Source organism: Falco peregrinus, chromosome 9, assembly GCF_023634155.1.
Source record: "Falco peregrinus isolate bFalPer1 chromosome 9, bFalPer1.pri, whole genome shotgun sequence".
NCBI classification, from domain to species: Eukaryota; Metazoa; Chordata; class Aves; order Falconiformes; family Falconidae; genus Falco; species Falco peregrinus.
The window spans coordinates 29,454,661-29,523,461 of NC_073729.1; the positions used below are offsets into that span (position 1 = coordinate 29,454,661).

General features: G+C 40.1%; 2 protein-coding genes and 1 long non-coding RNA gene across 3 annotated transcripts; 1 reads left to right on the forward strand and 2 right to left on the reverse strand.

The window, feature by feature from the left end:
- Nucleotides 1-30,311: 30,311 nt before the first annotated feature.
- On the reverse strand, nucleotides 30,312-33,192 carry PFDN4 (prefoldin subunit 4). The gene is made up of 4 exons (XM_005235931.4): nucleotides 32,979-33,192; nucleotides 31,879-31,986; nucleotides 31,031-31,174; nucleotides 30,312-30,708 (listed from the first exon to the last, which is right to left on the reverse strand). Exons 1-4 carry the CDS (start codon nucleotides 33,000-33,002, stop codon nucleotides 30,577-30,579), a joined length of 408 nt encoding a protein of 135 aa, XP_005235988.1. The 5' UTR covers nucleotides 33,003-33,192; the 3' UTR covers nucleotides 30,312-30,576.
- Nucleotides 33,193-41,184: 7,992 nt separating this feature from the next.
- On the forward strand, nucleotides 41,185-57,515 carry LOC101919538 (1,25-dihydroxyvitamin D(3) 24-hydroxylase, mitochondrial). Its single transcript, XM_055813836.1, has 11 exons — nucleotides 41,185-44,930; nucleotides 45,035-45,225; nucleotides 45,619-45,712; nucleotides 46,413-46,509; nucleotides 47,729-47,820; nucleotides 48,609-48,720; nucleotides 50,106-50,251; nucleotides 50,556-50,722; nucleotides 50,907-50,985; nucleotides 51,410-51,604; nucleotides 51,713-57,515. Exons 1-11 carry the CDS (start codon nucleotides 44,709-44,711, stop codon nucleotides 51,821-51,823), a joined length of 1,506 nt encoding a protein of 501 aa, XP_055669811.1. The 5' UTR covers nucleotides 41,185-44,708; the 3' UTR covers nucleotides 51,824-57,515.
- Nucleotides 45,676-58,249, reverse strand: LOC114011704 (uncharacterized). Its single transcript, XR_003553746.1, has 3 exons — nucleotides 58,025-58,249; nucleotides 57,522-57,568; nucleotides 45,676-45,760 (listed from the first exon to the last, which is right to left on the reverse strand). It is a non-coding gene; the product is annotated as an uncharacterized LOC114011704 (long non-coding RNA).
- Nucleotides 58,250-68,801: the final 10,552 nt, after the last annotated feature.

Here is a 68,801-nt window from a genome sequence, read left to right on the forward strand (position 1 = left end):
AACTCCAGACTGAGTACCCGCACCAGCTAATAGAAAGGGGACTTTTAACCAATCTTAAAGTTTATAGAAGTGATTGTTCAGTAAAAAAATATCTTAAGAGAACTTCTGCAAAAGTTTCTGCTAAAAAGTGAGAAAAAAAAATCAATACATTTCCTTACTGATAGTAGTCAGAATTTCATGCAAGGATAGAGTGAACTGTTTGTCTTCTTTTTTCCACTTAAGATCTATACCACAGCTTTGAAACATGTTGCTGTTTTTTAGTTAGAGACATAGAAAGAATATGGTAAAGCATTTGTATTTATAAGGCTTTAGAAAAGACTGCAAATACACAGTTGAACATCTACATGGAAGAACCTAACTATAAACTACCCCATTATGCAGAAGAAAAGCAATCTGAGACCTATATCCAACCCTTGAAAGACACATCTTCAGGAAAGAAAATCCTCTTCAATTGAGCAAAAGCTATACTAATAACTTCTTTCTATTTTTGCTTTGCTTCACAAAAAAAAAAATTATTACCTTATATTCTTCTTCAGAGCAAAATACCACACCACACATTCTCACCCATCTCCCAAAAACACAAAAAACAAACAAAAAAAAAAAACCACCACCAAAAAAACCCCTAAAACTCATCTTACCATAATTTATAGGGGCAAAAATAAAGCAGGTGGGGTGGGGTGGGGTGATGTATAAGCTCAGCTGGGATCACTTAACTTGGGACTAATTATAAATACATCCTGCCTTAAAAAAAAAACTCTTATATTTGAGGTTGTTGCATATCTTAAGTTTATAGAAATGTAGGGAAGAGCTTCAGCAGTATTGAGTAGAGCATCAATTAAAAGACTGTTGTATTTGGTAAGCTAATTTAAGATAAGAATTGATTTATTTTTTTAATTTATTTTTTTGCTTGAGTGTAGCCTACCTAATAAGGAAACAAATACTTTTATGGAAAAGTCAGATAATCAGTATAAAGAAAAATATTCAGTTTTTTCAGTTAATTAATACTGCTTTTTCAAGAGCACTTTCTGCTCTTATGTAATTAATAAGAGTGATGCCTTCAGAAAATATTGCTAATATATTTTTAACGCTTCTAAACTGACAATGAATTTTCTATAGCTATCTAGCTATTATGTGATGCAAAATATTTTCAGACTAAGAAACTTTGTTCCATTCTGAGCTTGGCAAATAATATCTGCTAGAAAAAAACCCAGATGTTCCATTTGGGCAGTTCAGAAATAAGCTGTTTTGATTTCCAGCTGTGCATCTACATCTTCCTTTAAGTAACTACACACACCTTCAGCTATGCAAAAATCCAAACACACTAATCTTATTTAAAGAAGTTCTTCCAAAATATGTGTTCTGCATATATTATATGGATTAGGTTTGATAATGTTTTACTAAGTCAATCAATGAATGCTAAAAGACAAATAAGAAACTTATCTCCTATCAAATCTTCCTAGTGGGAATATGAAGCCTGCTAGCCTTCCAACAAACAAGTCAAAAAGAGTAGCAACAGAGTTCAGGTAAGAGTTATTCTTAAAAATCTTAGATGGTTGTTAGGGAAATTTCCTAAAACGATAAAAAAGATTAGTGCTACTACTGGCTGTAGCTGGGAAGTAGTAGCTTGGGTAGAACAGGCTGTGGAAGAGGGCAGAAAGAGTCTAGGCTCAGGAATCTGCTTTCAGTCTTATTTACGCTATACTAGTTTATCGAAAACTACATCTGTGGATGCAGCTGCATCTCTTTAAAATTCAGACAGTAAGCAGACTCTCACATCTTGAAACAGAAAAGTGGGAGTCACTGTATCTAAAAAGAACATACTTCAGATTGCTTGCTTTTAAACCAAAGGTTTTGTTCTCCCTTTTCCAGAGGGTTATGTTTTTCAGCCAGGATCAACTTGTGCCTGTTTTCTTTCTCTTTGGTTTGCTGAAGAGATCTACGAAATGCAGGAAAAATAAGGGCAGAACTTGCACTGTGCAAATCTACAAGATGTAACCTACAAACACAGCATCACCTGTGTTTTATGTTCAATACATACTAAACATTAACTTCAGTTCATCTGAAGAATCAATTCTCAGTGCTTTAAACTAGTGTCATTCTTAGATGTAGTCAAAATTAGATGTAATTTGGAAACAGTCACCATCTCTCCATCTTTCATGTTATGACCTGGAAAATCTTACCCAGCTCTGATCTTTAAATACTTCACTTAAATTGCTTATATAATATCCAGCACAGTGGCAAACCAAACAGATAGTAAATTCATGTTGAAGTAAACAAAAGGAAAAGATAAATTTGTAGAGAGGAAGATCACATTTGCACAGGCACACCCTGGATGATAGAATCAGGGGGAGCGTTACAGTAAGAGTTATAAGGCAGAAGTATCTAAATTTAGATGATGCTGTCTGGAGAATCACTGCTTCTTCAGAGCCAGTGAACCAGAAAGAGTTTAGTGAAATGCAATGGGTATTCTAATTTAACCTGTTCCCCCAACTTGACAAATTGTGGCTTCTACTAATCAGGCAACCATTTCAGGAAGGCAAATTAATCCAGATTTATTTTTGGCTTCAAGATAATTTACTTAATGTAAAGACTAGACCTGCAATCAGTCAGGAGCTGGTGTAGTTACCAGAGACTTTCTTTCCGGCTGATGGGAAGATGACGCTACAATCAAATGACTTTGCATGGAGTGGCTCTCCGTGCAGTGGCTCGTGTGATACCTGCTTCTTGCCTGTTATATTACAATGAAGGTTGTGTACTGAATGTCTTGGCTGCTGCTTTGATTCCTGTCACAATTTCTAAGTCAGTTCAGTCCTTGACATTTCCTTCAGACAACCAACAGAGCTACAAAGGTGGCAGATCAGTTACAGGACCTGGTGCTCTGCCTGTTTTCTTTGGTCGAAATATTTGATACTCTGTAAGGATAATTTTAAAATATCCCATGGCTTTTTAGAGAAAGAGACCAGAGAAGATGATTAGCTCTTAAGAATGTGATTGATACCATTTGATTTCAGTGTAACTTCAGCACGTTTAAAAATCAGCCATATTTGTGCATGCGAATACTTAGCCCTGTAGCTCTATTAGAAGCAAACAGGATTCGTGTATGTGAGCTGTCAGCTGATTTGATCTGCGCGTTCACTCAAATGCTAGTTTGCATGCAAGTGCAACTACATGTGTAAAGTGCAGGGAAAATCACATCAAGCAGGTTTGGAGCCTCTCGAAAAAATTTCACCCTTAGTGTGTTTTAAACTAGCCTCTTCAGAACAGATAGATTCTACCCAAATGTATTCCACTTACCAAGTATCCTCTCCAGAATTATCCAGCAGAGGAACCGTGGGAGCTGTAATGTCTGAGCTCTTCTCCATTGTTCTGAGTGAGCCTGAGCAGAGTGAATGAACCTCTTTTGTTCTTTCTCTGTAAACAAAAGATCAAAGGAATAAAGTAGAAAAGTAATTTCTACCCTCAGTTGATGCAACAAATAATTGTGGAATGCTTAAAGTGGTTTGAGATTCTTGTATGAAAGAATAAGGATGAACCAATACTAACAGCCCAAATGTAATTAGGCTCCAACAGTGTCAGCTGTGTGCAGCGATGACACTTTCTACATATATAGCATTTTCTTCAATAAAAACATTAACCTACAAACCAGAGCTGCATTCTAGATCATAGGTTCCCCTCGGACTCCTGTTATTTATTTTTCCCTACATGGGCTTTTGAAGTGGGATCTATGAAACTCCAAATATGCTGCTAAAGCTGATATCATTATAATTTACCTCTTCAGGGCTGAGAAGTAAACAGATGTTCTTCCTGTCACAGCAGACATTAAAGATCCCATGACAATTTTTGAAGCAGTCAACTTTATCTTCCATCTCCTCACCAAAGCCCTGCTGCGTGTGCTCCTAGTTCTTGTTGTGCCACCAGAACACTAAGGTGAAGACGTCTAATGTCCTAGCTACGGCTGCTCGTACTTGCTCTTTATACTTAGCGCTGAAGTTACCTGTTGCTTTGCCTCCTTCAAACCATTTATCACAATTCATAAAAGTGAACTTTTACCAAAGCTATAGAGACCAAGGTTGGTGTGACAGAAAACATGGGGCAATACTAGTCTGCTTGCAAAATGGCCACGCATGAGAATATTTGCACTTGCACATACGAGAATTGCATGCCAAAAATTATTCAAACACTGGAACCACATACAGATTCAAGTTACCACAAAACAAATGTAAACCATTGCAGGTCCGATAAAGGAAACCACGTTGTAAGGGTGCTGGGAAACAAAATAAGGGAAGTACAAGATGCTTTCCAGATCTAGGAATAACTAACATCTAATTTCTCCCTTGATACAGGTATTTTTTCAGACAAAATGAAGGAACTCTGACTCTTCTTTGCCTAGACAAGTGTTTTCTTTCCCCAGAAGTAAAAAGAGGTTGGAGTAACTGAGTACGCTACGCACCATTCCCTGAAGGAGCAGACTGGAGTCCTGTATTATCAATATGATTATTGAAGGTGACAGGACCTGACGTCAGTCTCCCATCTGCTGGGTAAGTCAGTGGTATACAACTTTCTGCTCCCTTGGGCACAAAGGAATTAGAAACATATAGACTGAAACTGTAAAATCTAACAATTGGTGTTGATCAAAACATGAATGTTTTATTTGACTTTTAGTAGAGATTTTAAAGCAATACTGTTCTGCTCTCTTAAATAATGCAATTGAATCTACTGGAGATTTACTGTCTGGATTAATTCTGGCTTAGCTTTGGATAACCTACTGATATTTTACCTTTTTTTTTTTTTTTTTTTTTTAAGTGGACCAAGATGATCATCCTAAAGTATGTATTTAAGTGTGACCACATTTGTGATTACGTGACTCTTTTCCTGGGTTATATTTTTCTTAACACTGAACCAGGAATGCATTTTACAGATGCTGAAGCAGCCACTTGTCCATATAAATTTTATGCTTGCTTCTTGATGAATCTAGATATTGCATTTTGATTGTAATAAAATTAAATCAGCTTACACAAATTGATGATCCTACTCCACAGTCCAATTTTTTACTTTAATTTTACATCTCCTCAAGGCTGTTTTATTATACAATGAACTCTTTAGTATTTTTTATGCTTCATATTCTGAATTATTGAACCAAGACCCTGTGATAAATTTCTATTCTATGACACTTTGACTTCATTTTTTTGTAAGCAAACACTTCTGATTTGTTTAATATAACTGATGCATTACACAGACCTTGCTGTACTAAGAAGCTTAGTAATTCAAAAAAGCTTTGGCTGCTTCAGACAAACGAGGTATTGTGATGATGATACTGAGTTAATTATAGCAATAAAAAATATAAAATGTATAGATTATGTTCCTTGATATTGGCCTGAGTCTTCTTAAAAGCTCACTTAAGTAACTGTTTTCACAAGTGTGTAGCTATTCTCATCTCAGTGGGTAATTTACGTTTTTAAGCTTCTCTTGATCAAAGTCTTTACATTTCTAGGTGACTCGTGATGCTTTCAGTTAGAAAGGGTTAAAATTGCCTAGCTTATGTTAGGCAGATTCAGAAGACAGCTACATCTCTATATGCTGCAGTTGTATCTTTATTTTGTAGTCAGCTGCATCCCGTATGTCTGTACAACACAACCGGCTTTACCCCAAGAGCAATCAAATACACAAACCACACAGACATACACTTGTTTTAATTTGGTTTTCATATATTCATTTTTTTTATAAATTCAAAAATTTTTCTCTGGAACTCGTTTCTGTTCTGGTTTACAAAATCCAGATTCAAAAAATTGTTATGGAAATTCATAATAATACTGCCTGTGGATTTTCCTGAGAAAAGGTATAACCTATTCAACGTTTTGGCTGTGTTCTTCAGCATTTGTTAAATTTGAAAATCAATACAGACTTGAACCATTATGAAATTTATAGCAGTCAGAACCTCTCAGGTAGTCTTTATTTTTTCAGGAAGAAAAGCTAAACAATATACAGTAAAATATCTTGAGACTTAAAACGTACTGGTCAGACAAGACAGCTGTCTGGGCTTGTTGCTTGTCATAACCATAAAAATACTACACAGAACACGGTCTCAAAAGAACAAAAAGGCTATTTGATCACAGTGGGCTTTTATGTCATGATTATTTATGAATACATATTTGTTATGGAAGAAAGTGTACCTTAAATTTTGATATGAGCTTCCAGTATCCACATAACAAATGTCCCATCAGTTCAGTAACCTGCTGCCCCCTTCCTCAGCCCAACGTTGGACTGAAGTGTGTCAAAGCCGGGAGGTCAGCCCTGCAACTTGAGGATACAGAATCCCTGTGGCTGGGCAAAAGCTAGCTGCTAAAGTTTACAGTTCTTTTGAATGAAGCCTAATATGCTTAACTTCATGCTAATACTGCCATTTCCCTTTCTGAAGAGTACTTTTTCGTACCATTTGGTGGCAGGCACGGTAGGACTCCCAAGGGGACTTGTTTGAGTCACCGGGGTTACGCAAATGCCTTATTAACTGTAGTCAAAATTGATGTACTCAGCATGTTTAACTTGTAGCTCCATTACAAAACGCTGAAGTAAAATAAGCAGAATAACAGTTTAAACAGAAATGGTTTTTTTTTAAAAAGGAAAAAAAAACTTTAAACTTAAATAGATGGAGACAGGCGGGAAGGTATTTGCTTTAACTCTGTTCTAATTGCCCTAGTGCAGAAACAAGTGTACTGTACAATAGATTCAAAATAGCTTCAGAAATTATGTCAGTAAGCCTTCTAAATTTGGACTAAGAGCTCTTTGGCTAGGCCAATTTCTAGGTTAGAAATAACACTTGTCTTTTCTTGTCCAGTGCAGGTATCACTCCTAAGAGCGATAATCTGCTTCAGTTATTAACTGGACCTAAGTCATGAGACAGCAAAAATGCCATGAGGCTCTGTCCTGCATTTTTATATAGTCAGTGTATCAAATAATTTAATCACACATTATGTTTTATGCTTTTCTATGGGTTATTCAACACTACCAGGTCATCTGCAAATGCTGCAGTGACCCTGCTTTGATGGGTCGCACACCTTTTTCCCGTCCTTTCTAATCTAAAATTAACACATCCAGCACGAGATCAAAGGCTAGTGAAATGATCTATCTAATTCTGATGCGTGTTAAATGAGTGATGAAACACCAGTTTTCAGTTCAAAGTAGGCCTGCCATAGCATGGAAGCTATTTTAAAAAGCATTAAGAAATTTTCTTCAGTGCCTGCAGAACATAGCGCATCTATAAATGCAACAGTTGGAAGGTGATGGTTTGGATTTGCCAGCCATTTTTTAATTTTCTGAGCATCCTGATTGATAACACCTCTCTTTCAAGCTCAAAAAACTTTAATTTGGTTATTGAAATTCTTCATGGTCTTCAAAATTGACCCCAAGGTAACAGTCCTCTAGTTTCTGATGGAATTTAGTTTCCCAGGGTCTGAAGCCTCAAGAATTCAAACCGAGTCTGTTTAGGAAAAAAAAAAAAGTAATTTCTGAAGGCAGCAAATGCTTTATGACTTGGAGTTGGCACAAAAAGGTGATGCAGAATTCAGTGTACGCGGTGCTAATTTATGAGCGGCAAGTGAGCTCAACCTTTTGCAAGCGTCGGCCAAGCACTGCAGCAGGAGAACTGGTCCACAGCAGGGCAGCTGCGCCTTGGCTTAAGGCTGTCAGTGCCCCGGGACAGGGACCCCTGCGAGAGCGATGCAGGGGCAGCTCTCACCTGGCGGGGCTGGGACTCACCATCTCCAAGCATTTTATAAGCCTGCTAAATGTTGTCTTTTCACTTTCTATCATAACGGTGACAAAATAATACGTATTCTGCTTAATAGAACAATATCTTACAAAAGACCAGTATGGCTGGTTTATTTTCCAGACGACACTAAAATATGCTCTTTGTGGCAAAGCATAAGGGCGTCACTTTGTGGAAGACATGGCTTTTTCTTTATGGCCTTTTTTCCTTACTCAGGCCAAGTTGTTATGTGCCTAGGAATTCCATAAGGTATTTAATCATTAAAAAACAAAACCCACAAAAATCTATGAAGTATTTGGAAATTGCATCACATAACATGTTGGGTTTTTTATCCAATGTTTAAACGTGTTTGCCCTTTGGCATGTGGCAATGCTAGCTGAGTGATACCCATTGGTATTCACAAAGTCAAAGAGAACTTGCTTCTAAGTAGTCCTCACATTATATCCTCCAAAAAAAAGGACATCAGGTATGCCCCTATCGTTTATGGGAGAAAACAAACAGGTGTCTTTAAGTTCAAGAATAACGTAACCACTTTTGGTATCTATAAATTCTCCCAGAACACTTTTTTATGAAAAATGAAATGCTTGTTGCTTATCTTTTTGCAAGGCATTACAAAGATTTCCTATCCAAACTGCAGTAAAATTAATAAGAAGTGATTCTGGAAAAATTTTAATTAAAACTAGTATGCGGCAGCATGGGGGGTGAAGGAAGACATGCAGAGTATGGTCCAGCATGTTGCCTGCAGTATTTTATACACCTCATGTCAGTAAGTTTAATTGTTCATAGAAAGGATATTCACATTTTTACCAATCCAAACAAAAAGCAAATTTATTAGTGCCATGAAAGAATAATTATCAGATTGTCCACAGGTAGTTATGCAGCTAATGACCTGAAGATGGGAGTGTAATTAAGGCCTTCACTCAGGACTTCACTCACTCTAATATCCTTTCCTGTCTCTTCATTTATGTTCTATTCATTAAAACTGTACAGATCATTAACTCATTAATAACCACAGAATGCAAATGGAGTGACACAGAGTGAATTTAATGTCTCTTTGGTTGTGAAGTATGCTCCAATGCTGTGGTGATAATTTTTTACAACTGTTATTAGAGTGGTTCTGTCAGTGAAAGAAGCTCCTAAAAAAAAATAATTTATGAAAGCTAACAAGAATTAATATTTCCCTATTAAATAGCAAACCCAGCCACCAGACAGGTAAGGGAATTAACTGCTATTCTAAAAGATACATTTCAGGACGTTAGTGTCTCTTCTTTTTTGAATTAAAGGGCTGTTTCTATAGATACTGATCTTGCCCTTTTTTTCCTATTGTACTACAGGAAAAAACTACCTGTGTCTTTTCACCGAAATTATCCCATTAAAAGAACTTTGACAAACATGGATAGAGGTTAGACAGAAAAACTTGTGGAAAAACTGGAATGATTTATGCATAATTAGTTGCATAATATACTGTACATCAGAGGGGTTTTTCCTCAAACCTCAGGTCTGCTTGGCCAGCTGAGCAATCTGTTCAAGACAAGCATCTTGTCACCTGGTCGTGCAAACCCTGCAGTCCTTCAGCTTCCACTTAACTCACTGAAAACCTCAATAGTAACAGATCTCATAAAGAAAACAGTATTTCAGAGCTATTTGATTTCCTCTTGTTATTAAAAGTCCTTTTGAGGCCAGGGGAGTGACTGAAAATAACTGCTACTGAGATGGATGGCCCTACAGATGCGTTCAAGAGACACGGGGTCAGTCCCTGGCTATCTCATGTTTCTTCTGAGCATCCTTCCTAAGCTCTTGAGGGCCAGAACTTCAAAGCAGCTCCAATCCCACTGTCCTGATATCAGGAAAAACATCACTGCTTAATGGGAGGTCTTTGTATTTATTTTTTGTGTGTGTGTGTGACCTTTCATTTTTCTATGCCTAAAATTCCAATCTTTAAAGGGAAAATACATGTTTTTCTGTCACTGCCACCACAAAGTTCTGCTCGGTGGCCGAAAAATACTAAGAGGAGGAGTGCTCATGGAGGAGCTGCTGTAGTAATAAAATACTGACTTCAGTGTTTTGCTTTATATAGCGTGACATATCTGGGGTACGCTATATGTTGTTGTTATTCAAAATTCAGTCATTGATGGGAAAACATTTCACCCAGATCAGCCCACTGGCCTTTTTCTAAGCAGTTCAGTTAGCTTTAAAAAATGACTATACTTTTACAAGTATCATAGTGAAAAAGTTAATTAACAGGGCACTTAATCACATTTTTGAGCACCAATACATCAGGTATAGATGTCATTTTCATTAATATCCTCCAATATTTATATTTCTCAAGACTCTGTAAAAGTACTGTTAACAGACTTGAGAAGAAGAGACAATTTTCTTGCTGAACTGAGTCTGTGTGATTAAGTGCTCAGTCTCTGGTAACAAATGGATGCAACAACCTTTAAATCCTTTCCATACAGACAAATTAATGCATTTCTCATAATAATATTGCTGGAAGTCTAGACAGGTCACTGCATCTTTGGTGACTTTCTCTGCATGAGTCAGATTTACAATGCTGCACTGGAAAAAGAAAAAAAAAAGGGGGGGGGGGCTATGATGACAAGTTGATAAACAAGTTAAAATAATATAATTTGCACTGCGTCATTTGTATGCTGTCAGCGTACATATAATTCCAAAAATCACCGTGGGTAAATCCATTATAGGTCTGCTAAGTACTGCTGCTGGGTACATTGAGTCCTGACGCCTCATCGTGCTTTATACCCGTTAGCAATTTGCATGGCAGAGCTACATAGCTCTTAACTGAAAGTCACACTTCCTATTCCAGTAGCGCTGACATTTAAATTTGATGTCAATGTTACACTCTCATCCGAATTTCAAAATCCCTTGTGCTAATAGTGCTTAAGCCTTAATTGCACATTTAATCATAAGAATTACAGAATCATTCTGGGAAGTTAGATGGGAAAAAAATGCAATGGACATAGATACCAAAGCAAATCAAAGAGGAAAGACAAAGAAAAGAAGGCGTTTTCTATTTTACAGAAAATGTTAAACATGTTTTTCAACCAATCAGCACAAATGGTGAAATATGAGATTCCTCTATCACCTTCATGCTGCTAAATGTTGTGTGCTTACTGTAACTAAAGATGTAAAATTTGCCTGTTTATTTACAATTTGGAGGTGACGAACAGACTTGCTAGCCTCAATTAAATTCAAGTAATGTACATGGAGTTTGTTGGGTTTTTTTAAAGCTCTGCACACCAAAAAAAATATAACCCCACAAAAAAAAAGTATTCTGTACTTGAAGAGAGACAGATTTTTAAAGTGGCAATTAAAATATTTGACCTCAAACAGAAAATCAATCCTATCTACAGGCTCCCTGAACCTAACGTTTCATGACTATCAATGAACTTGCTGTGAGACTACAGCCACTAAGGAAAAAAATGTTACAGAGTTTGTGAAATAATGAACTCAAACTGGAAGCTGAGATAGTCAAGAATGTTCAGTGTTAACGCTGAAATGTCAGAACCGCAATTTATATATCAGTGCGTGGATCTCATGCAGTGTAACTATTTTGAGAAAAGTCAAAATAAGATTTTGAGCTGGAGTCCACAGACATTAGAGAAAGTCTTACTACATGTGTTACTGTAACACATTTCTTACTGACATTATACAGTGAAAGTCTTTTTGTTAGGTCCATAGTGCCTCACAAATGATACTCTGATTTCATAATTATGCTGCCAGCCACTATCACATTGTTAGAACTGCACAAAAATAGATCTCACTTTTTCAGAAAGTTGCCTTTTTCTCACTGAAAAGGGATTTGTTCATAAAAAAACTGTAACAGTTTTTTATAAAGAATCTAAAAGTACGAAACTGATCTGGAGGCTGACCGAAGGCAGGATGAAAGACATCATCTAATCCTGTTTCTGACAGTGGGAATAGGTTTGCTTTTGTATCCAGCTACATTCTACACTCAGAAATTTGTCTGCTTCCAGTTTAACTGCCATCAAAACCAAACTGATACTACGGGGAAAAAATAACAATGATAAATTAAGATTTTTTGACAACGAAAACTGTATGTTCATGAATTGGAAGCAGAAACTACTGATCTTTTGATACTCCATCTGATCATTACAGTTGTTGCTAATAGCATTCAAGATAGCAGCACAAAAGCTCAGCACAGAAACTCAAAGTGCAGAGCAACGCTGGATCATGGTAAGACTGAAAAAGAAGTATTTAAGATGCAAGCCTTTCGGGCTTCAGAGGTGCATGGTGGCATCTGAAGGGCCCTCTCTGATAAGCATCACATGGTATTTTGCTGCATCTGGACACGCTGCAGTAATCAATGGCATTATAGCAATAAGTACTTTTTAATCACTCTTTTATAGCATCTTGGGTCGCCAAATCCTGACAAGGCCAGTGTATGAATGGCATTCATTCCTTTCCATGAGCAGGTGGAACTAAAGTCAGAAAGTCTTGGAACCTCTGCCTTGCGAATGTGTCAGTTTTCAGTGCCATTTGCTCTGACATCAGCTATGTTTTGCTGGTCAGAGCAAACCATCCCAACACAAACTGCCACCACCCCAACACCACACGCCCTCTTTGCTGTCAGTAATTCCCAGCTGTGTTGGTATCAAGGTCATGTTGCTTGAGGTTGTGCTTCAGTATTTCCTTGAAGATTTTCATCTGACTGCCCTGCTGACATACTCTTCCTTTTAGTACACCAAATACATGTGCCTTGGCAACCTTCTAGAACTGTTGTCTTCCATCCCAGATATAAGACCAGCCCAGTGAAGTTTACTGTACTGATCGCAGTTGCAGCTCCCTAGAAGACTGCTATGCTCTAAAATAATTTAAAAGTCAACTTCTTCCTACCTTGAATGCACAGTATGGTGAGCAGATGAAATCTCTCCTCAGCTATATGCATTATCAGCAGCAAATCTGTTCCTTCTTGTATAGAAAATTAGATAAAGTATCTACTTTGCAGACCTTTAATTTAATCTAGAGACTGATAGGCCATTGCTTCTAAGCTTTATTTCTTAAAAAAAAGCAAAAAGCAAAAACCCACAAAAGATGGACAGACTGTGCTAATGATATTTGACAGTTCTTTGTCCAAAAGAACACCCTCCGATAATGTATTTCAAAAACAAAAATTTTCATGGCCAACATATGTTGTGCATTAAAATGACTAATGACAGACAGTGATACAAAATGGCATGCATAATGTCCTTTTTCCCCAAGTTTATTATGAGTTCATACCTCTCAAACCAAGCTCGTCATCAGCTTCATGATATTTTTTTGTATGTGCTTACTTCCATGGGGCATTTATCAGCAAATCGATGTGATTCAGTGCTTGTAAAACTTCATAGTCTGTTCAACTGTGTTCACGAAACACTGCAGGCCCCTCGATGATACACAGATCAGCTTACACCATCTGCCAGGCTTTCTGTCACAGAACAATCTTATGATACTGTTTACAGCTACTCAAGTCACTGCGGATGCTTTCCTGGCTTGCATCTGATTCCGTGTCTGGTTGCATTCTTGAGAAACAATCCTCTCCCTCTTGGGGCATGCTAAAAAAAACCCCAAGGCTCCTGAAGGAATTTTACAGGTGTTTTGGATTTTTCTCTTGAGGAACCTAACTTGTAGGTCATTGTGGAAGTCCCAGTCTTGATAGTGTCCAATGCTTTGGTCAAATTCACTGGTAAGAAACAGAACAAATACGCTATTCTATAATTTTCTGACAAATACCTCACGGGCTGCATCTCCTCTGTATTTTAAGCTATATCTTGAGTCAAACAGCATGTACTGGCTATATTATTCTCCAGAAAGCGTTCCAGTAGTGTGCTATCCAAGACAGGATAATTCTTGCCTTTTTTTTCTTTTTTTTAATTGTCAATGGTAATGAAAATGGCACTTTTGAAATCCTGCCTTTCTTATGTTTTCCAGTTTGAAGGGGCACCACAAGCCCTCATAGGCCATTTTGAGGGAGTAGGGGGATACATACAGCTAACAGCCATTGCTGACAGGATACGTCTTAAGCAAGGCACCAGTACGCTGCATTTTCTAATAAATTTGTATATCTATTCATCAGTTCATGCACTTGATTCTTTCTTAGTATTTGTTGAGGTTTTTACTGACTCTGAACATACCTGTCTCTTTTTGTTAGGTCCCTCTGACAGCTCAGCAGACCCTCAAAATTAAAAGCTTTTGTAATATTTATAGAACTTAATGCACAGATCCCCATGTTACCTGAAGCTCCACAAAGCCTTTTGGTGGGTTTTCTTCATTTATAATTATTTTCTAACTCTGTAACTGTTTGCTTGGCTTAGATTAGGTATGAAATCAGTTTTATTTGTGTACCTGTCTAGCCCAATGTTGCATAAACAGCCCTAATTCTGGATCAGTCCTTTTCTTCCACTCTTTTTGATTACCCTTCATAAATCAATCTGGGCTCAGTTTTGCTCTGACACTCATGAAGTCATCAGGAGCTCGCAGACATAAATCAGGTAGCCAGGGCTCATTCTGAATTCATTGTTCACGCAACAATGGTTTGAGATAAAAAGCCAGATAAAATATGATACAAGCTCTATAAACAGTAGGATACTATACTCTTGGCAACAAAACATCTTGTATATCTTCTTTGTTATTTTTAAAAGTCAGTGAATGTAACCACACACACAATATTCAGAGGTATTAATGTGCCTAACAGCTTGCTCACAATTTTGGTACGTTATCTGGCTGTAAATATAAAACAAGATATTTACAGTAAACAGACACTATTTGCCTGATCTGTTCCCTACTGCTTACTCCCTTACTTGCAGCTCTCACCAATTTCTGGCAGCGGAAGTTGTTCAGCATTTGTAAATATCAAACAACTCTCTCCCCTGTTTATACAGAACAGAGTTCCTGGTCTGGAAGCAGATCCTTAGCACCAGTCAGAAATGTACCTAGGCCACAAGGTCATGTGTAAAGCTCTCACATTATCTATGTAACACAGATTAAGCAGCCTATGTTCCTTCCCCCAGGTAGGAAGAAGTCTGGAACTGGACTACCGAAGGACCTATAGAACTCAGCCTTCAGTGGCTTTGACCTTCTGCTGAGACCAGCCAAGCCAAAACACAGTATGTTATAGACCCAACGTAGAATATTTCTGTCCAGAGTTGGACCTATTGCATATATGTCATATAATTTTTCTTTTTTATCCGCACAATATATGATCAAAATAACGATGCAGCCAAGAATGCTTCTGTTCAGTGCAGATGTACAGAGCTTCCCACAAAAGTTGGACTTAATATGCAGAACTTCAGCACAAATACCTCTAAGCAACAAGTAGCACCTCCACTTACACTGGAAAATGTCTGAGACTTTGGAACATACGGCAGCCCAGTGAGAGCTCCTGGGCACATACAGTACTGTCTCACATTTCCATCTGCTAGCTCTATCAGGTCAGCCACAAATTCTTCAGAAAATTACCGGACAATTTTGTTCCGGCAGAAAGAGGACATATCCAAAACCACTAGTCATGCAACAGAATTGCATTTTTTTTTAGATTTGAAAAAGGTAACACCTAACCTTGACATGGTTCCTTAAGAGAAAGGCAAATGTCTGTATTGGTATTCTGGTGTAGTCTTGCAAAAAAAGTGGAAGAGCAGCGTCATCAATTCTGATGTCCTAGAAGTCAAAAGCAGGCTGGAGAATGGACAGATCCAGCATTGTTTTGATCCAAGCAATTATTTAATCACTGAAAGAATTTTAATGAACGCTGTAAGAAAAAACATTTAGTTATCACCTTGAACATAAATGTTTTATTTGAATTATGCAGTATAAGCAAATAGAATTACATCCTTGTTTTCAGAATTAACCTAGCGAGCTCTGAAAACACCTTTTTGCTTTGCACCTGCCACTCTGTGTATCAAACAATCAAACAACTCTTAAATCTCATAAAATGAACTCCCAAAGTCATTGAAGAGATAATAAACTAGGTTACAACACTTGTCGGGTATACAGTTAAATGTCTTTCATATATCTTTAAGTGGTTATTAATCTCTGAATTAGTTTAGAATACATTAACCTTCAAGGTAAATTAGATCAATCAAGAAAATGACTCATAAGACTAGGTCTATCTTTTTTGCTCAAATTTGGAGTATGTGCTAAGAATATTACAGCAGCAGGGAGAAAGCTCAAATGAAGCTCTTCCGCGGAAGTATGGCATTTATCACGGAGAGGGGCTGGACATTCATATTCTTCTTGATGCTTGTGGATAAAGTTGTGCCTTAGGAGAAGAGGAATCAATGACCAGACAACAACAAAATGTTTACAGCTGTGCTAGAGGGGAACGCTATGCTGTGAATGTAGAATGAAACGAAGCCCATGAAAATTAGATGTAATCATATCCTCAGCTCAGTTTATTTTCTACTCTGGATTTATTTTAGCCTTGTTGACTTTAATTATAGTAGTGGCTAAAAAGCTTTTTCTATTCCATTTTGCATATGGCACACAGTCCAGACATTTGTCACATTCTGCTTCAAAAATTACTTCGATCTTCAGCTTTTTTACTTCAGATCTTACAGAAAAGAGGTACTTAAAATACTTATGTGGGGATGGACCACCATTACAGTTACTATACGTAATATGCTGTGCATTGTTTTAAGAACCTATGAACTCAATGATTAACCACTGTTTTCTAAAGGAATATGAGAATATTAACACCAAGTAGCAAGAAGACTAACCTGAAGTCAAATGGGTTTTAATGTGAATGACCAATGGTGAAAGCTCTGTGGTGGTTTAAGCTAATGATTTATTTTTGCTGTTGCAAAATGCCACACATAGTTATCCTGGCTTGGCTGACAAGTGATAAGTCACTAAGACAAACTCAGGCTCCTATGTTTGTGAGAAGATAATTAACTATTTTTACAGGATACTTCAGATCACACCAGTGATCAGTGTCACTATAATGCTATATTCCAAATCTACGTGTAAAATCCTTAGCTATAAGCTGTAAGAGGAGCACTTCCTCTAACTGCAGTTAGTGGAGCACAGCTTTTATGTATAGTCGTAACACACTGAAAAACTGAAGGAAATTGATATTATCAAAACATTTCCTTTCACTGGTAAGGGGTTTATTGTATTAAAACTTCAAAGACTGCAGTTTGCCTTGACATCAGAATATCTAGAAGCATGAGATTTACAGTGCTGATACATGACATATTAAGACTTGATGTGCTTTACAAATGGACAAGAAAATCTAAACCGAACATCAGACCACCTTGTAATACCAGTATACTGTGTTCCAAGGGAAAAGAAAATACAGATAGAACTTGCAAAGTGAGATCTGAGAGCATGACGGAAAGGAAGTAATACTGAAGATGGACTCTAGTTTGCAGATACTGCATATCAAACACCTGACTTAGGAAAGCATTTTGCTGTTATCAAACTTCTGAAATATTTTATAGTCCTATTGTTTTCAGTGGGACTGCTTACAGGCTGGGATTGCATGCACCCTTCAGGCCCTTGTTGGACCAGAACCTAGGGGCTGGAACCTGCCCTTCTTGCCTCTGGGGCATAATATAGTATAACCCAAGCAGTCTCATTTAAACCCTTCCTCCAGTTCACCATTATCTTCCAGCAGGGTCAAGAGCATTTTGCATAAAGCAGATGCTAGCCCCAGATGAACAAAATTAATACTTCTCTTGTCTTAGAGCATCACGCCCTTATGGTCCCACAGAAGTCACGCTGAGCAGACTGAAGGGGAGCCAAGGATCTGTGCTGTGACTGTCTGCAACAGTGTCGCTTTCTTGAGGCATTAGTCGTATTGGTTGTGAAGAATTTCAACACAGGATGGTGAACCCTGCAGTAGAAGAGGGAGATCTAGCTATCACAATTCCAGCTTCTCCTGAGCCTCTGTCTGTGGACTTTAGCACAATAAATGCAAGCGACCAGATCCTGGTTTTGGGCAGATCTCTAGAATATTACAGCCATTCAGCCAGCAGGGACACAAAAATCTGCTCCTAGCTGTTCCCTTCTCAGTTATTCCGCACCTGCTGAGATAATGCTCCTACTTCAGCCTAATTGCAGAGAATTGAGTAAAAGCTTTGTCCTTGTGCATCTACGAATAAAGACAGCATTTCAGCAATCTTGTTGCAATTAAACACAAGTCTGAGTGTGCATGCTGTAATTAAAAATATGTCTGTTTCTTTAAAACAAATCAGTTTAAATTGGCATTCTAATTGAAAGCCTATTAAATACAGTAATAATGCTGAGAGATTATTTAAAATCTTGACACCTACATGATGCTTTACAAAGCTCTGAAAACACTGACTAGTTCACCCTTGCAACAGCTGACACAGATAAGTAAATAAATCTAGCTAATATGACGAAGAGAAAAAGAACTGAACAGAAACTTCATTTTAAAAATTGAAATTTATTAAAAATTTTCAAGACCATACCAATTTTAGCTAAATGTTCAAAAATGAGATTAAGCTTTTTTTATGTTCTCATAGCATCCAATGAATAGTTATGGTTATAGTGAGTCAGAATGCTGTCCTGAAATGCCCTGGGCTCATGATAGTCTCAGAAAGGCCACAGCAGCTTAGCTTAAAAATCCTTCTAGCCCATGTCACTCCTTTGAGAGCAATCCACTGTGGTCATAACACAGGTGAGTATGAGAACAAAACTAACCTGTGGCAACTTTTTCTTTGCATAGCCTCTCAGCCTGGAGAACAGTTGCCCTGACTTCCTCAATCAAAGGTGTTATTTTTGTGATTTTTAAAAATCTCTAGTCAATTACTAAAATTACCTATCTGTAGAAAAAATTTCTCTTTTCTGTGGTAATGGCTGGCTTATGCCTTAAAACATGAAGTTAATGGTAAGAGCTGGACTGACTCTGTTGATAGCACACTCTGCAGTCTCACTGGGAATTTGTCTTCCACTTGTAATACTCTTATCTCAGAGAATTTGGCGGTGTTCCTCTGGAGGCCACCACCGGGAATGAGTTTATTTTCAGGAATACTGGTAGCTAAACGAAAAGAAGTAAATTCAAAGCAAATTACAGAACTGCTTAGACAAAAATCAAATATCAGATTAAAAAAAAAAGTCATTTTAACTAAAACCCTGATTCTAATAGACTTAATGGTTGCTATCATAGAATTATTTAGGTTGGAAAAGAACTTTAAGATCATAGAGTCCAACTGTTATCATAACACTGCCAAGTCCACCACTAAAACACTTCCATCGTTCAAACAAGAACTATGGTACGAGATTTGTACCCAATTAAACAGGTTGCTTCACAAACCTCTCCCATTTTTAATAAAGCTGACACAACAGCATTGGAGACCAAGAATTGTTTAGTGAATTTCTTGAATAATTGAACAAATAAAAAACTCACTCTATTTGTGGCCAATTTGCGAACAGAATGGGAAACAATGTGTTTGAATCAACTGTTCATTATGAATTATTTATTCAGTTCTAGTAACTCTTTGCATGGGGCTGTTTTTCTTCATCTGTGTCAATTGTAAGGAGACACATTATTAAAACAGCACATAATTCTGTATTTACTATAACTAAAGAGGGAAGTTAAAGTTTTCTGTCATCCTACGTAGTCTCTATTGAAATGGCTAATGCGAATACACCAAAACTACTTTATGTGTCAAAAAGAGTGTCTGCAACATTTCTGAATCCTCTGTGGGTAAACTGTCCAGAGAACTGTGTTGGTACATGTCAGGCAAAAGTCCCGCTGAAGTTTTAGAACACACTTGTCCTTGCTCCTGGTTAAATGGCTGGAATTCATCCTCTGCTAAGGACACAAGATAGACTTTAAGGAGCTCGAGGTCTCATTTGTGTTTCAAGTGTTGGTTTCATTGCATTGGTAATGGAGGAATTATTAGTCCTCCCATGAGGATCTTCATTTCCATAGTTTAATTTACCAAATTCTGTACAATGGTGAATTCTCAGCCCCACACTTACACAATCTGCAAGCAGACTGTGTTTAATAACAGAAAGGAAGACCCTCTGATAAGATTTATCCTTTCTATTTAAATCCACATATTTCAATTCTAAGTTACCAGATGACATTACTGTTAAATAGATAACTCCAGTGGATTTAGCTTCTTTATTCTTAACTGCAATTCTGGCCTAAAAATTACTTTTTCATGACTAATTCTTGGTTTGGAGAATGTGAATATGTCGCTTCACAAAATACTTGGACAGTTCCTGTGATGTCCCTGCAACACAGGGTATAAATATGTTGGTTTAGTGAAGCTTCTAGCACTGACTGGATCCTTATGCGAGAGACAGGCTTGTTATTATTGTCTGAGAATAATGGATGCAACCTCTAAGAGAAGGCCAGCAGAATTACGGACCTTAAACTTCTCTCAGCTTATAAATTGCACAGTACTCAAAAGGATAGGCTCTGTGTGCCCAAATACTTACCTGTCTTCCATCATTATGAGCTAGTTTAGATACAATGTAACACAATTTGAACTTCCTCTGAAAAGTAAACCTGAAAGGATTAGTCTATAAATGTCAGCATGTCTTCACCTTGCCCTTTCTTTCAATGACTGCTGTACCTAGTAGGCTCTGGCTAAAAGGCATCCAAATCTCCAGCTCTTCCAAATACACTTTCACGTTCAAAATCCAGCTTTTCTTGGTCCGGACAAATGGCTAATTGAAACCAGGACAACCATACGCACTTTATGTCTTTAGCTATGATAGACTGGACATCACCACTGTCTGGCTCTGTTCCACTTATGCTGTTAAAACAGTTAAAGAATTTCCCTCTCCTTAGGGACTATGAAACAATCACGGTTTTGTGTTTTAACATTTTGCAGGCACTAGGGACAGGTGTGTTTTTAGCTGCAATCACTGTACTGTATACTGCTTTGGAAAGCCGAGATAAGCATCCCAAATACCTGCTTCACACAAAAAAAGAGATGAAATAAGATTAGCACTTTTTAAAGGCAGGAGAAAAGGGGGCAGGGGAGAATAAAAAAAAAAAATCAATTCCAAAGAGCTACTAAAAATTCATTTCTTCACCTGAATAATTACTTGTGATATCCTCTGAAATACCAGTGTCACTCTAAGGGGTTTATCATTTGAAGTGGTATTTCCATGGTAGCCAGTACTATCACTGTAATCCCTTCCAAGCTTTTAAATGCTCTAATAAAGCTGAATATCAATAAGCAAGGAAGGGACAGTTGTAGGCTTTACTCTATTTTTCATCTCATTATTCTTTATAAAATGGCTGTGTCCTTCTTCTCTTAGCGATGTTGCCTTGCCTACTGATTGTACCCCTTTTTAAGCCACAGGGAAGAAATAAAACATGGTAAGTAATGACATGTGCTTTTTCAGATTTTCCATTTGTGAAAAATAATAATAAAATCTTGAAAAATACATTGCAGAGACAATAAAAAAAATGTATACGTATGCCAGTCACCTTTTTTCCAATTTCTGCTTTTGTCTTGTCTCTTAAGAGATAAGACCAACTAGTGCTTTTTCCTCTATATCAATATTTCTCACAGGCTTTGGTACTAATTTTGAGTCAACTTTAATACAAAGTCTAGGAAAAACAGTTTGCTCAATGCAAATCACATCCAACTTTTGTACACTTTGAGTTGAGGACATTTGCCTCTACTAATGTGGAGATCTTTGCATCTGTGGTCTTATATTCACCACATTATAGATGTAGTAAAGTTTATGTTTAATTCACTTCCTTCCTCTGGCCCAGTGTCTGGGGCACTCAGTAATGATTTAGCAGATAGGGGTCAACTCTAATTCTTCAACAAAACTGAAATGTTAACCATGGGAAAAGCAGACATTGTTGAGGATCTTCCTGCGCTGCACTGCTGTTCCTGTAACAGCTAAGTTCATCAGCAAAACTGTTTCAGACATACAAAAGGCTTAGATGTCCAAATATATCAACTCTTCCTGTTCCCAATTACAATCAAAAGATTCCCTATAAACTCTATACATTCCACATCTAGGTAGGTAAAAGAAAGAATTTAGAGGGCATGCCACAGCTTGCTTTGTGTGGGAGAAAGTCCAAATGCTGTGAAATTCAATTACTTTTATTGAAGGCACTAACACTGATACAAAATCCCAATAGACAACGCAGCAAACAAAAATGAAACATTTTCTCATCATGTTTCAACCCCTAATTCCACACACGGTAAATTTGTACAAATGCAACAGCAACGAATTCAGGAAATCTGCACAAGTATACGTAAAAGTGAAGCTCAGGTGTTTTTCTAAAGCACTGTTTGTTTTATCACGTGTGCTCAGAACCCCTTTAGAAAAAGCTAGAATGGAACTCATTAATGCACTGTGAAAAGAAAACCCCACCACACTTCTGTAGTCTATAAAGACAGTATAGACATTTCAAACATTGCGGGTGTCACCTTTTCACAGCAAGCTGTACGTTGATTCTTAGATCTTTCTTATCCACTGCTTCCAAATGAACCATATTCACTATGAAATGGAAATAATTTTTCTAGTTGTTGCAAATTACCATGTTTGCTTTGTGCCTTAAATTATTCCTTTATAATTATGCAGACTACTATAGCTCATTAATTCAGTTCTATTTCACAACCAAAAGACCGAGAGCACAGCATTTTCAGAGCTGAACTAGAACTTTCTCCTTTCATTATGATGATTAACAGCACAGAATGTGACACAATCTAGTTCATATAATTCAGCTAGGTGTAACCGGTACATTGATGCTAACAACCAACTCTGTAGCCTTATTTGAAAAATAGTACAGAATAAACTTAGACGTACACAATAATGACGAGGTAGTCACTGGCAATACCTGAGATTTTTCAGAAAAGTTGCATTTATAGAGACTCTCTCTTATTTGCTCCTTCCAGAATTTATGACAGCTAAGAGGAACTTATTTCTTTTGGCTCCAAATTAATCACTTTTTCATTTTACTTTTTTTGTTGTTTTGCTTTTCCAATTTGTGAATTGTGTTAATCAATTAATTATACCTCCATTAATTGAAATATAAACATTTCAACAGGAAGCTACAGGTCATCATGTAAGCAGAGAAGCGTAAGAGCCTAAATGCAAATTTTTCAGCGTGCCAGGAAGTGTGTGAACTAAAGCCAAGCCTGATCCAGACCTTGTTATCAATGCATCAAATCTACTGTGGAATAAAAAGCAAACTTTGTATTTGCCATTGCAGTACAAAGGACAAATGAAAATAGGAGGTTACAGACAAATTACTCTGCAAAGTTTCCTAACTTTTGTATCAACTTTGAGATCAAGAACTTCACCTTTGAAATAACTGGGAATTGAAACCAGCATTTAAGGAGCTGAGGGAAAGAGCCTGTGATCTTTCTCCCACATGTCCTGTTTAATTATAAGGAAAGCTTTGCAAGGCTATTCATATTTGACATCAAACTCAGGAAATTCTTGAGATAATTCCTATGCTAACCACAAAGTTACTGCATGTTGTCATAGCAACAAGCATCAGTTGAAATTTCATGATGATATTAAATAAATCTTTGCTTTGATATAAAATGAAATGCAATTTTATTTTATTAGATGTTTGTCATATCAAATATAACGGCAATAAAATTATGTGTCAAGAAGTTCTAGCCAATGACAATAAATAAAAGTCAACCCGATATGAAATTCTTGCACTGATGTCACTAAACAGCATTATAAATACATACAGCTACTTAGCAGTCTGTTGTCTGGAAAAGTGAAAGCACACAAAGCCCAAGCTAGATGTAAAAAATGCAAAGCACCAGCTAAGTGTCACTTATAGTACATGTGGTTGAAATGCAAAATACTGGTTCGTGAGCCTTAAAAGTAGAAATGGAGCTTTCATACTCATTTGTGGTAAAGGTGGCTACCACAGTAGAAAGTAACAATATCATATAGGTAAAATACTGGGTTTCTGAACTTTGTTAAAGTGTGACAGCTACTGCATCCAAATGCAAATCTGACTATAAACCTGTACTTTATGTCCTCTAGTTACTTTTTCTTCAAGAACTCAAAAAACAAAAAGAAGAAACCCACAACCAACCAACCCACACACACCTGTACCATATCCAATTCTTCATCCCCTGATACTTTGTACCTGCAATAGTGAGGTGTCAGAGAAGTGACTGTATGGGTAAACACAAGTGCTATATTGCACTCCTTGGCTATTAATAAATACTTCTACCTCCTCGACAGCTACATCACATAGGAATGAACTGCAGGGAGGATAATCTGGGAGAGAATAGCTGCAAAACCTCTGCAATGGTGATCTCACAGTAACATCTGCAAGCAATCATAAAGTTATTCCATATCCCTAGTGTCCAAAGCTAGAAGGTGAAGAGAATGGAAAGAAGAATCCTCAACTGTAGCTCCATCAAATGCTGCAGAACAAATTAACTAGTCATATAAATTCTACAGTTGATTTTGCTACCACTTTCGTAAAATCAAAGATCATGACCATAATAAAATGTGTATTCATGGTCAAAACTCTTCTGAAGTGAAGTCCATTTTGCTCCTTTTTTTCAAAAATAGTAATTCCCAAGGTTTGTATTTGTCTGCACCTGCACAGTAGAGAAGTTTTCTGCAAAGTGCATACTGTACCAGCACGGTCCCATCTGCTTAGATAGTCTATAAGTATTTGCGTACTCCTACTTTGCTTCAATAAGCCTACCAGGTTTACTCTCTACAGCAGCAGGAAAAACAGCTGGAGGGGGAAGAAGGAGGTAGCAGAAATGCTGTGGAGTTTAAAGAGGCCTGCCTTCTTGAAGGATCTTGACCACAAACAAGAAATTAACAGTTTTCTAATTCTATCTGCAGAATAATTACAGATACAGCAAGGACTATGCATGACAACTACCGACTTTGAGGGAGATGTTTGTATTAACCTATTAACCTACTTAACCATGTATCTGTTTACAATTCTTACCTCCCAATTGCTGTTTCTTTCATGTAAGCAACTGTACAAGCCAAGGAGGGGGAAAACGTACTGTCATCCTTAATACAATTTTGACTTTATACCTCAAAAGAAAAAAAAATAAATGTAAAATGGTTGGGGCATATTTTATACAGAAGGTTTAACGCAGCTATCTACATAACCAGCACAGGAGTTGCCAGGATATCCATCTGCAGCTGACATTATCCTTGCTTCCTTCATCAAAAGTCAACCACTATAAATGCTATCCTGAACAACGCAAACACATCCATTGCTCTCCTTTTCAAGAGCATGAATTACCGTAACATATTTGTCTTAGGTAGCACATGCATGAAAAACATACGAACGTTTCTCTAATCCCTACAAAGGGGAGACAAGTCTCAAGTTTAAAAGCTTCCCCAGAGGCTGTTTGAGAGCATAGACATGTTTAACATTGATGCTAGGAGACATTTTCAAAAGCAAATTAAAGCTTTTATGGATGAAATCTTAATAGCAACATTAAGCAACTGTGGAAGAAAGCACTTTCACAATAGGAATGAAACTGAAAGTTTTATTATTTTCCCCCAAAAGTGTTAATAAAAAACAGTCTTGTGTGTAGAGTTGCCATCAGTCTTTAGCAATGTGTGATGAGATTAGTAATTTTTATCCATGTTGATTTACCACTATCGTGTACCCAAAAGTAGTCAAGAGTCAGGTTTTATACATGTGTGCTATAGGCTGTTGTTATTCAATTACTAGCCCTTACCAGTGGGGGTGGTTTAATTCACACTTCTATCCAGATACCTAACAGCCAATAGAAATTTCAACTGTAAACATAATTTTTAAACGGTTTAACTTTACCAGAGCACTACAAGTCTGGTATGCACAATCATATTAGCTACAATTAACAAGGCAAGAAAATCATCAAAACGTGGCGATATGATGGACATCTGTACCGTGCTTGAAGGGGTAAAACTTGACAGAATCTAAAAATCCACTGAAGAATGTTTTTCCTTACTTGTGCTGGGCTGTGTTAAGAAAGCAAACTCGAAATTTTCCTAACACCTTCAGGAAATCGCGAGGTGTAGTACTGGCCAAGCCTGTATTTCAACATCAAGTACATCTTGTCCCTCCTCTCCCCTGTACAAGCAGTAACAATGCCAGACCTGACCACAGGTTATCCTGAAGCAATCCTTTGGTGACCTTACATTATAACCCTGCACCACACCACTCAGCACCCCCAAGCATGGTGTTTGCTGGCATGAGTATAGAGGGCCACTTAACGATACCTGCAGTTTATTAATTGAGATCAAAGTCACAGTGTACTAACCAGCTTTGGAGAACAGAAGCAAACAAAAGGTTTTTGTAAATCTGCAATAAACTGCTGATGTTCTGCTCAGGTTTATCTTTTTTTTTTTTTTTCCTTTTATTACATCTCTAAAAGCTGAATGCAGTCCACTTTAACTGTAAACCTGTTTCATCTCTTGCCGAGTGAAATCCTTCACAGCCACTTACGCCTGTGTTTGGTGCACTGCATTCTGTGCAGTCTGATCAGCAGCTAACATCTAATTACAAAATAATTTGTTTTTCTGTATGACTCATACAATCAATATAAGGACAAACTTGGTTGTAAATAATTTCTGTCAGGCCTTATCATGCCTATATACATCCACATTTTTTCTCTTCTTTCATGAATCAGACTATTAGAATAACATTAGATGAATTATCTGAACCACTGACTCATGCAAACCAAATTACTTAATTCTGTTGCTCCTGCAGAAAATATGGCTTTAGTATTCAGAATTCAATCTTTTTGCTCTTCGAAGTGACAGTTAATACCACAAAATTATCTGTACTTCAGCTACACACCACTTCCTAAAATTATTGAATAATTATCAACCACATTTGTATCAGGGAGTGTAATGGTATGTGAGGATCTTCTATACAGAAGCAATGAGCAATAACTAAGGTTCCACTGGAGAAGGTTAACGTAGAGATCATCATGTGGAAAACGTTTTCATATAAACTGAGAAGATACGAGTCACAACCAAGCCCCTGAAAATATCATAAGCACAATAATTCTGTTCTACTATGTTTTACAGACGTTTTGGCAGGTTACTTTGAAAAACTGGTAAGTTAAGTCTCGTTGACAACATGCACCGAAATGAGCTGTATTACACTGGCTGCATTTTTGCTAGTTTACCCGCTTTAATTGCTGCAATCAAGTGAAAAGCCAGCCACTGGTGGCTCTACAACTTGCAAAACAAAAACAGTATGGAAACTGTCTTTTATTTAATACAAAGATGGAGCTGAAGAGCAAGTTCCATCACTAAGAGATCATAAAAGTTCACTGGCCCAACACTCTAAATGAAGCCTTTAGATTAAAGTAACACTTAACACTTCTACAGTGTATCCCTTCTTTCAAGTGCTTTACAAATATCACTCACTGACAATACAGAGAATGACAGTAAACTATTTGCATTCTGACAACGACATTAAAAAAATTTATGTTGTCAAGTGCAGCTAAATGATTTGTGGCATGTACAGAGGTGCACAGAGGATCAGGGTTTTCTCATGGACTTGTATTATCTGAACAAGACAGCTGTAAGGCAAACAGCATTAGAGATAACAGAAATTTCCAACCTACCAAAAATATAAAGCACTTAGAAAATGAGGCCCTACACAGAGTAAATGCCAACTGGAAAACAATTGCATATATTCACTAGGAATGAGAAAGGTTATTAAAAGCAAAAACTAGGACTCTGTCAGATACCTTCAAATAACTGATGGACGATCTGCAAATTAACTTCTGCAATGACAACTGAAGAACAAAAAGGCATTTCCTGCATGTTCTATTTTATGCATAAAAAAATACCAAATGATAGCCTGGGACAGCAGTTCTGTAAAAATCCAGTGACTAATCTGAAAAAGTTTTCTGGAGAATTACTTGCCTGACGTGCAAACACAATTGTCCAAATCATACAAGGAAACTATAATTACATGTGCAAAAAGGCACCTAGATTTTTCAAGGCTACATGGACATACAATTTGTAGTAAGGACTAAGCCAACAGGAAAGACACAGGATACACATAAAAGCCTAACCTCTAGTAGTGTAGGAAGCCCTAGTGAAATGGCCTAAAATACACCAACGCCATGATAACCAGACACAAAAGAAAGAAAATAAGGGGGTAGGGCTACAAAACCAACACCAAAGGACTGAAATCCAGCACCAGAGAGGAAAGACCTTTGGCGTTCCCAAGAATGCTCCAACAGCCTTCTTTTCTCCATAAACACCAGGGTATGGTTTTTATACATACATGGACAATTCCACTTCTAGGATACCAAAGAACAGCAGGGATATTGCAAGCTCTCCACACTTTGCTAACATTCTCCCTTTGGGTCCTTTACTGAACTAAAGTCCTCATTGGTTTCATAGCTGCCACTGGAATCACAGTTAGATCTTATTAGCTGCCTTCTTTTTGATAATGAAGCCACATCCATACTATGGCCTATCTAGAAATCACAATAATTTTAAATAACTGCAGTCTGCACAGCCACGAATATGCTCAGAACAGCAAATCTGGCACAACAGTCATTTAGGAGTGAATTCTGAAGTGTTACCAACCAATTAATGAGAATGTGATCATTGCAGCCAAAGTTTCACCTTAATAAAACCAGCACCGGCGCTCACCGCCTAGGCAGGGGCGCCCTGTAGAACAGGCTCCCCAGGTCTCTGACGCCACCTGCTGGCTGCTTCTCATTACAGGTCAAACTCCACCCCTAGCTCAAGCTTTCACCCGGAAAAAGTCTTTTACATTTAGTTTGGTTTATAAAGGCGAGTGCATCGGATGGTTTACTTTAACACACCCAATGAGTAGTTTTGCTGTTTCGAAAACCACTCAAGATACCAGCACCTCCTAAGACCATAACTTTGCTCTCAGACAGCTTTGGACTAAGAGCTGTATCTAATGAAGCAGGATAAGATAATGAAGCTGAGTCACCTAAGTCCGCAATACTCCTGTCAGCTGCTATCAAATAACTGGGTACCTTCTTCTTCCTTTCGTGACTAAAATAACAACTCCAAGTCCACCCAGAACTGCTGTAAGTAGTTTGGCGCCAAACAATTGCCTAATTGTACAGAGGGTTCAGAAATTATGTAAAGGAACACCTATACCTCCTTGAAGGCCCAACACACCCGATTTGCTACAAGCACTGGCTGGCAGATAGAGCAGCAGAGTTGCCACAGCGCCCATATCCACATTTTACCCAGCAGTAGCTGGAGTATTCACTCAGGAAGTAAGGAAAACCTTGAATTCTTTCCTGAGACATAGGTTTGAATTGGAATCACAACCAGTTAGAAAAGAAGGTTTAAAATCTCTACAGTTATAGCCAGGGTATTTATACACATGTCCAGCAGCAGAAGCATATAAACCATTGGAATTATACAAAAAAAAAAAAACCCTACACACACACCCTGGGAAATGCCAGGGGTAAACAGAACATTAACCCAGCCTTGGCAATTTACAGCCATCAGTTGTATTACATCCAATGTATCTTAAGTGCTTGTGTTGAGGTATTAGATCTTCACTGTCAAAGAGTCTTCTGTTATGGCTCTGCTACAACTTATATACAGTGTTAATAAACTTACGTAAACAACTATGTAAGTTTCAATGCTGTAATCCATAAATAACAACGCATTGGTGAGCTGCTGCTCAGGTGCACTGAAGATCAAGTTCAGCATCACTACCCTGTTAAAACTACTTCAACAATAGAGAAACCAAGTGTAGGGGCCGTTTTTCTCCACATTCACACTGTTTGGAGATAATATGCAATTGACATGATAGCTAGGCATTAATCAGTTTATAAAAATATACTCATGTCACACTCTGATTATTTATATTAAGACAATGCCTGTAGATTAATACTGGGCCAACTGAATTCTCTGTCCACACTGTTTTGGAAAATATCTTAAAAAGTATGCTAAGATTTAATTTTTAAAAGCAAAGTCATAATGAGCAGGTATTTCCATGGAACAATACATTAATCAAAGCAGGCAAAAATCCAAAAGCAGAATTACAAGGAGACAGTACATATTTTTTTAAGGATTAAGTAGTCAGCAAATTAAGACATTTTAAGATTACATTCAACTCCACACAGCAACAGAGGCATAGTTTCAGGGATTTACACTGACATAGCAATATCATCAATGAACAATTATGGCATTAATTTGGTATATAGATGTGGATTTAGAAAATGACTGTTCAGGAAAATTAGAAGAAGTTAAGACTCACCGTTCTGACTTACAGCATCTTTTGTGATTCCCAAATACAAAGTAGTAAATCACTGAACATGACTGTAACTCCAAAAGCTTTTCCTCAATACCAGTGCGAGCCCTCCTTTCTCCCCTGTCAACTTGTTGCCACGTTGTGCACTGAGCTAACAGTGTTTATGCTATCTGAGCTAAGACTGAAAGACGAAGGATAGATTTAGTATTTCCAGGAAGGCTGCTAAAACCAGCTAAATAATGCCCTATATATTACAGAGAAGCTTTTATCAAACAGCCATTACAGTGCAAATCAAAAATTCCTCATTTCTATTGTTTCTATACTTAAGCATTTTCATCAGTGGAAATCAAGACCAAGGAAACTACAACATGTGCCTGACCATTACTTTATTAAACAACGCAAATATTCCAATCTTGATGCTTTACCAACAGTATGAAGCTAATTCTTTCCTGAACAAATAAATAACTGCAATAACCAAAATAAGAAAGCTCTCATTAAATAGATGGATCCCAAGACAGGAAAGTGAAAAACAAAAGAAAATAAAGTGGTGGATTTTTAAAAAACGTAATTGGAAGGATATTATCAAAATATTTAATAAAACAAGGAAAAGTTGTATGGTATATTTAGAACACCTTTAACTGTCCTCAGCCTCAAGATTTATGTTATTTCCAAACTTGGCATAGAGCTGAACTTTCAGGTCAGATAACACCCTCTGAATTGATTCCACTCGGGATTCTAATACTTCAATTTCTTCTTGTAAACTTTTCTGAAAAGAAAAAAAAAAATCAACCAGTTACGTAAAACAAGCAGAGTCATGTTTGTCAGTAACATATACAGAGGTACCCCGTTGCCAGCTTTGTGCTAAGTCAGGCTGTAAGACTTATTACAGGGCAAAACAAAGGCTAGCATGACTTTGTATACTGCCATCACAGTTATGACTGTGCATGCACATTCCCCTCCTCAAATCCTAAATCAAACGGAACTTTAGAAAGTTAAAGGTTCAAAAGATGAACAGGTTATCCCGTTCCAATGCTCATTGCACTACAGCGGCCAGTACAGTAAAGGACCTCCCTTTTGCCCCAACCAACCTTTGCCTCCTCCAGCATCTCTTGCGTCTCTTCTTGGGAATGACTAATGAAGACATCTCCAATTTGGTAGGGTATCAGAAGTGAATCACCATCATCAAGCATCATGATGTCATCACAAGCATCTTCCAAATTCTGAAGTTGTTTCTATTTATCAAGACATAAGGCGGTCAGTGATCACTTTGTATTAGGTAAATTATTTCAATGGATACATTGTCATGCTATCAGCTGAATAACGGACTCAGTGAGTCCACATTTTGGGCAAAAATCCTACTCTCCAGCATGATATCAATACGTTTAACAGAACAGTTCCAGAGCTGTAATTTAGCGTAAGTATTAAATTCAATGGAGCTGTACCAGCAGAAATTTCTAATCTACGCTCATTATCTGTCATTAAGAGGATAATTAACTGCCATGGCGAGAGAAATACAGCAGATTTAAATGTCACTAGTACCTGATACGCTCTTACACAGGAATTTTTTAATTTAGCTAGAGAACAGAAAAAAGTAGTAAAGATGGCAAATATCAATTACTTTATTGCTAAAGTAGGACTGCTCAAACACCCGGCACCTTAAGCCATCAAGGGAACATCAACAGCCACTACATATGTAGATAATGTTTCATATATGACAACTAAGTAGTTCTAAGAACTGCACACAGAAATATACCACTGGCCTTTATTTCTCATGACTTTTTCCACTTTCATGTTCTCTGGCTATTTCCAAAGCATCAGAAATCCCGTATTAGAAGCAAAGCATTACTTACAGTAATCCACAACCCCCATTTTCTGCGTTACAGCTGAAAATTAATTCAGGGTAATGAAGAATAAGTGCTATTTGAAGCAAATATACCTTTTTCACTTCTATTTCCTCTTTCAGCTCTGTGATCCTACTAGTATTTCTTGCAAACTTGTTAATTTTCTGTTGGTCTTCAAAAGTAACATTGACATCTTCTGCAGCCTGCAAGGAGGAGAGGTCAAAATGAAGACTTCATTTCTTACACTACCGTAACTTGAAGCTCACTCCAAGGTTACTCCTTCAAAGCTTCTGAAAAAGTCTTATAGCCACTACATCCTGCTTATACACTTGATTCCTTAAGGCGCCTCCTCAAGGGCATCAGTAATAAATAAATAAAATAGCTGGGCAGAGGTGCTAGTAACATCCACCTAATGCATCAGCTGCCCATGGCATCCTAATGCCAAAGGTCGTCTCCTTGGCAGCACTGACAGCTGAACCTTGCACCGGACACCTCTGCTCCAAGATCAGCGCAGGGTACCGTGTACCACGTCGATGTAACCTGTCAGCACCATCAATTAACGCTAATTGATTAGCTGTCACGTGCGTAAGAGATCCCTGTAAGAGATCCGAAGCCGACAGAGCCCGCCAGACCCCCGGGGGCGGCGGCGGGGCTACGGGAGGGCCGGGTGCCCCCCGTGACAGGCGGCCTGTGCCGCCAGGACGCCCCTCTGCCGGTGCACAGCACCCTGCACCGCACCCTGCACCGGCACGGCCTCCGCGACCGCCGGTGCCACCAGCGCCGCGCTCGCACGCTCGGTGGCGCGTAAGCGGCTCCGGTAGAGCCGGGATAACAGCGCCCGGGCCTTAATGCACCGACAGGGGACCGGGGTATTGTCGGCAGGGCCGGGCCCGGCCCGGCAGCAGCCTAGGGAAGGAGACCCCCCGCCGGCCCGCGCAGGGCTGCCGCCCCGGGGCTGCGCCAACGGGGGGCGGGCGGCCAGGGAGGTGCCTCGGGGGTGCCGGAGCGAGGGGTGGGAGACGGCGCTGAGGCGACATGGCCGCGCCGCCCCAGCACCGAGAGACGACGGCACCCGACGGCCGAAGGGCCCGGCCGGCCGCCCCGGGAGGAGCTGAGCCCCCCTCGGGGGGAGCCCGCGGCGGGAGAGAACGGCCGGGAAGGGACTCAACGCCCGGTACCCTCCGCCCACACTCACCGCTTTCTTCATGGTGGCGGCCATGTTGGTAGGACTGAACTACTCACCCTCCCCACAGAGGAGGAGCTGGGGGCACGGAGGAACGAGGCAAGACGAAAGAAAACGCCCAGCGGCGCCAGCCCTGAGCGGCTCGGGGCTTCTCCCCCTTCCCAATCTACCCCTAGTCGGGAGAGCTGCGCGGAGAGACCACAGGACACACAATAATCTTCAAACCCCACCACCCCCCGGTAGCGCTTGGTACGTCCTGTTTAAAAGGGAAGAGCCCCGACTTCGCCCCTCCGCTGACACGGGGCTGTGGCTGCGGCCTGCCCGCGCTGCCGCCAGGGGGCGCCACGAGATGGGGCCTCGGCTTCCGGCCCGCGCCGGGCCGGGCCGGGGCAGCGGCCGCAGCGCGGGAGGGTACGAGGCGCCACCCGAGGGGGCGGCCCCGGGCAGGGGCGGGCTGAGGCCGGGGCCGGGGCCTCGTCCGAGCTGTCCCCAGCCCTCGCCGGCCAAACCAGGCGCCTTTCTGAAATGGCAGAGGCCTTCACGTTCAAATTATTGCAGAGGGACTTTTTAAGCAAAAATAAATGTTTTTCTGCAAAGGCTGGTTGACAGCTTCTGGACAGACACGGGGATCGTTGGCATTTATGCTGTGTAATTGTTTCCACATGCTTCAGTTTGTTTAGCAAAAATAAAAAAAACAAAAATGAGGGCAAAATAAACAGATCATCATAGCATTTCAGAGACATGGGGGAGAGGCCTGGCACCGCGTGTCCCTGATGCTCGGCTGCAGCAGTACGAGGCCCATGGCCCGCAGTCCTGGGCCCGGGGGATATTCAGGACATGAGGGCTCAAACTGACAGGATTCCTGAAGGTATCACACCGACCAAAGCTGGTCCAGCTGCTTCTGTTGGCAGCAGTGGCGGAGGTTCCTCAAGGCTGTGATCAGCTCCTGCCTGTGTCTGCCAAAACCTTATTGAAGAATGATCAGCATCCTGGGCACCCAGCAGCCTTCAAAAATTTAAATACACCTCAGCTACAAAGATTTCCAAGTGATACTGTTGTGCCAGTGTCAGGTGGGGATGGCAACAAACCTGCACTGTAAGATCGAAAAAGGTGTTTAAAAACATCTTCAGGTGTTTTGCTGTGATTCATCTTTTCACTCTGCCTTCCTGCGAGCTGTGCTTGAAAGTCATTAGAGTTAGACCCAAAGAAAGTATCTGGGTGCAGAAAGCCCAGGGCCCAGGGCAGCGTGCTTTTAAAGAGTCTTGCTTTGGAAAGGAATTTGGAAAGCTGAGTGAGAGTCTGCAGCTCACTGAGCAGTGTCTGGGGAGAGTTGGATCTCCAGAAAGAAAACCAAACAGCCCTGCAACCAAGGAGCTGTCTAGGGTCAGCGCATTCAGTCCCAGCCGCCAAAACTGCTGAACCTTTCCTCAAAGCTGCCGAGAATCACCTCCACCAGTTTGGAGTCCAAAGATCAAAACCATTTCCTGAAGGCAAAATTTATAACCTTTCTTTCTCAAGCCACGCTTTAAAAAACCTAATACCTTGTTTGCATGCAATGGTCTTGTTCTTCAAATACTTATTCACAATGTAGGATGCTGATGTACACTTCCTTGCTATCTGATGGCATACAAATTGACATCTCTCACCCCTCTCCTATCACCTGAACCATAAATAACTGCATGTTATCAAATGACCATTTTAATGAAAATATAGGAACAATGAATGGAACAGTGCTAGTGTTTGCTTGTTAGAACCTCTTGTTGCTGAGGGAGAATACAGCCCTGCAGCTGCAGAGGAGTCGTTGTTCCATGGTAGCTCATAAAAGTCCATTCCAAAGGGAATCCATGAAGAAAAAAAGAAGACAACACCCTACAGAAGAAGAGGTGTGTATTTCAAGTTTCCTATTAATTTCTTGCAATCAGGCCTTAATAGGAAGAGCTGAAATACGGCACGCTCCATTCAAGTCTTACCACATATTCTAACATCATTCTCTCTCGTCCTTGACTTTGTCCATCATAGATGGAAAAGTACAGCAGCCCTACTGCCTGCTAGAATGAAAAGTCTGGGTTCCTGCTTTATTACTTACAGAGATGGAGCTTACATCAAGGGTAAGCTCTTCATTTCGTAGTAGAGCTGCTTTGTGAGCTCTGTTTCAGTACCTGCTTTTTGCTGACTAAATGTAAGAAAGTCACCACTACTTGTGTGAAAGATTGCAGCAGGTTTCTAGCTTAAAAATTAGTTGAGGCAAAAATTTCAGAACTATCAAAATATTCTATAATGAATATTTACTGAATAAAAAAGTTCTGCTTTTTTCAGTTCAGAATAACTGCTCATTTCAAAATTCCTGTTACAAATTAGTAGAAAAAACAGAATACGAAAGAAAATATTTTGAATGGCCCCCAGACTAACCATCACATTTTATTTTAGTGCAGAATTTTGACTTGTTTCCCACTGAGGGAAAAAATTAATCACAAAATTTCTTCCTAGAAATTATTAATTTATGTAAAAATATAATGCTAATTCTCTCTTTTTCTCAGAGAAAAAACTTTCATGTCTCTGTCCATTCTCCTACTCTTCCCTAAGTCAGCTATCTTCTCTCTTCTTAAAGATTCTAGTATGAAAGAATATAGCCTAAACCATGGTTCTTTCCATGGATGAGTTAGCTGAATAACACGTTAGGTCCGAGCCAATGTAATTTCCTTCAAGAGAAAAGGAGTGGATTTCGTAAGAATGTGATGACTTGAAGGTTTTGAAAATAAATCTTTTTCTCCCACATGCTCAGGCAAGATCTGTGGTGTGAGCATGTTGCCAAGAGTAACTCACTGCAGACCTTTCCTATGTAAATAAAAGTGAAAACAGTGCACGAGTGCAAACATCTAGTGGTGGAGTAAGATAAACTCATTGAACTCAGTGACATCATTTCTCTTTCAGTTGCATAAAAGAACTTGCTCTTTCTTGTACTGGTCCTTGTTACTGTTGCAAGTGTGGTTAGCTTCACCTTGCACTTTGGTGGGATCCCTTCCATGGTGTGTATAACCCGCATGCCCTTCATCTTACATCTTCTTTGTGGTTCTTTTTCACATTTTCATTTCATGTTACTTGCTGTAGCCTTTTGCAATACAGCTCAGTGAGAAAGCCTTCCCATGATCTCTGCTGCCTAAGTGAGTTGTTTTGAATTACCAAACTCTTTGCCCTTTTCCCTGAAGTTACACAGAGTTCTTTCTCAGTCTTTGAGCATCTTGAAACACCACATATCAACAGTGTTTGTTAATACAAGATGCATTAGAAATGGAGAAATCTTAATGGGGATGAAGTGGTTGGTTTATCTAGATTTAGTGTTTATGAAGAGGATCCCTATTAGCAAAAGCTGCACAAAGTTGTATTATTTTAATTGTGCCAGTATACCAAAGGGGTACAGCTTCAATGTCATGTAGGTGCAGAGCTGGCAGTAGCATGGCATTTCCAATATTACACAACATGACTTATTATGGTATAATGGTCCTTATGCCAGAATGCCTGTCTGTCCTTCTTGTAGCAGCATTGCACGGGGAATGGAGGTTGAAGAAAAATAATCCCCTTCTAAGGGTGTGCTCTTCTTTTTCCATAAAAACATGCCAGCTCTTAATGATACAAGTCTTAAGTATTTATATGACAAATCCCCCTTAGTTTTTCTCTTTTTTTGTGGTCTGAGGAAAGGAAGGCAGATTTTCTCAGATTTCTAACCTTGTCCTTCCAAAGAAAGAAAACCCTCCTGTTAGTCAAAAGCAACATCAACATTTCATCATTCAAGCCTTCCCCTACGCTCCTATATATCCAGCATTAGAATTATTAAATTGCATTAACTCCTCTCTGCAAGTCATCCCAATGAACTTCACCCTCTGTGAAGGAAACTTTGCAGATAGTTCTGCAGCATCAGCTGGACCCGTGAAGCCAAGGGGAGTTTCTGCTGGCTGTTTGTGCCTGAGCTGGAACCTGGAGATTCCCTTTTGCTGGGAAATCCCTTTCTGGTTAAGCCCAGTAGAAGACCTTACTCCACCTTTGTGGATGGGTTATTTTGTAAGCATAGTGCTTTATACACCCATAGTCCTGGCCCAGCAGAACAGTTGTTGTCTCATGCTAGTTTTATTTAAAATAAAAGGTAAGAGCTATCTCTGCAACCCTGCCCTTCCTCATCCTACCTGGTGTCTCGGTATCAACACTAAGTTCAATAAGAACTGCTCACAAACTACCCGAAAATAGGTCTTCAATTATACCTGTACAGGTAGAAATAATTTATTTTCTAAAAGTAGCACTGTTAGTGTCAGGTTCAATACATGCCAGTTGGTATGTATTTCTTGAAAAATACATAAAGACGAGTAGAGTCCTGTTTCCTCCTCAGCCGTCACCCTGCTGGATTCTTTCATCTTAAAGCATTACAAATTTCTTTGCCACTGAATCTGGTGGCTGGTTCTAAACTTACTGTCAGTAATGTGCCAAATCTGTAGTGTTACTCAGCGGTTCTTAACCTGCACAAGTTTGTCTTTTTTATTTGTTTGTTTTGTTTTGTTTTGGTTTGGTTTGGTTTGGTTTGGTTTGTTTGTTTTGTTTTGTTTTGTTTTGTTTTGTTTTGTTTTGTTTTGTTTGTTTTGTTTTGTTTTGTTTTGTTTTGTTTTGTTTGGGGGGGGGAGTGTGGGCAGAACCACACTGGAGTTTGGGGAGAAGAGTTTTCCGCAGGGAAGTATCAGATGTGCTCATTTGATACTTTACCAAATAGAGTAATAAATATATTAAATGTTTTCCCAAGGGCCACAGTTGCATTCAGCAGTCATACATCTGAGGAAACTAAACTCTTCCCTAGGGAGGTCTGTGGCCAGGCATTTGAAAGGAAATAAACATCGGGATTTCAGGCAAAGGCTTTGTCAGACGAACTGCTGATGCAGTCTGCCCTAATCCCTCCAAAAGCAATGAATAGGAGTAACCAGGATGTGGCCCAGAGGGTACTGAGTTCAGTGAAGCATAGCCTGAGTGCCTTTTGCCTGACTAACGGTGAAGGGAGATAGAGATTTCATATTTTCTTACGGCTCTAATGAAGACAATAGAAGCAAAAAGCATGCAATTCACAGCAATTCACTAGTTAAAGTTCAAACTCATCTCTGTGGTTTTACAGAAGTACTGCTGGATTAATAGTATCTTTTACATATCTGTTAGACCTTTCATCAGAAAATACTCCAAGGCCGTAGACAAGGATTGTTTCACAGACCTCCTGCCTGCGATGAACAGCAGGGCTCCATAATAGTAAAAAAAATTTTAAATCTCCTATTTATTTCCCATTCCTAGGAAATTTTGAGACCAGATATTATTACCAAACTGTATTCATGGACAAGATGATGACAATAGTAATAACCAGCATTCTTCCTCTCTGAACACTTGCAAATGGTTGTAGCCATGGTGTTGTATATCATTCAGAAGGAATTGGCTGCAAATGCCATAGAGGCTACTAAGAGCTTGTTGGGGCTCTGAGTTCTGTACTGGCTTAGAGGGGAGACACCACTTACTTGGTCACTAACTTAGTCTCCTAAACCATCTGTCTCATATATTGGCAAGCGTTCAAGCTGCTAACCTCATGAGAGCATCAATTATTATCTTGGTATTTCAGGGGAATTTAGAGACCAAATATTATTATCTGTGAAACTTATTCTAGAAATATAACACAGTATAATACAAAAATAACATGAAATACTATATTGACACAATTATGCTTTATGAGATTTTATAACAACATAGTACAGGCACAATAAGATAAATATTTATTATTATAAGACAAATGTAAACAAAATGTGTAAGAATAATATTGGTCTTGTCTTTTCTTTGACAAACTGGCTAGTAGCTCACAGAAATAGAGCCTTCAAAATCCTAGCAAGTAACAAGCATCTGTTTGCTTTCAAAAGACTTGGTATGAGGTTAGTTTCACCTCAGCAGAAACACATCCATCAGACCGAAAGTAATCTGTGCAGACAGATTACAGGCTTAATCAACAAATCCAGTAAATTGCATGAGTTTGAGTCTGATTCATGTGTTTGTATAACCAGCTTTAGCAAATTCTCTCAAGAAGTCATATAACAACTATTTTTCCAGGCAAGTAAGACAGTCACACAACAACTAAAAGTTTCAGATTCGTAGATCTTTATTTTAAATTCCAAGTCTTGTTTGAACTAAAGGGACACTCAACATTTCCTGCTTCTGAAAGCTTTCCTTGTTTTTAGCAAACAGGGTTTGGTTACTTATCTGCATTGTAGAGTTATTATTGCCACTAAAACTGAAAATATTTTCATAATTTTTCAGGACCATAATACAAGTGCTATTTTGCATGTTAACTGTATGTGAACAAGGCAACTGCACATGTAAAATATCTTAGCAGAAGGCTAAATGTATAATGGCACATAACAATCAATATACACAATTGTTCTTAAGTACACTGTTTCTGCAAGAGCTAAAATGAAGATTAATTTCCCAATGGGCAAAAATCATCAAGAATTACTGTCTCAGAACATGGATAGCTGTAAACATATTTACAGAAACATAAGTACATAAATACCTACAGAATGTAGGTGCCTTTTGGATCTGGGATGCCTGAAGATCTGCATTTTGAACTGTATAGAGATCTAACATTCCATGTCTCCATGTGATACAGCAAATTTAAACTGTCTTCTTTGGTCTGAGTCTTGGGTATAACTTGACCACACAAATGCTTCTTTAGACTTTTGATGGAATCTTTCACAGTCCCTCCTAATACTTTCCAGGACCCTCCTGCCCTCTACACCTTTAGGATCAGTTAATAAATACAGGTATTTAGATACCGTGCATTTACACAGGACTGTCTGCACATCTAACCTGAATTGTATGCAAGCTGGCCTTATTCTTAGATACATCACCTGAAGTTACCAACACTCACCACAAAAAATAAAGGAGTTTAATGACAATTTATGGAATCTATATAATTATAGACTTTTGCTGATACTGCTAAACTATAAATGTTTCAGTGAAGACTAGATCTAAAGGCACAGTGCTTACATGTCATGGATCATTAGTCAGCATAAAAGAGTCACGCTGTTCAAGTGGTGAGGAAAATACTATTTACATTATACCTTTCTGTATCCTCTAAGATTTACTTTGCATCACATCATGTTGTGCTGATAACATCAGCAATAAATTGACACTTTTTTTTACACTGTCATAAACGTACATAATTCTTTTGCAAGTATATAACCAAATTACATCCCTACTCATTGAGACAAATGTAAAATTAGTTAGATTGTACATTAAGCCTGTTACTAGTTGCAGAACAGAGAAGAATAAGATGGGTGTCAACTGGAAAAAGATGGGTTATGGAAATCTAGGAGAAACAAGACTGAGAGAAGCAACAGAGCGTGTCCTGTACTAGCTTAGTATAAGGTATCCACCCACAATTGTTGCTCAGTCATAAATCATGATTCCAGATTCTGAGCCATCTTGAGGAATTTAGTTCACTCCGAATTCCCTCAATTTTCCCCTGGAAGTGTTGAAGACCAGTAAAGAGAAACCAGGACTTCCAGTTATCGCCTTCACGGCACAATATCCATGGAAGCATATACAATATCCACTAGTGAAATTCCTACCTCCTGAACCTGAACCATATGCTTTGAAAAATGAAGTGTTCTGACAGATTCCTAAATGCTACTGCTTTTTAAAATTAATCTCTCTTTCACTAGTGTTGTGTGGAAGGTGAAGAAAGCTTCTAGACTTCCGTCAGTTCTCTCCAAGGAGGAAAATTCAGCCTGGGACAGAAACTCATTCTTGCAGCATCCTAATGCACAAGCCCTTTGCTACAACTTCCTTCCCTGCTCAAGGAGGACAAGATTGCTAGAAGAGACAAGAAACTGAAAAGCCCAGAGGGTGGTTCTAGTTATCAGAAGAAAAGGGAAGAGCCAGTCAAGTCCTGAGTATTTCCAAGCTGTCAGAACATCTTGTAGTGGACCTCAGTTTCTTGGTCTGTGCTCACCACTTTCTCCCTGACTTATCCCCCTATAAACTTTACCTCTCTCAAGAATGAGGTATGCATGGAACATTGCCTTTTGCATGTAAAGCAGATAATAAATATTTATTCACAGAAAAGATGGTTCCACCTTTTTTTTAAGTAAACATTACTTGTGCTTAATTTAAGTCAATAAATGTCTTAATTTTCTTGAATCATATACTTACTTATTTAGACACTCCTTCAGTAGTTGAATGTCGCAATGTTTATTGCAGAGGTAGATACCTCAAACAGGTCATGGCCAGGTATAAGATTCCTTGGCTGGTGGAGTTTGAGCTGTTCATCCAGCTTTCTGTTTTTCTAGATCACTCTCCAAGGATTACCTTGGTGTCAGTTTGCTCAGCAGACCTTTATGTCTGCACTGCTACTGCCATCTTGTAGGAGTATAATCATCTAGTCTGCAGTGAGATAGGAAGAGTTTGGTGTTAAAAACCAACCCTTTGAGTAAAAACATAATAAAGATTTCTTTTTATTTCATTTTACAGTGCGTGTCTACGTAACAACTTTGAGATCTCAATTTTTTAATACGTTTCAGTTTCTCTTCTGTAGAATGGGAATCACTGTACTTTCCCATTTCCTAAGCTGAGGATAAATTCATCAATATTTACAAAACCCTAAGATCCTCAGCTGGAAAGAGACATAGAACTTGAAGTGTATAAACAAACACAAGCAAAAACCTGGAATAACAACTTTGTGTTTTGACACTGGACTTTATTAATTGCATTTTGTCTTCCTCAGTATTGTGAAATACCTTGCCTGTGACAGAGATACTCCCTGTGTAGTCTACACATTCCCCTATGGCACTTTTACATGGCAACATTTTAGAACATGCAGGAGACTTCACAGCATTTTAGGGCAAAAATAACAAGGAGCTTTTTCTGACAAGGAGATAGAATAGAGGTCAGGAGACAGGAATTGTGTAATATGTCACAAAACAAACCTCCTGGAATTACAGATATTAAGAAAGAAAATTAACTACCAATCCAAAGCTCTTTCCCACTGAGGAATTATTTTGGTAATATTTAGTGTATTTGAAATGCACTGTGTGAAAAACACTCAGTTCCCTTTGCCTGAGCTCAATGCTTTTGATACGTTTACTGGAAGTGCAGTCACTGTGTTTCAATGAGATTTCCAAGCACACCTCGGTCTCTTAAATCCTGGTGAGGAGTTCTTAGCTTGATGGGATTTCCAAGCTTTATCTAAAGAATATGTTACTATTGTTTCCCAAGAGGTAGAACTAGCAATTACTTCTGCTTGGGAAGCAGCTCTAAAACTTGCATTTCAGGTACTGATTAAATATTTTAGGGATGAAAAAGATATGCTGTGATCCAGCCTTTCTGTAACTCTACATCAGTCCCCATCAGGTCTTCTGCAGAAGCATCATGCTGGCAGATTATTTTTCAAGCAACGTTCTCTCCTGACATCTGAGACTGCAGAAATCAAAACCTTTTTTTTTTTTTTTTTTTTTCCAGTAGCAAAAGAGAAGCATAGAAGAATATGTACCAGAAGCTATTTAGTTTTGATTTTTAGGTATTTCCTGGTCTTTGACCTAAAAATACTCCTTGTCATTGTATAGAAGTGAAGAGGGCTTTTTGCTCACAGTTGCAATTAGCTGTTACAATTATTAGAAAATATTGGGAAGTCTTGTGGATAGACATCTGGGGGACAATGGTGACATCTTCACTGTTACAGGTGCCTCGGTGGAGCGATACTCCTGTGAGGATATGCCCCGATACTCAGTTCAGGAACCCTGTAACTAGTGTCGCTTTACTCTTAAGATAACCCTTGATACATTCTAAAGGTCACAAGAAAAGATCTTGCTGAAAATTAAAGGCTTGTTTTTGAGATGTCTTAAAAGGGAGGGAAGGAAGAAGTGAAGGCTGAAAGTGCCCTTAGAACTGCACTTTACCAGAAATTGAGGCAATCATTAGCTTTCCCAGCTCCAGGCCTAGCTGAGCTACAAATATACTAGCTTCCCTGCCAGAGACTTACATCACGACCACGGAAGTTAACTAAAACCTTTTCCATTCTGTAATTTAAAAACAGCTTAATAGAGAACATTTCGTCTTAAAAGGGTGGTTTCTTCCCCATAGCAGCAACGAACATGGAAAATATGACCTGAGCCCAGTTTAGTCTTGACTTGCTTATTCCTGACTCTTCCAAAGAGATCATTTCACAGGCACTAAGCTGTGACCCTTTAAATGAGTTCGTTTTGATTCCTTAAATAGACAGGTGTCCACAGAGCACACAAATTGTCTCTTCTTGTCTAGTTTCCCAGAAGAATTTATCATTGAACGAAGCCCGAAGTGCACTCGCCCTACAAGGACAGCAAGATGTGTTTTCAGTAGGACTGGTTCAAAGAAAACATATCACAAGAATATCAACTTCTTATGGTGTTTCCCTAAAAAAAGTTTGCAAATCTTTGAACCACTTCAATTTTAAAGCCTGTCCAGAAAGTGCTCTGATCTTGTGGCCCACATAGCATGAGCATGAGCCCATAGAAGAAAATCACTGAAATAGAGGGGCAAGATTGGGAAGGATGTACAAAAATCACAGACAAAGTCTGCAGTGAGATGTCATGCTTTTGTACATTTTTCTGTGTATTGATCACTGCTACCTTGGTCTTTTTATTGTTATTAATTTATTTGACTTTGAGACACGTGCCTTTATGCGTCTCAGGTTCCGCGTCAAACCCATCTCCTGATTTTCCCTTTGCTTGTCCCTTATCTCACACACCTAGCCTCTCACTGTCAGAGGCTTAGATGGAATTAAGAGCTTAGTCACAAAAGGCAACTTGGGAAAGATGAAAAAAGCTAATGTGGGATGGGAGAAAATCAAGTCCTTGTTGTAGCATACCTGTCTTTCCTGGAAATCCTCTGGTTTATGGGTAGCTTTTGTCTTGCAGCAAGACCTGTAGCCTCTCTGACTTCTCCCTGCAAGGAGAGGCTCCCGCAGAGCACCCAGTACCCAGCACCCAGGTGACCTGAGCTGCTTTATCTGTGTAGCACCTCTTCGGCCTCCGCTTAGCCTGAAAACCTTTGGCTCTCTCTGCCGGTTATTGCACAGTTCCAGATTAAAAGACTCATAGCAATAACTGATTTTTGTTAGAATTTCACGGCTGCCAACACTAACAGTGAAGGGAATTTTGCCTTCTCAGGTGCTGCACTCGCATGCCCTTTTCATAAATAGGTGGTTAGTCAGCCAGAGAGGGTACAAGTGCTCCGCCCGCCAAAACGTGTTATTCCTCAGCTCCCTGCATTTTTTATTCCATCACTTCAAAGTGCAAATAGTGAGGGAAGCCTCAGCCACCTGTACGTTGTGGTGTCAACACCACAGCCCCCCCCCCCCCAGCCCCGCTGCCTCCCCACTCCATGCGGGTGCACCCTGGCCACCTCACCCCTCTAAAAAGCCGAATTTAGCGCAGAAAGAAAGGCAGAGGGGAGCAGCGGCTTTCCGCAGCCTGCGCAGGGCGCCGCTACCTGCCGCGCTGGGCGCCGGGCCCCCGGGCAGCCCCGCGGGGGGGCGCCGGGCCGAACCGTCGGGCGAAGCGCTTGGCTTCCCCGGGCAGGGCCGTGCCGTGCCGCCGGCCCCACCTCACCCCACCCAGGGCTCCCATTGGCCCCGATGAAAGTCCAGCGAGGCTCCCGGCTGCTATAAACGTGCATCCGTGCGGCGGGGCCCGCCGCGGCGCTATGGCAGGCGGCGGCATCTGCCTCCGGCACCCCGCCCGCACCTGCGGCCGCGCCGCCATGGGCCCCGCCGCCCCCGCGCAGCGCCTCGCCTCCTCCCTCCGCGCCCTGCGGAGCCGCGGGCACCCCCTGGCCGCGCTGCCCGGCCCCCCGCGCTGGCCGCTGATGGGCAGCCTGCCCGACGTGCTCTGGAAGGGGGGGCTCAAGCGGCAGCACGAGACGCTGGTGAGGCGGGCGGAGGGATGGGGATGCTGCGGCGGGGGGGGCCGGGGAGCGCCGCGCGCTGACCGCGGAGGGGGGGCGTGTGTGTGTCTCTTCTGCACCCCCAGGCTGAGTACCACAGGAGGTTTGGCAAGATATTCCGCATGAAGCTGGGGGCTTTCGACTCGGTGCACATCGCAGCCCCCTGCCTCCTGGAAGCCCTGTACCGCCGGGAGAGCGCCTGCCCTCAGCGCCTGGAGATCAAGCCCTGGAAAGCCTATCGGGACTATCGCAACGAGGGCTACGGGCTGCTGATCCTGTGAGTGGCACCCGCAGGACGCGGGGGTTGCGGGGAGGGGGCGGTTGCAGCCTGTGGTGGGTGGGCGAGGGCTGTTTCCGAGGCGGCCGGGGATGCTGCGGGGATGCTGCGGGAGGGCGGCCGGGGATGCTGCGGGGATGCTGCGGGAGGGCGGCCGGGGATGCTGCGGGGATGCCGCGGGGCTCTGCTCCGGCGGGGCGGCGGTCCCGTTATCCCCGCTGCGCCCAGCAGCGGCTGCGGCGGCACCGTTGCGCCCGTCGGGGCGGTGGAGGGGCACCGGAGCCCGGCGCTGCCCGACGTACCTCGTCTCACATGCTGCGAGGTCGGGGGGTCGCCCCTCTTCCTTCTTTTAGCCTCTCTGTTTTCAGCCTCACTGGTTTTCATTCAATGTAGGGAAGGAAAGGACTGGCAGAGGGTGAGAAGTGCCTTTCAAAAGAAACTAATGAAACCCCGGGAAGTTGTGAAACTGGATACCACCATCAATGAGGTACTGCGCTTTGGGAAACTCCTTATCCATCTCCAGTCCACTGGAAACCTGGGAAACAAAAGCAGATCAGATGGTCCAGTTTACCTGTTGATTTGCTCACCAGTGATACAACCATGAGTTCATACCCTGAAATCATTCATAGAATAATAAGTACAAACTGATTATCAGAGTCTGACCAAATGTGAGACCACACAGGAACCTGTAGTTTAGATTGTCTCCACAGAATAAGATTATTTCACAATTATACGGGCTCCTGCAAACAGAGTTTTTGCTTACTTTTCTGGCGTTCAGGTTTTCTTTGCCTTTACCCCTTCATTCTTAGGTTCCTTCTGTCAGGGAACACATCCTTCTTTAACCTCTGTGTTCCTCATTGATTTTGAGGAGCATCTGCAATAAACAGCTTAATCCTCTTTATTGGGAAAACCCAGTATTATCCCAGCATCAGACTGAAGCATTTCGTCCCTGTGGAGGAAAGCTCAGTTCATTGAACCATAAGCAGTAATAGCATACGAGTCGTGTAAAACCCAAACATAATTTAACACAGGGGGAAATAGAAACTTTTCAAAGAACAGGCAACATAAGTATTCCTCTCTTATGTGAGGTTGTTATCTATTTAAAAGATAGTTGAAATGCTAAATTACTTGAGTTTTTTATTAGCTAATGTGATTTTATTCTCTTCTTTTCCCTCTCTACCACTTAGGTCCTGGAGGACTTCATGCACAGAATAGATGATGTTTGTAATCACAATGGGCAAATGGAAGACGTCTATTCAGAATTCAACAAATGGTCCTTTGAAAGTAAGTTGGTTTCTGCCTGGGAACAGTATGCATTTTGTACCTGCCATGGCGGTTCAGTTAAAGTACAATCAGGGTTGAAAGTGTAGACTGAGTATTTCCAGACTACCACCTATCATGGAAAGTGGCTTGCAGAAAAGCCAGGGGACTATCAGTACAAGTACAAAATTCATCAGCAGCTATAGAAATGCTTCTGTCTGGCTCTGGCTATCTGTATGGCTTCTAAAAAAAATTAAAACATGATAGTGACTTTTAAATTCAAAACTTGGGGGAATCAAAGTGCATTTATCTAGAGTGGGATCAGATAGTACATGACCAGTTTTGTCCATCCAATATTTGTTAATTATCAGCAGCACAAGATCAATGCAACAACCCAATAACAGTGGGGTAGTCATTTTAGATAAGGGTTGGAAAATCACATTTAAAATGTTACATTAGGATTGAGAAACACTGGAATGAGTTACCAAAACAGAAGCCTCCATCTTTAGAAACCTTTCAGAGTACACTGAAGAGCCATCTGCCAGGAATGACTTAGGGCAGAAGAAACTGCACCAGTGATTTCCTGAAGGGGAGGGGTAGCTGGGTATAGTGTGTAACTGCCTAACTGAACGAGCTCTGCCAGACCTGTCTGCTCTTGGCTGGCTCATCTCAACAACCTGTGCAGTGAGTTCCTGAAAGTGGTTTTTCTTTCCACTGTCAGTGACGATGGCTGCTTTTGGAAAGGGAGAAATAGGAAGTGACAGCTTAAAAAAAAAATAAAAAGGCAAGTGGAAAGAGGTGGAAGCTGGTGGAGTGTGGGATGCTGCTGCCAGTGTTTGTTTGCAAGTGGTTTCTGGCTGTGGAAAGGGCTAGGAGATGCTGGAATAGATGGCCTCTTTCAGGCCCATTTTTCCTGTGACTCAGTTCTGTTCCATAGCTTTATCTAACAGCTTATTTAGCTAATATGCCAGCCCTGCTTGGCAGAATGGTCCTGCTGCTTCTGAAGGGATCAGCAATGATTCTTATTTTTGAAGAAATTGCTACCAAAGGGCACCTTAGATAGATATACAGCTATGTGGGTCAGAGGCAAACATGCAGAAGGTGTTTTGAAGTGCTGCTCTCACCAGTGTGTATCATAGAATGTTTTTCAGAAGGATAATCCAAGCCATTCCTTGACAATAAATGGTGGACACCATGCACCCTTTTGTTTATATCATTTAATGACAATACTGCTTAACAACAGGTATCTGCCTGATGCTGTATGGAAAGAGGTTTGGTCTCCTACAGCAGGATGTTGAAGAAGAAAGTTTGAACTTCATCAAAGCTGTAAAAATGGTATGGAAGAGTCTTTATTGGGGCTGTAGGGATCTTATACCCCTACTGCTAATGAGAGGGGGAATGGGTCACCTAAAAAAAGAAACTTAAGCTTCTGTACTACATGTGTATTGGCAGCCTTGCACATTCAAAGTGACACTTAACTGTGCAGAGCTCGTACTGAACATCTGACTGTCTCATTTATGAAATGCCTAAATCTGTAGGGGAAAAAAGCTCTATAGACATTTGGGTAATCCTGGAAATAAGAGTTGTCAGGTTGGTTGGTTAACTTTCCCTCTGAGACACCTGTTGTGCAACAGTGCTGTTTGTTGGGTGGGACTCCTGGAGTTGTGTGGGATTATGCAAATATGCCGGATTTTAGGTTAGTCATTCCTGCAGGCACACCTCCTGTGCATTTTGCTGCAACTTGGACTCTGGTGATACATATCTGCCTAATTTTAGCCACCTAAAAGATGGGCATCTAGCCTAGCCCAGTTTAGCTCCATCTGTTGTCAAGGGAGAGAGAGAGGCACTGCCAAAAGGTGTCTTGTCCCATTCTAAAACAAGTGCCTAAAATAGATAGGATGAATCACCCACTGGAGAAGCCTCCTATTCTCCACTGGATGCCCCTAATTTTTAGCTGGATGTGGTCGAAGTAGGTTGAGACCCATACTTTCTGCCCAGGATGAAACATCTGCCAAAATCTTGACTTCCTGAAAATTGCCTCCTACTTTACAGTCTAATTTTTTTCAGAGATTGTAAGTAGATAAGATTAAAGAAAGGTTTCAAAAGCTCTTTCTCCACCACAGATGATGTCTACTTTTGGAATGATGATGGTGACCCCTGTGGAACTTCACAAGGGTCTGAACACAAAAGTCTGGCAAGCTCATACTAAAGCATGGGATGACATATTTAAAACAGGTTATTGTTTTAAACACGATTCCTTTCTCTTTGTCTCTGTTTCCTACTTCATGGAATTAACTTTCTTCATACTTGCTACTGCCCTACACTGCTGTTAATTGCTGCCTTCAGCACAGATTGAGAGCCCTTTGCTGCAGCTAACCACAAACCTATTCCAAGCACGGGAGCTCTGTTTCCTTGTGGCTAACACTTAGGTCTGGTTGTGGGGCTGTACCCAACCCCCAGGGAAGCCGTAGGAATTTTGGACCCAGCAATGTCGTGAGTCCACTTTAACCTGTCATAAAAGTAAATAGCCAGAAAGTGTGTAATCTCTTTAAAGGCAGGGTATACAAGTGAGAAAAGGGACCTCGGAGTTGTTTTCTTGAGAAACAAGAATAAAAAAGAAATTATAGGTTTTCTGAATAACCTGGAATATAGTCGTAAGTCTTAAAAACAGAAGCAATTTAAATCATAAGGTACAGTTTGGCTTTTTGACAACATTTTCTGTCTATTTAAGATGAATTGGCCTTCAAGGTTACAAAAACTAACTCCAGGTATGAAGTTAAGTTTATATTTTTCAGTGCCTTGCTAGACAGTGACAGGACTAGCTAAAGACTGAGAAAGGTTTTGGCACTTTGATAATTGTAGTGCTGAACGATATATTTCTCTTAGGCATTTGAGTACTTGATACTTCAGGACTTTTGGTTATGCCAGCCACATGTGCATTTATTTTATTGCTGCTTAAGTTACAGGTTTTAGGAAAGATGTTTTAAAACAGTTTTGTTCAGAAAAGCCAGTTTGACACCTTCACGTGACATGAATAGCTCCTTACTAGGAACTGGTCTTGACAATTGGGATATTCATGAGAAAGGGTGGGCAAAACCTATTCCTCTTTATTAAATATACATATATACAAAAAAACAGCATGTAGAAATTTGGCATCTAATTTTGCCTTCTCCCAGTAAATCAAAGGCTTAAATTTCCCCTCAGGGAGTCTGGGTGCTAAGTTTCTTTGATTTTTTTAGCACTTTGATCCCCTTTGAAAATCCAAGCTAATAGATTTTATACACTTGTATTTCTGTTTGCTAAATATTTCACTCAACACATCACTGATTTCCTTTCCTAATTTAAGAAAGCAGATTCCTAATGGTTTGCAGGAGCTCCTTCTGTTCAGAAGTGATTTCTGTGACTGAGTTTTTTTGTCTAAGTAAAAATACTATTATTTATTCAGTATCATTCTCATTGCTTGAAAAAAGAGCACAGTTTGGTATCTTCTTTCAAAATCCTGCATGTGAGACATACTTTTGCTTTTTTTATAGCATTTTTCATAGAATCATTTAGGTTGGAAAAGACCTTTGAGATCATCAAGTCCAACCATTAATTACCTCTTGCTCCTCCCTCCTCAGCCAAGCACTCAATTGACTGTCGGCTGGAAAAACACTCTGCAAACCCTCAGGAGGATTTCCTGTGTGACATCTATGCTGGAGGACAACTTTCCAGGAAGGAGCTGTACGCTGCCATCGCAGAGCTCCAGATTGCAGGAGTTGAAACGGTAAACCTGACTTTCCAAGAGCTTGTGAAAATTAGCATCCTTCCAGCTCCCTGCTTTCTTCCACACCCGAGTAAGCTAACCCTCTAGCTGCTTCAGTGGCCTAAGTGCAAATGGATTTTTACCTGTAATCACTAGATTCTTTCTTTTGTTTGTTACTGCTAGAGAGCAATTGGGATGGCTCATAATCCCTTAGGCTTACAAAATATAAGGCAGGGACCAGCTGTAAATATTGCTTTGAACTTCTGGCAACTTCTTGTTTCTGTCACCAAGTGGAGGTCTTGTGTTTCTTTTTGGTTTGTTTCAGACAGCCAACAGTTTACTGTGGGCTTTGTATAACATTTCGCGCAATCCACATGTTCAGCAGAAGCTTTACCAGGAAATACAGAGTGTTTTGGCTGCTAATGAGAGTCCAAGTGCTGAGAACTTGACGAATATGCCTTACGTAAAAGCATGTCTGAAAGAATCTATGAGGTAAAATTCTCAAATAATTTGCAAAAAGCAACATGAACAAAAAGTTTTTTTACCAGGTAGATGTACTAGGGAGAAAGAATTTTCTAGTATATATTTTATTCACCTTGGTGTTTAAGGTGAACTATGATAGATGCAGGAAGAAAAAACGCTGGAAATTTAACCCATTTTGTTTCTTTCACTGTAGATTAACACCATCAGTGCCATTTACTACTCGCACCATCCACACAGAAATGGTTCTGGGAGATTACGTATTGCCCAAAGGGGTAAGTCAATTAATTTAGCTTACCACAATATTTTGTCATTGATTAACTGTCCTGTAAACCACTGAAGCTGGTCATATTTTAGTCTCAAAATGACTGCCAAACGACTAGTCCCAGGATAAGGAATGAGGAATTCACGCCAAGAATTCCCGTAAACTGAAAACCATACCTGCCTGCACTGCTGTTGGTTTTAGACAAAAATATTTTGGTGTGCTATTTCAAAAATGTTTTTCAAACTTTCCCATGATTTTTGGAGGCAACGATGACCTTTTCTGTAATTGAATTAATCTTCAGAGAATTACATGACATCTTCTGAGGAAACTGCCTCACCTTTATGGTTGCATTATTTTTTTCCATTAACAAGCTGATTCGCTTGGTAGCTCTAAGCCAATTTGTAATGAGACTCTCTCTCTTGCTTTGATTATAGACTGTACTAATGATAAATAGCCATGCCCTGGGTTGCAATGAAGAGTACTTTAATGGCTGGACTCAGTTTAAACCAGAGCGCTGGTTTCAGAAGGACTTAATAAATCCATTTTCTCACGTTCCTTTTGGCATTGGGAAGAGGATGTGCATCGGACGCCGCATAGCAGAGCTGCAGCTTCACTTGGCCCTTTGCTGGGTAAATACTCTAAAAGGCATTCTGTACACAGTGCCTGGTTGTTCACCATGTAACCTAATCGGAAGATCTAGAAGCTAAAGGATGCTGACTGAAATGTTTGTGTTTCAGCTCATTCGCAAATACCAAATTGTAGCAACTGACAACAAACCAGTAGAAACACTCCATTCGGGAATACTGATTCCTAGTCGGGAGCTTCCCATTGCATTTCACAGACGATAAGGTACGTGCAGAAGGTTCTCCCGAGTACATGAGATTTTTCTTTGAACCTCATTTAGAAATTTTCATAAAACTGTGAGTGTAAAGGAACAGGTGCTTTTCTAAGCTTTATTCTCACAATGTGAGATATATTAAGTGCCATCATGTTTGATTACTTTTAACAGAAAGACTCCATGTACTAAGAAGACAAGTTTTGTGCAGCTTATGGCTATGAAGTTAGCTGTCTAGTTTTAAACTCCAAGAGAGGTGTCTTCTGGGTATGATGCGGACCAGAAATGGGGAAATCAAAATGTATATACTGTTGGAGAAAATAGTAGCCATTATTTTATTATAACTTCTCCACTGCATTTCTAGAAGATATTTCCTGAAAGATAGCATTTGATTTTGAGCATCACTGTACAGATTAAAAAGAAAATGCCCTAGTGAAGGACCATTACACCAGTTTGCACCAGTACACCAGCACTACAGAGTTTAGATAAGAAAACTCAGTTTTAGGCAGAAGGACAAAGAAAAGAACTATCTATTTGTAAATACTCATGCAATGCTGCAACTTACTATACATTTTTGGTTCATAAAAAAGAATGTAAGATTTTCTTTGCTCCCAGGTTTATAAAAATAAGCTAACAAAAAAAGCTTATTTGTATAAGAATCTAAATTGGAAAACTGGTTATTTGACCTAGAACTAAGTCCTCAAGTTAGAAGTCAAGTGACATTTAAATACAGTGGGAGATATTTTTTTGCTGGCCAACATCACAGTAAAAAAATCACCCAATATAATCTGAGTAAGGGTAGTAACTCCTTTAACTGAAATTTAGTCAGTGCTATTTGCTTTTAAATAATCATCATTATATGGATTCTTTTTCTCTTTAATCCACCTTGCAGAAAATAAATGACAAACCTGCTGCTGCCTCCTCGGAAAAAATATACATCGACTGGGAAAGTCAAAGCCTATGGTAACCAGCGGATAAATGGCAACACCTGTCCCTTGAACAATTGCTGAGCCAGAAGAAGTACCAAGGAAATCTTCCATACTGTTTTATTGGGAAAATGTGGTTAGTTAGTTCAGCTGGACTTAGCAATGTTAAAGGGATAGAAAAATACCATTCACGTTCATATACCTATGCAAATACACTGATTTAATGCAGCTGGGGGACTGTACAGGATAGAGCTTGATAATGAGCTGTGGCGTGTTATGTACATACAGTTCTTGTTGGTGTACACTGAAATTATTATAGCCTCAAGCTGTTCAACAGGCTAGCTTGGAAAGAGCTGGTTTCCAGTTTGTGGGTGTCATATAGGACACCTGGGGGAACAACTGTCACAACTGAACTGGCCATGTTAGCTCAGAGTTGAAGAGCTTTGAGAAGTCACTTCAGGGAAAAGAAACTCACTTAACAAATTATCAACATTGTGAATTAAACCGAAGTAAGATAGCAGCCTGTAATAAGGCTAGCAACAGGGCTTAAAAATTAGGATAATTTAAAAAGTTTACTTTCCCTAATGTTATTCACTTCCTTAACAAAAGGGAAATAAGGGAAAAGGTATGTATACATCAGGATTTATTCCTTATGCTTGCACAGTGCTTCAGTTTGAAATGTTGCAGTACTGTGCCTGCCACATACTCTGCTCATACCCAGCGTCTCATGCCTCCAACTCCTACACAAGCCATTTTATCGCACCTTTATTGTAAAACCTTAGTGGTCTTTTATTGCATGAAAGGCCTTATCCATAAATGGAATCACTGGAATCCTATGGGTTCTGTCACTATTAAATGATGATTATCCTAACAGGATAGTTACTTCATCAGATGAGAAATACAGAATGTATGTTTCAAAGAACCACAGGAAATAAGGATCCTAAACATTTCAAATAGGTCTATTTCTTGTGGAGATTTCAGTTTCTGTGTCTAAAGTTGTCACTACCCTGCATGTAATACTGTATGTTAGCTGTTATGGTCACTAGTGTATTTTCCCCATAATGCAGTTTCAAGTACAGGTTTAAATATATAATCATGAATGGTTACTTTTAATTTTTTACATTCTGAAATGATACAAGTTCTTAGCATTTCTTGGTCTGTTTCCTGCAGGTTTTTTTGTTTGTTTTCCTTTGTTATACTCAAGACATGTAAATGTAGCCATATTACAATGTGTAAAGCAATTTGTGCATTATCTGCGTCTTTCTAGTCAGTTTGATAATAGTCAATTTTGTAATAAAATAAAGATTTCTATTTTTTTTCTATAAACAGTTTTTCATAGTTTATTATAAAGTCTCTGTAGCATTACAAAAATCTTGTCATTCATCGTAACTTCTTGCAAAGTGTTGCTGTGATACTCCCATCCCTCTGCTTAATAGCCTCAACGGGCTGGAACTTGAAATTCTACAAAATCAAGTTACTTTAATTCAACAGTGAAAACCTTCTGCTTTATGCTACCCCCAAAATGCTTGGTTGTGCTGTAATGACACACTAGTTCGCAAAGCCCAGCTCCTGGTGGGAGGGTACGGTGGGCGCTGCTGCGGCCAGGCAGATCCCAGGTTAGCAAGTCCAGGGGAGTTAAACCCTGCAGCACAGGGCTTTGATGCCAAACTCCTTTTGTGCCATTAATCTTGCCATTCCTTCAATCCAGGCTAGCCTAGTATTCAGGAATGTGTTAAATCCGTGCCTACAGCCCTACTTTCCCTCTGTATAATCCTATGAGACCTCAGTGAATACTAATGTTAGGAGACTTTCTGCATCCATAATGCAGTCTGAACGTGTTTCTCCCCGGCATGCACAGTACTGAGGTCCCCAGGGATGGGATTGTTACATTGCTCTGCCATTATGACAAGATAAAAATCAATATAAAGTTTTGAGGAGGGATGAAAATAGTCTGAGCCTTTGCAGGATCAAAAGAAATGCTGTATATAAAAAGAATGCCATCCACCCAGCACTGTGACTGACAGCCTGATGGTTGCGCAAAGAGCAAATCTGACAGTTATCAAAACCATGCTGTCCTTGCCAAGTGAAGGCTGCCTCCGGCTGAGCGAACGATGGTGTAAGAAAAATCGTACAGCGCTGTGTGAGAATGTCACTTTTCTGAAAATCATATTGTAACGTGCACTTCAGAGCGACTGTAGCTTGTGCTGCTGAAACTAATCTGACAGCTGGGAGCGCTGGGTCCCAGAGCCCAGGGCGGGTGGGCTGGGAGACCCTCGGAGCTCACCCAATATCCGGGGAGCTTGGGCCGTTTGTGCTAAAGTGCAAGACTGTGGGGAGATCTACTCAAGCTGCTACAACAATAATACACCCTAAGTCTCTCCTTATAGTCTAATAAACTAATATTACTCCATCAGAGACAATGAAGTTGTGCCAACATGAAGCAAGCTCTAATAGAAAGTCAGGACTATTGTCCAACTCCACGTGTATCACATTGCTCACAAATGTTCTGACAGTTTATCTTTTAAAGACAACCAAAGAGAAGAGGTGCTATGTAGCTGAACTGACCTTGACAGCCTAGTTATCAGCTGTTTCGAAATCTTTTATTGCTTCTGTATAGTAAATCACAGGTTCATGCTTACTGGGCTGCTTATTTTTGCTATTTAAATTCAGTGGACTCATGCTTACTGGGCTGCTTATTTTCGCTATTTAAATTCAGTGGACTCATGCTTACTGGGCTGCTTATTTTTGCTATTTAAATTCAGTGGACTCAAAGATGTTGCTCTAACTAAGGTTTGGACCAACTCTGTACAAGCTGAGGTACAACTGTGTGCTGCCTTCTGGATTTCTAAAAGTACAATAACCACTGACCTGGAAAATTTTGTTCCGGAAGCTTTGTAGATTGTCAAGTCCTGAAGTTTTCAAAGAACTTCGTTAATCTGCTACCCCAAAGTAAATGTCCAAAGCAGTTATCAAACTACACAGATAATGAATGACCAAGCCAGACTTTCACATTAAGAAACCCGTATGGCTTTTTTTTTCTGGTATTTCATTCAGAAGTACAAAAGCCAGCACGATGCTTCTGAGATTAATAAATCTCTATGAACTCTTTTGCCTGTGGTCAGCTGGATAACCTCAGTTCTTCGCTGCTTTGAAATGATTTGCTCATTCAGAATTACTTATTGGAAAGAAAAGACAACACTTCTTCCCTGTTATCGTTTCCTACAGTTACTCCTCAGAGGAAGATGGTTGGATCGTAAAATGAATGGAATTAATTGGCCTCCACGTTAACTTTCTCAATAAGGAAGTGAACAAGGTTTACCTACCCAATGGGAAGTTAATTCTGTTCAGGCTTTAGGCATGTCAGTGGGAATGATATAGACAAAGTTGGAGCCAACTAATCTGTGCTTTTTTTTATGAATAAAGAATGCCAGTTTTCAGGACTGACAATCTGGCATTTTTCATATATGTTCTGTTCATTATAAGCTGGTTGTTATACAGTAAGCTCTGAGTCAGTCTCTGCATACACCTTTTGGTGCTGTGATTAGATGACAGATAATTTGTTCTAGTTTGTCTTCTTCCATACTGAGAAGGATCTTTGTTCTCAACCAGGAGAATTCATTTCTGTGTCAATGCTGACTTTAACTGATGGGGCAAAATAACCCAAGCTCCACAAAATGAATCCTGCAAAACGTTCATAGCTAAAGATCATTTCAGAACAACTTTCAGGAGAACAACTCAGCATGTGCTTAATTTTAAATATGTGAAACTTTGTATTGACCTCAGTGGGACTGCATGTGTATGTGTGAGTTTCTTAATGCATTATCACATTTTATAAAAGGAGAAAGTTTAACAATTTGCAGCATGTCACTTGTGGCACACATATTCAAAATTCCTGTAAGGTTTGTAGCTTTAGAAGAAAAAGCTGCCTTTTTACTTCAGCTAATTGAAACAAAGGGACCATTGAGGTGGAAACTACAAACAGTCTCATTAATCTCTTACCCTGGATGTGTGTGTTGTGCTGATAACTTGTGGATTGATGTACCATAGTGTGGGTGGATGCATTCAAATATTTTTTTAATGTGTCCTTCCAGGCATGGCTTGGGAAAAAGTATGAATATTATATTACGAAACTGAGAATTGTGTTTATTCACTTACATTTATCCTTGGGTATTTCTGAGTATCAGCTTTCAAGGGAGTGAAAAAGAAGGAGATGCTGAATTGGTTTGTCACAGAAACAGCACGAGTCCTGACCATCCTGCCAATACTGCTGACTCTCCGCTCTCTCTTACTGCAGCTCAGGGCTGCAGCCCCACTGCCTTAAACCCTTTTGTACAGTGAGGTATTAAAAAAAAATCAGGAATACATTTGTTGACAGTGAGAAATATAAACTAACATGAAACTGGTATCAGCCACTACAGAATCGGTCCAATTCTTTGGGCAGGGAAGTGTAAGGGGTATGGCTGGAGACCACGCTTGGATCTGGTTCAGCGTTACAGTGTACTTTTTTTCCAAGACAGCCCAACTCTTTGTGTGGATATTACTGTTCACTTCTTTCTTGTCTGTTTATACAGAAGTGCATTGACACCGCATACAATACCTATCTGGACCTCACCTATATTCCTATATCCTTCTTTGCTAGCAGAGGAAGGACTACATTGACTTTCAGCTCTTGTCGATAGTTTTTGCCTCAGCTGTAAGATCAGTAGCCTGTGGCTTTGGAACAACATAAAAAGCTAAAGTTAAGCTGTAATGTTTGGATCCAGAAGGAGATTTAGACATTTTTACCTTGTGGGGTTTGGATGGAGCTGAACACTTATGGAGCAACCCTCCTCCTGACAAGGAAAGCAACGATGAGACTTAAAAATATTTTTCTCCAAGGGACAATGTCAAAACAAGTGTGGAATGGAATGCATTTTATAATCAGGGTAAATTATACTTTGCTTTCTTGGGCATGTTCCTCTCGACAAGTTTGAACTCTTTGCCTCTTATTGTTAAGTGTGTTGAATGAACTCCAGGCACCGCGTGTCGGAGGAGAAGGGAAGGGGCAGCTGCTGGCAGGGAGCGCAACAAGGCAATAAAGGGGAACTCTGAGTACGAGAGTTACCCCTTGGTCTTCCCAAATTGGTATGCACGTTTATGATACTTTACCCTCCGCTATCAACTGAGGTGCCTAGAAGCTTGATAGTAAATCAAACAAATCACATCTGATTCATTCTGCCATTGAACTGTGTTCCACATAAAAGCAGGAGATAGGAGAGAAGCAGGAGAATGGTGCAGGCCTTGCTTACCTTGAAATAAAGGGTTTCCTCACTGCCAGATGGACTTCCAGCAGCATGGAGTTGGCTGAAGGTGAAGAAAGGAAAAACTTCTTCTAAATTTAATGGAAATAATGGAAGGAAGTCTTTGAAAAACTCATACCTCAGGCAGTACGGGTTGCACTTATCTAGACTTTCAAGTTCCCACAAAAAAGCCCCTGTTGTTATCTCAGTTAGACCAATGGGGATCACAAACAGATTTGCAGATGAGGTCAATACCTGAATCAAGCTCAGTCCCACCTGGTTCAGGGCAAAGGTACCCACATATCTGATCGGGGGTCAGCCAAGAGCCAGCTCGATCCATGGTCAAAGGCCATCCTCAGTCCTAAATCTGGGACCTGCTTTGGTGGCTTTGCAGGAACATTCAACCACAGGCTGCAGATACCCAACTGCACTTTGTCAACACAGTCATTATGTTGAGGTTGCAAGTTGATAGGATTAAACTGGCTGTCCTACCATAAAGCACAGGAGAAAGCCTTAGCTAAGATCTAAATTTTAGTAATTTTAAATGGGACCTGCAGAGCATAAGTAGAATAAGGAAGACAAGACTTTGGGAGCAAGATTTTTGGCAGGATGACCCGAAGGTAGCTGGGTTCATACACATCTTTCACTCTGTTCAGGAGATGCCAAGCTTTGGTACTCCAGAACGATCCTGTCTTCCCTCTGGCTATGTTTGAAAGTCAGAGCAACAGGAAAGAAAAGCTTTAACTCTGCATTGCTCCTTGTGACAAAGAGTATCTCATTTCAATGCAAATTAAAATCTTCAAAGCACACTCCACTAAAAACAAACAAACAAGACAACAAAAGCCAGAGACATCTGGCTTGCATTCACTGAACACACTGAGATATATTTCTCAAGTAGTTGGACACCCTGGAAATATTATTAAATTCTTACTGGGAACTTCCACAGTAGCTTCTTCCTTTTAGTGAGTGTGAAAGAGGTTGGAATGCCATAGAAAGGTGGTTTTAATCATTAAAGGCTAAACCCTGGACCATCTTGGATTTTCTACTGGATGGAGAAAGGTTGTGCAGCTTGTGGAATTGTGAAATCTTTAAATAACTTCAAAGAGGACAAAATTAACTGCTCCTTTTAAAAAAAAAAAGATACTTCATGTATTGAATTGCTAATGATGACTGATCCACAGCAATATACATTTACTACATTAAACAGCATACTAATTCTGAGTGCTAACTCTAATTTCTAGCTTTGAAAAAATAGTTTTTCTACTTTAAAATTAAATTGAAACCAATGCTCTGTTTAATATTTTTACAGGATGAAGCAGACATATTGTCTCATAACAGTGCTTCACTGATGATGTTTTTTGAAAATCACAGTCAATGAAACGTGTGTGTTTGTGTGCGTGTATGAAAAATTTGAAGGTCTATAATGAAGCATGGATAACATCTCTAAAAATACTTGGTAAAAACTCAGGATATTTCTAAGCAAGGCTAGTGTCCAAATAATTTTTTTTATGAAATGGAATTTCTGCTAAAAATTTTCACTTTTACATTTTAATACAAATTATTTACCAGTAAATAAGGAAGAGATTACTTGTGAGATGAAAAGGAATTTTGAAGGTCATTGTTTTTAGTGGGGGAAGTGTACAGCAGCGTCTGACATTTAGCTTTGAAGAACATAGACAAATCATAGGAGAAACAGAAATTTGTTAGAGAATGCAAAATATTGCTGGGTTGTCATCAAAGAAGGTATTGAAAAGTAAATTTTGGTAGAGGTCAAAACTATACCTCCCTCAAGATAAGCCTGAGAATAAACATTTTCAAAAGAAAAGATCATTTCTGGCCATGAACGATTTATTTAGTGAAAAGATGTTACCATTCTAAGGAACAAGGATCCAAGTACACTTTGGTATTAATGGAAACCAACTCAATTCAAAACAGTACTCCATACAAATGTTCAATAAACATGATTTATCCATTCCAAAGCTTGAATAAAAGAAAAAAAAAAAGTTAATTAGACTAAGAATAACTAGATTAATCTTTTCTCAGCAACTCGCAGTAAAGAGAGAAATTGAAAGGTGTTACTCAAGACGTGTGATGGGAATTTGGCTCATAAGGTATCAGGCATTTACTTTCCCTAAGGAAATTTAATATTTCAAAGTTTGCATCTAGGTGCTTTCTCTAGAAAGGACTGATGAAAAGTGCAGAGCGTAGGAAACATTTGCAGCGAAGTAAATGCTGCTTTATCAGCTTTATTAAGTCCAGAAGCAGTGCTGCATCTTTGTGGAGGCTTCTGCTCAACCTACCTGTCTGTTAAATACCTACTGACATGCAGGTTGGAAAAGACTTTTCAGGGGGGAAAAGTGCAGTAGAGTTAGAAGAAGAACAATTTACATAATTGTAAGGTTATTTTACTTTTTGGGGCCTCTTTATAAATGATGATGCTTTGATCATTGATTTAGACACTTAGGGCTTCAATTACATTAACCAGCTGTCAATGAGAGTTAAGCTCTGCAGACTCTTCTGAAAATGGAAAGACTTGTCCCTAGAAGCCATTCACCCCAGCTCAAAAAAATAGATAGGGCAGTTGTGTGAAATTTTTTTAGGTGTGGTTAGCTAACCTGCAATAAAAGCCCCATGGAGATTGTGCCCCAAGGGAACTTTGTGGGTTCACAGACTAATTATGGGCTGTTGTCCTCCACCCCTCTCATGACCATGTCTCCTGCTCTCTCTCAACCGTGAGACTTTGATCCAGACAAAACCCTTTTTTTCTGAGTTGGTTTTAGTAGGATCAGAGAGCTGCTCTGACTCAGCTCTTGGCTACAAAATTGCTAGAGTCAACAGCAGGAAAATGGCACAGGCAGGAATCTGGGGGATGGCACCATGGAGCTGGAAAGGGCAAGACCACTCTTTCTGAGCTCCAGTCAAGGGAACCACGGAACTGTAGCTGTTGTTGCACAGATCAACCTAGGGAGTGATTCCCAAGATCACTCTTAGGAGAAATACGGGTGCAGAATCATTTAATTTGAGATGCAGACCCACAGGTTCTTAAATATTTAGGTGAAATTAAGCCATCTAAATCCAGAAGAATTTTTGGAAGAACCTCGCAGGAAGAAGTTTCCTTCTGTTTTGAACAAATCAGAAAAGAAGAACGAATTGCAAAATATGTCCTTGTTGCTGAACCACAGCAAAACAAACTTCCAGCAAAGGGTCACACTCAGAGGGAAGTCTGGCAGCTGATGCATGGGAACATGTGCTTGAGGACATTTTCCAGAAAGGAGGGTAGCTTCAAATACAGTTGATTCATAACTCTTGCAAAGTTTTTCTTGCCCAAAGGCAGAATTAAAAAAGAAACTAGATCAGCTCATTCCTTGGGGAATCAAAGAGAGCCATGAGCCAACGGCGTGCGGATATTCACCGTTCACTGCATGGGGGGAAAGTTCTATTTATGCATAGATACAAATGAACGGAATAAATATTTTAAAATAACATATTATACTACCTGCAGTGGAGATGTTTGGGGAGGGGTATGGCTGATGCCAAATATGTGATCTGTGCTTTCATCCAACAACAGGGTTCTGGCAGGTGCCCTTAGAAAAATAGAGCACGCATTCTTCTGCATATTCAGTAGCCCCTCAGGAGTTCACTGCTTCCTCCAAGCCCCTCTTGGGCTGTCATTGGCACCCAGTGTACTTCACTGGAAAAGGCAACAGATTTTTGAGGACATTAAGAGTATTGTGTTATATACAGAAGTCAATGGGATCCAAGGGAAAACAATAGAAGGAGCAACTGGCAGTCCTGGGGAAAATCAGAGCTCCTGCGTAAATAAAGCTGTGAATTCTGTGTGATGGAAATAACATGCTCATAAGGGAAGTTAAAGCAGAGGGTGTTCAGACAGATCACACAGCAATCGCTAACATGCCTGTCTCAACAGAGATCCAGCACAAAAATGCTGGGGATCATGAAAGGAGATGGATGTTGTGCTTGCCTGCCCCAGCCAGCAGCCCGAGCGCGGGAGCCTGGGCACCCTCGGTGAGCGGGGCTGGGAGCTCCCACAGCTCCCATCGCCTGGCTGGGGGCAGGATGCCCTGGCAAGGCAGGTGGCGCAGGACCTGCATGGCACAGGCACACAGGGACAGTTAAACTGCCAAAAAACGTGCTCCCACAGCCGTAATGTGCTAGTCAAAGCACAAACATCTGCTGTCTTCCCTCACAGGATGCTCAAAACAGGACAGTGAGGTGACTGTGCCGCCCTGTGAAGCCACGTGCCTAACGCCGACCACGCTCAACCTCCTCCACTTGGTGCTCTGCTTTCTGGAGGGGCATTGCACTTCTGTGCACTGTGTGCCGGAGCTGAGAGCCCGCTGCCCTCACACCTTGCACAGGGCCAGTGTCTTTCATTGCTGCTGAAGGAGGATGGGACTGAGGTTTGCTACATTTTTGGACCATCTTGAAACTTACAATTATTTTGTGTTTGGAAATTTGAATGAAATGAAATGAAATGAAAAGGAAGACCTTTTTAACAAAATCAAGTTCAGGAGAGAGAAAATACATGGGGTGAATGCAAATATTATGGAAAGAAATCTTCTAAAAAACTTGGAATTCTTTTTAAGAAGTAATAGTGCTGTTAGAAGAAATTATGCCGGCACAAAGATTCTTCTCTCAGTCAAGCTCCTAACTGGTGGGTTTCAACATTATTATGTCAACAACTCTTCATTTTCATCTTGAAAGGCCATTTCATGAAAACTGCCTTAATCTCACGGCATGTTTTGATTTTAAGAAAGTAGCTCCCTCCAACCATCTTCAGGCACAGCATCATCAGGCCCAATTAACACTAAATTGTGAAAAAACCTGGGACAAAGTCACTCTGAGCAGAAGGTATCCAAGAAACCCTTGAGCCTGCTTTTAAAACACATCCTTTCCACAAAAGACTTTTATATCTCTGCTATATGGTAAATGCTCATTTACTCCTTGATTAATGATTGCAGCATGAATGATAGCCATCTGAAATTTTGCAGATGCTGATTAAATTATTGATATTCTGTGTGTGTGAAAAAATAAGGTACACTATACACCTCCACAGATATGCTCTTGGTATACTTAATTCCTTCTGCACCAAAATTCTGATTGACTGGATAGACACCCTGCCCCGTGAAGCTTTTCTCTGTTCATACAGCCAAAAAGACCCTAGAGAGACACAGTCTGTGATCAGATGCGGAAAAGTTTATTAGCCATGCTTGTCAGACACACGCAAGTCTTCACACAAACCCTGTTTGAGTTAGCAGAAAAAAAATATCCATTGACCTGAGTAAGGGTATTCATGAGAAAACTCTGCACTGGACTTTTGTCAAAGGTTGCACCTTTTTATGGTATGTGGGTAACACTTAAGTCTTTAGAAATGTGCAACTGTTACTCCCTTTCCGACACGCTCTTGTCTTAGCATGTGCACACAGAACCCGCTGGTTTATTTTCAGTTGCTAGTCCAGAGCTGGAGTTTTGCTTATATGACACCTGGCGTGGAGGACCACGCTGCAGCTTGGCAGCATCACTCACGGGGAAAGCTGTCCTCTGAACCACCTCCAACAGCCTGCGCACAACAATATTCCTAGCTTGCACAGAAATTGTAAGTATTATAGTATTAGTGACTTAAAGCAGGTAGACATTTTAAAAGCCCAGGTAACAGTGTTTGACTCAAAATTAACTCTGTACTTGCTTAAAAGCAGGCAGACACTTCCCCTCAGGTACCGTCATTTCCAGATTTATCTAGTGCCACTGGATAGAAATGAAGGATCCATCCATTCTCACCCTCAGTGCTTATCTCAGCCTGTCAGATGCCTTTCTTCCTTCGTCCTGGATAATCCCCACGTGCGTGTTTCACCTAACTACCACTTTCTGGCTTTTCCCAGGCTGTTTTCTCAGCTTGCACCGTATCTTCCTTGAGACAAGCTGAGGAAAACCAGGCAGGGCAATGCAGATAACACATTCTGCCCATGCCCATGTCTGGACTATAAAATTATGGCCGGGATGTTTGTTTTAGCACAGTTATTGCCCTAGCAAGCCTATGTAGAGAGTGACTGCAAAAGCATATGAAACTGTTGCCACTGATGAATGACATCCAGTAGCTGAGATGAAAAAAAAAAAAGAGAATGTGCTACATAGCATCTCTTTTGATCTTCCTCAGGGAGAGGAAAAATTTAAAGAATGTGTCTAGACAAAATGATGATTCATACTCTCTGCAACATCTTGCAGCTGCTGGGGGGAGCCAGGGTATAGCCAGTGCGACCGACTCCTTGCTTCTAGACCCTTGCTGCTTTTTGGTTTTGTCACTGTTTCTTCCTGTGGAAGGGCATGGAGAAAAATTAGTCAGGATTGTGTTTGGAAGGATCTGGAGCAGATCTTATGTCACATACCTGTGCCATTCAGCATATCCCAGAAACAGGAGATTTAACTACTTCACTGTTAATCCCTGAAAGTTCAGATAATAATGCATCAGCTCACGAGAACTAACGTAGCTTGTTCCTCATTAAATGTGTCCTGTGGTTGACTGAATTTTAAGAGAACAGAGGCATGACTCTACATATAAGTTTCATCATCGAGATGAAATACCTTTGGATGGCCCACGAGTGAATAAACACAGAAGGTGCTGTAGTGGCATAAACTCTTGGGTGAAAGTCTAAATATCACGGATTCTTTTCTACAGGAGATAAGGGCTGCTAACTGGAAAGCCAGACAATGCCTTGTGCATCTCAGTGCATGGAAAAGTCATGAGACTTCGTACTGTGTTTTCATTGTATTTTTAATTTTGAGCTTATCATGATGTTGCTAGTGATACAGGTGGTAGCTCCGTTATAAATCCCATATGATGAGGCTAAGTTAATGAGCTGGGGTGGTGTACATTTCCTCTTCAGCAGAAAACCCCACATCTGTTAGGTCATCTTAACTAAACTGGTTTGATTTGTGCTAAATGCTTTCCTAAAATAACCTGTTGACACTAAGCCATCACTTGTTGAATTCTTTTGTCCTAAGAGACTTATTTCAAAACTCTTTTACTGAGTGAGTCAGCCTCAGAGTCAACTGTGAAGGAAAACCTGGAGGAAGATGTCTAGCAATGCCATGTCTACAACATTTGCTGCAACTGCTTTGAGCTCCAGCTGGAGGAAGAATTTCCCTCATGTCAACAATTTGCTACTTGGTTGTGCTTTGCTAATTGGGTTGAGAGTTTTACTGCAACGTCTCTTTCATTTAACTGCTGTAGTTTCTGCGGTGCTTACTGTGAACAGTCCTTCAGACATGAAGGACAACTTTTTGATGAGTCTTCACACACCACAACATTCAATCCTGTCTTTCTTGAATGCTGAAAATATTTGTCAACTTTTTTGTAAGTTGGGAAGTCTCCAAGAAATGCAGGTCTGAGTCTGAGCGGCATATCTTCTGGAATGGGTAGGTTCTCAGCTACATCAGCACGTGCCAAACTAGGGATCACTGCAGTCACAGGATTAATACTGGCAGCTTCATACTGAAACTGAAATCTAATGCTTACTTTGGCTTAGAATTGACCTAAGAGTTGCTTTGAATTTATCTTGATGATAGTTAATAAAATACATTAAAAAATCCTTGAACTTCATTTTAACTTTTAAGTTGAAAAGCAGAAAAAAACTTCAATATATATTAATTTGGAAATACTACCAAAAGAGACATTACAAATAAAGTAAATGATGCTCACCTGCTTTTTTTAACACGTTTGTTCTATAGTTTCCGGCAAACTAGTAAGTGAGTATCAGGGATCAGTGCCTCCAGGGTTCACAGAGTTAGTATAGTATGTGTTTTTTACTTCAAAAAATTAAAGTTTTATCAGGGTTGGACTTTTGTGTGTCTATTTTTGGCATCCTTCAGCTGAAAAATGCACTGTCTGAACTTGCACTCCTAACCTCTTGATGGTGTTTTACTATTAATAGAAAAAGGGTTTAATAAGTAATTAGTCTCACACTTCCCACTTCTTTGCAATCTACTTCTGTGAACTTTATGACTTGAAACCCACTTAAACAACAATAGAGGGCCTTGCCAGGATGCCCGGGCAAGAAGGAGCAGGTGCCGGCGGTGCTGCCGGCGGCACCGCGGTGCCTCAGCCCCATGCCATGCTGGGAGGCAGCCCGGGCTGGGGTGCCAAGCTTGCCCCGGCCGGGGACCCAGCAGCCACAGCCTGAGCGTGCGGAACGGTGGCCACATTGCCACAAGCCTCCCACCTCCGCCTGCCTGTTGATGTCAGAGAGGAGTCGCACGGGGCTGTCAGGGGGGTGTCCCCCAGTGACCGGGGAAGCAGGGGCAGGCAGCAGATGCAGCCTCATGACTCTCAGCTGCATGTTTTCCCCAGCCTCCCTAGTACGAGCGTGTTAGGAGAGTCTGAAAAGCAGGGAAGAGTCATGCTTTAAGAGGATATAGAAGATCCAGATCATTTGAAGATGCCTTGTTGCACAAAGATAACGTGGGTCATGTGTGTAAACCAAAAATGCTGACACGGGTTATGGTGCGGCGGGTGGGAGTCGGTGTAGGTGTGTGGGCAACCAGCACATCGTAGCCGGCTGACCTTGGAAGAAAGGAGGAAAAGCAGTAGGAAAATCAGGTCAGGAAAGCTGCATTTATTTCAGAGCAATATATGACACACTCATGTCTAATGGTATTTTTACTTGAAAGGTTAAGTGAGAAACAGAAATGGAATGTTTGCTTCTCTGTTCCAAGAATAATATTTGAACTAATCCAGTAACTTTGATCATCCGGCTACATATTATGTTTATTTGTAAAAACTGTTAATATTTTTCTAGGTCCATGCGGATTTCCCCTCCTGTTGATCTCTCAACACCCCTAGTTTTCCTGTAAGGTTAGAGAGATTAATCCATATTTATGTTCAATACAAAATACAGTATCCTTTTTTTTAAAAAAAAAAAAAAATTCCAAACTGGACAGGATTAAGACACAATACAAACATGCAGAATAACTGATTGCTCTTCCCTGCATTTACAAGTTAAATATTTCTTCTCACAGGCACTCTCAGAATGAGATTTCCGCCAGCTCTTATCAGTTCAGAGCACACAGATACCATCCCTTGGGTAAAAATGGGCAGGCTCTTACAGCCAGAATAGGGGGAGCACAAGGTTTGGGGTTGTTGTGTTTCAGGGCTAGGCTGGAGCTAGAATGAGTTGGCCAATGGTAAAATAAATACCTGTAGATTAAAACTTTCCTTTGCTAGCTCATACGAGCTCCTCCAGCTCCGATCAATTAAGCAGGAGCCGATTTAGCCCTCACCCAGAGTACTGATGGACAGCCCCTGCCTGCTCTGAGCCAGCCCAGAGGACCCTGACTCTCAGAGGGAAAGTTGGTGCAAGTTATTTATTAGTGGTGTGTGAAAAAAAGGAATGCAGCTACGTGCTGTTCTTTGAAAAGTGGTTTTCAGCCATTTTCTCTGTTTTCTACTTATGGTTTAGTTGATGGTTTATTATTAAAAAGGACCGAGCAAGTGTAAGGAAATGCATGTGGTCATTGTCACTAGCCCCATCGGGAGAAGGTTCAAGTTACTATATTTGCTCCACAAGGTTCTTTAGATATACTTTGATTTCAAGCTTGTGTCTCCATTAATTATATATTTCCATTTTATAACCACACACAATATCCCAGATTCACAACATTACTTTCCTTGTTTTGATGTGTGCTGGAAATGACCGTTTCCATTTTCAAGATAGGCATTGTTAAAGATCCATTAGCCTTTACCTCAGGGGTCTTGTTCTAACAGAGAGGTTATCTTGTGGTCATTAATTTTGCATGTTAATTGCTTGTTTTTTCAGCTAGAACTGCCAGTAAGGATGGTTGTGGACATCTTGTCCAGTGAGGCTTGATTCAAGACCACTTTCTTATTGCACAGAGGATATGAAAACGCTCAGCATCTAACTGACAACAAAGACATGGAAGTCTTTATAGCCACTGCTTTTCCTGGGCCACATCAATGTTTTGAGAATTTTTATGAACATTATCTCCCACAATCATTTTTCCTAAATTCCTTACAATTTCACTGAGAATTTTCCACTAGAACTTGTTCTGTCAGATGTCTTTCTCTTTCACTCCCTCTCTCACCCAAAGCAGAAGCATCCAAAATCCCACGTCCTAACCCCTGAATTTGGTTCTGCGTTTTCAGCTATTCTCCCCACCACCCATTCCATCTACATGTTGCACAAAGTCTTCCAAGTCCAGGTTTGCTGCAGCCAACAAAAGCACTGGGGAGTCAGTGGTGTGCAAAAGTCTAGTTGTGGCTTTCTTTCATTTTCTTGGCCAACCTGTTGGAAAAGAAGCTAGTAGAAAACGATGATCAGCTCATATGAACTTATTGCAAAAGTTTGTCCCTCCTTCCTACCAGCAATGAACTGCATGGTCTGAACTGGAATATATTCATCTCGGAGAACAGATGAGTGAGTTTACTGGGATTATCAAGCTTGCTTATGAGTAAGAGCACTGTCCTTGCTTTCAGCAATCGTTGATCTAAAAGAAAACAGTTTGCTTCTCAGCCTTTATCTTTTATTGGACACTATTACGGGTGGAAAAAAACCACTGGAATTTGAGGCCTCAGAAACCCCATGCTAGTTCCTTGGTAATGTTACAACCCATTCTACCAGCTGGGCAGCCCGTAAGAGCTGTAAAATTAACTAGCTGATGCAGAAAGTACACAAAGAATTATATTTTTTTCGTCAGGGTGTGGCTTTTCTAAACAAACAATGTTTTCAGCTGAATTCTCTTTTATAACTAGCCT

Excerpts from the sequence above, each read along its gene's own strand:
- PFDN4 (XM_005235931.4), bottom strand. The coding sequence starts at position 33,002 with ATGGCCGCCACCATGAAGAAAGCG. Across the intron at positions 31,987-32,978 it reads CCGCCACCATGAAGAAAGCG|GCTGCAGAAGATGTCAATGT; the intron begins GTGAGTGTGGGC and ends TCCTCCTTGCAG. Across the intron at positions 30,709-31,030 it reads AGATGCTGGAGGAGGCAAAG|AAAAGTTTACAAGAAGAAAT; the intron begins GTTGGTTGGGGC and ends TTTTCTTTTCAG.
- LOC101919538 (XM_055813836.1), top strand. The coding sequence starts at position 44,709 with ATGGCAGGCGGCGGCATCTGCCTCCGGCACCCCGCCCGCACCTGCGGC. Across the intron at positions 44,931-45,034 it reads AGCGGCAGCACGAGACGCTG|GCTGAGTACCACAGGAGGTT; the intron begins GTGAGGCGGGCG and ends CTGCACCCCCAG. Across the intron at positions 45,226-45,618 it reads GGCTACGGGCTGCTGATCCT|GGAAGGAAAGGACTGGCAGA; the intron begins GTGAGTGGCACC and ends CATTCAATGTAG.